At 38.8% G+C, this 66,225-nt stretch overlaps 1 protein-coding gene across 5 annotated transcripts; it reads right to left on the reverse strand.

Moving 5' to 3' along the window:
* Window positions 1-17,757: 17,757 nt before the first annotated feature.
* MUSK (muscle associated receptor tyrosine kinase) lies at window positions 17,758-60,221 on the reverse strand. Of its 5 annotated transcripts, none has more exons than XM_029285713.1 (17): window positions 60,143-60,221; window positions 57,242-57,368; window positions 56,685-56,836; window positions 54,648-54,775; window positions 54,133-54,274; window positions 51,161-51,285; window positions 43,343-43,502; window positions 42,336-42,342; window positions 33,390-33,656; window positions 32,072-32,247; window positions 30,770-30,790; window positions 30,305-30,396; window positions 29,237-29,396; window positions 25,272-25,461; window positions 24,286-24,477; window positions 20,605-20,753; window positions 17,758-18,552 (listed from the first exon to the last, which is right to left on the reverse strand). In XM_029285713.1, exons 1-17 carry the CDS (start codon window positions 60,219-60,221, stop codon window positions 17,870-17,872), a joined length of 2,850 nt encoding a protein of 949 aa, XP_029141546.1. In that variant the 3' UTR covers window positions 17,758-17,869. The 5 variants fall into 5 exon arrangements, with proteins under 5 accessions (XP_029141546.1, XP_029141545.1, XP_029141548.1 ...); XM_029285712.1 differs by having other exon boundaries at window positions 30,305-30,392; window positions 30,766-30,790; XM_029285715.1 differs by lacking the exons at window positions 29,237-29,396; window positions 30,305-30,396; window positions 30,770-30,790.
* Window positions 60,222-66,225: the final 6,004 nt, after the last annotated feature.

Here is a 66,225-nt window from a genome sequence, read left to right on the forward strand (position 1 = left end):
TTAAGCTTCATGAGTACTCCATTGCCTTTTCATTTAGAGCCTAAAGCAGCGGTTCTCACGACCCCATTTGGGGTCGATCGACCATTTCACGGGGGTCGCCAAGCAAGGCTGTCCGCCATTTTTTTTCCGGCGGGTGCCTTACCTCCCTTGAGCTGGGCCAGCTGGTGGTCGGCCTGCTCCGTCTCTTCCGCTTGCCAGCTACGCCTCGGCCGGCGCAGGGGGCGGAAGCACGCATGCGCGGCGCTCCCGGGCAGGGAAAGTCCTTGACTTACGACCAGTTGGGTAGTCCTTGACTTACGACTGGTTTAGTCCTCGACTTACGACTGGTTGGGGGTCGCAGCATTAAAAAGGTTGAGAACCACTGGCCTAAAGCTTTCTCTTTTCCCCCTCATCCCAAATGGATTTCAGTTAATAATCATTCCCCCATCACTTTGCTTTGGGACACACATTTTCTGGGCAAAGAATGAAACAGTTTTAGCTTACATTACAATGCCAATAACAATGAGAACCATATCAAAATAACAGTGAGAAATAACTGTCTATGCCTTGTGTTTTATTAATGTTTGGGAGCATGTTGTGGATGTGCAGACCGAAATCAGTGGGATATAATAGTAGTATTGTCCGGCTATTTCACCCCTGAAATTTTCATTGTCACTAGTAAAGAGCAGAAGGGAAGGCTGTAAGTTGCAACTTTCTTGTGGCCAAATACCTTCATGTGGAATAAAAAGAACCTAAAAGATCAGCTTCTACATGAAGCACATTTTTGAGGCTGAGTCTGACTAAAGGGATTCTGCTTTTGAGAAAAAAAAGCATTTCTTTGTTGTTTTGTATCAAGGGGAAGGTTTTTTTATTTTTGTTTTTAAATGAGAGCTGAGACTTGTTTGTCAGATTTTAAGATCTGTCCCAGATTTTAGGGACGGTTGATGCCACATTTCCAAAAATGGATGACTGAGAAGCAGGTCTGCTTTCTGGTGATCAAATGTATTGTTTGGGGAAGGGTTATCTTTTCCTTGCTAAAGGGTTCTACATGTGAGGATGGCTCTTTTTTCCCATTTTTCTTGATGTTTCAAACAGAAGCTATGGCATGGTATTCAGTCTGTCCAAAGGCTAGAGTGTGAGTGGAGAACGAAAGATTGATAGCTGCCCAGGGACATCCTAGGAAGACTTGCTACCTAATTAGGCAGCAGCAGGACTAAGACTCGCCTCTTGAGATGGAAGATGAACCAGGACTCTCTCCATCGTTCTCCTCTGCATGCTTCTGCCACTCATTCATTGCCCAGATGGTCTGTAAAAAAATCTCTGAGGATTTCTCAGAGCTATGTAAACTGAGGTGGTTACTGCAGCTGTCTGTACAAAATAGTTTTCGTAGACATGATCTCACAATGCATTTCTTCAAGGTTGCCTTTGGAGCAACACCTATATCAGAGGTCCCCAACCCCCGGGCCATGAACCAGTACCGGGCCAGGGCATGCCAGCAACCGGTCTGCACAAACAAGCAAAGCTCCATCCGTGGGATGCAAGCAGCACACAAAACCACATACTCTCCGGTCCGTGGAAAAACCTTTCTCCACAGAACTGGTCCCTGGTGCCCAAAAGGTTGGGGACCTCTGACCTATATCACTCTATGCCTTAGTTATAATGAAAAATATGATCTGGGTAGCAGGTCTGTGGGTATTGGGTGGACTACTGTCTACACCCGTGGTGGCGAACCTATGGCACGCGTGCCACAGGTGGCACGCAGAGCCCTTTCTGTGGGCACGCATGCCGTCACCCCAGTCCTAGGCCTTCAGCTGGGTTTTATGAAACCTTTTTGCTTTAGGCCTCCACTGCCGTGTGCAAAAAAAAAGAAGGTTCAATCAATTTCAACTTCTCGCGGGGAAAAAAAGATCTCACAAAGTTGGAATTGATTGATTGAACTTTTTAGTCCTACACAATCTGCCATTACCACCAAAGCCATGCCACCCAATGGACCACACCCACTCAATGGGCCACGCCCACCCAATGGGCCACGTCCACCCGGCACCCGATGATACATAAGTGGGTTTTGGGTTGCAGTTTGGGCACTCAGTCTCTAAAAGGTTCACCATCACTGGTCTACACTAATCTACTGTCCAAAGTGAAAATATTTTGTAACATGGGAGAACTGGTCTTGTAGCACCTCATACAGGCAACTGTAAGATGTTTGAAAAAGCAAAGGGATGCTGGACCTGAAATGAATTATTATTTTTATAGTATCCTCTAGTAATTGAAATAGCACCCCAATTTTACTATCTAAAAATGAGAATTTTGGAGCACTGTTGTGTAATTTTCTTACACCCAACTGTTTCCTTACTCAAAGTGCAAATTCCATTCACAGTTTTTACACAGAACTCCATGAAATAAGAATTTGACAGTAGTCAACTCCAACAAACAGACGTAAGAATGAGAAAAGCAACTTTTAAATATAACACTTCTCTTTATAATTGTAAATTCTTAAGATCAAATATAAAAATGTCTACACTGAAGGCTGAGGATTTTTTAAAAGAATTTGGGACCATTATAAATAATTGTAGAGTAATGTTATTTTCAGAAGTCCCCTTCTATGTTAAAAACCTGCCTACATTAAAAAAAATGCTTAGAATCCTTGTTGGAAACAAATCAATTGAATGCTTTCAAATGAAGGATAATAGATTTGAGCTAGTGTCATGTTTATTTGGATAGAGTAGGTAGATTTCTAAGAACAAAATATAGCAATGTCAAAAAGATAGACTATTTAGCGATGTACAAAGTGACTAGGTTAAAATTAAAGGGAAGTGATCCTATCAGAGGGAATATAGGGATCATGAAAGGTTCATCTAATGAAAAATACTATATTAATTTCATACTGAAATTAAGATTAGTGAGCCCATTCTTCTTGACTTGTGTAACTTGTATAATAAAACAGGTCTGGCTGTTAGAAAGTTTTAAAATACACTACACGCTAAGCCACTAATAAAGTTTTTTTCAATAAGTATATAATATATGCTGTGTGTATCCTTTCATCATTATTCATATTTGAAGAATTGTAATGAAAATAGTCTTGTAGTAGGTGGATTTCCTATTTGTTTAGCTTCTTGAAATTCTGTCTTGAGAACCTATACTGGGGTTTCCAGAACTTGCTACACAACAGGTTTTTTTCTGCTAGTAAATATAGCTTCATATTTATTGTATGTGTAGCAGATGTTAGATTTGATACATTTGTACACCAGGTATCACCAAACCATGGCAGAAGTCACATCGGCAAGTGGCTATGGATAAATAGAAGGTGAAATCTCTTAATACCCTCTAGAAAAAGTTGGCAACCCATACTCACGATGGGGCAATCTGCCAGTGCAGATGTATGCTAAGTAACACTTCGTGGAAACGCATATTGATACATTAGGAACTTCCTTACAACCTGGATGGTCATTGACTGCAAAAGTTCAATTACTTACCCTGCACCTGATTAAACACTGAAGAGGAAGATTTGGTGATGCGTGTACAGTAAGCATGGACTAGGAAGAACAAGTGAAAATCAGGAACTTCCAAAATCTGGAGTGCATTCTTACCGTGTCCAGAATTATATGCAGTTCAGAATTATATCTTAAATTTCAGAACAGACAATCTGTCCCGTGAAGCTAACCTCTGACAAATAAAGGCATTTAAATTCTGAAAAGGCTTTTAAATTATATGCAAATAATGTTGTTATACTTTTATTTGGTCATATTGCTTCACAATTTTTCAGTAATAGAAGAAGAAGCTGCAGCAGAACAGGATTGTTTGCAGTTTTAAAATAGGCCTAGTTTCCAGCCATGTATCTATGCAAAGGAGGCAGAGAAGAAATTGGAAAAGTTCAGCTTCAGCTGTGGAAATGTCATTTGCTTACAACTGAAGGAAGCTCCTAATGTATTGACTCCTACCAGTCAATACAGCTTATCACGGTTCCGATAGATGAGACCAATTAAAGCAGAACTCCGAGGCTTGAGTTTTCCTCTAAGAACATGTTTATTGGTTACAAAGTATCAGCACAGTCAAAAGTGAAACCAAGACTAAAGTTCCCTCCAAATAGTTACAGTATTACAAAGTTAAACTTCCCACCCCAGTATTATGCAATCAATTACGTTCTCCAGCAGAATAATTTTGCAGGCTTTTTAACATTAGGTTCAGCCCCTCCCCCCAGTCTAACGAACAGAAATGACCTTGGTTCCCACAGGACAGAGAATTGTTTAGGCTAGCACAAAAATGCCACCACTCTCCTCCCAGTCTGGTGGCAACCAAAAACGAGCCAGAATGGCTTCAATCAGGTTCATTGCAGAGTTGACACAGCTACTGTGACTTCCTTTTTTTTTGTGGCATATGAAAATCAATGGGGAAAATTGCAAATGAGAAATAATGACATCTGGACTAACTCCCCTCAGAAAAAAAATTGCAAATGAGGAACAGCAATGGACAACAAAGACCATGTCTGGCCCTATCCTTTTGCTTCAGGTGGTTTTTCTAAATATACTGCATTCATATAATATACCAAGATGAAAACCAAACAAACCTCATGGACATCTTGAACTACTAATTAAAAAGTAAAGTCTCCTTTGAGTCAAGCTTCACTCGGAAGATTCCCCTGGCCGCTTCTATGCAGTTTTCTTGTCAGGAACATAGTTGTTTGTCCTCTTCTGTGATATTTGTTTTGACTTCCTGTCCAATCAACAGTTCTGGAATTCCAAGGTAGTCTTTCCCCCAAGTGCCAATCCTGCTTGGATATTCCACTGAGACACAGAAAAAAGTAGTAGTTGAACCTAGCTCAGGTTTAATCTAGTCCATTGGGTGAACTCAGGAAATTCATTATGCACATATTGCCAAAGTACTCAATAACTTCAGCTCTTTTTGGTTCCTTGAAAGTACCAGTTTAATTCAGAATGCTACCTTTAAACCAAAAGAAAGCTATTTTGGAAGTGTTTTTTATTTATATAATCCTTTGCAATTCTCAGAAGCATTGCATGAGATTTATCTCTTGTCTAGTGCAAGGCAAAAGTTCTGATACATTAAGTGTGTCTGTACTGCCCTTCCACTTTCATAACAACTGCAGTATTTCTTTTATAGTTTAGACAGCTGTCTGAAGACACATTTGCTTATCCTCTCACTGATCACACACAAAATGTCATCATTCTCTCACACAGAAAATTACTAACAATTTGACATGCCGTTAAAAAAAACATTGTGTTGCTTTGGGTCTGTATTGGGGAATTTTTTATTTTTTAGTATTAAAGACCTGGAATTTCTTCATGATTGATTTACAGTATATCCCAACCTTTCATTCAGGTGCTCCAGTCAGTTCCTTTCCCAAATTCAGCTCAATCCTATTCTATTGTATTCCAACAAAAGAGCATGGAGGCCATGGCAGAGAAGACCCACTAAATTGCTGTTTCTTACTTAGATAGCATTGGTCCATTACTTGGTAGCAAAAGCCATTTTCAAAGCTGCTTTTTTTTTCTTTAACCACACATATCCTCTGAACAACCACACCAGGTAGAGGAAAACCAAAAGGCCAGTTGTGGCAGGACTTTCCGCATGGTCAAAGTTTCTTTCTTTAAAGTAATGGTTAAGCAGCAGACAGCCATTTGCATCCAAGAATTCATCCCTCTACATGGGATGGAGCCATGTTCCTTTTCATTTTAGGTTGCCACATAAAACGGAGGGAGGGGGGTTGCCCAGGTGCTTCACTAGTCAAAATAATCTTTTATCCCGTGGGAACCAAGGTCATCGGCTGCTCCTGATACTGCAGGCTTGGTGTTGCGTAAAAAGCCCGCCGAGAAGATGTATTGGGGAACGTAGTTGCTTGCATAGTTTTAGGGATGGGATTTTTTAACTTTGTATTGGGGAATTGTTACGTGTGTCTCCAGACTTGGTTTCACTTTTGACGTGCCAATACTTTGTAACTAATAAACATGTTCTTTGAGGAATTTGCAAGTCTCGGAGTTCTGCTTTATTCGTCTCTGTCTCTCGAAACCATGACACTTGCCCTTTTATATGATCTTGCACATTGTATTTTAGAAATGAAACCATTTTATTTATTTATTTTGTTTATTTTATTTATTATTTATTGCTAAGCAAGGCAGTTGTTAAGTGAGTCATGGGGAGTTTTTTGCCATATTTTTTAAAGTTGTTAAGGGAATCACATGATCGTTAAGCAAATCCATCTTCCTCCATTGACTTTGCTTGTCAGATGCCAGCTGGTAAGGTTGCAGATGGTGATCACGTGATCATGGGATGCTGAAACTGTTGTAAATACATGCCAGTTGCCAAGAACTCAAATTTTGATTACATGACCATGGAGATGCTGCAATAGTCATAACTGTGAGGAATGGCCATAAGTTACTTTTGTCAGTGCTGATGATTGCTAAACAAATGGTTGTAAGTCAAGGGCTACCTGTAAAGAACATTTTTTAAATTTTAAGTGACTTATTTCTGTCAGCTATAGTTAAAATGGATTTTCCCTGTAGTCAACTGTAAATATGCATATCTGCAAATCTGCACATATCTCTATCAGATATGAAACTTGTGCTAATTCTAAAACAGGGTTGAGAGATTCATATCTCCTCAAATACAATCCCAACCACCCGTGTCAAGGATTTTGGATGCTGAGAGCTATATTTCAGCCATAAGCAGAGGATAAAATCTCCCCATTTCTGGTTTAAGGTTTTTTTCAATCAGAATTACAGGAAAGTTCTTTTGACTATTCCAGTTAATACACTTTCTTTCTTCAGAGAATCCCATTTGTACTTAAGCTCAATTTTATAGTTATGGATAAAAATTATGGTTTTGTTTTACAAAATTCTTTAAACGTTCAGCTTAAATATACCTGCCACAAAAATATTCTAAGAATGCATGTCATTTTAATCCATGTAGCTTTCTTGAGATTTGAACTATTCCACTGTATATTATAAGACTCTTTAATTTGGTAGTTTCCCACATGCCTCTGTCAAAACTCAATTTCTTAGGAGCAAAAATAAAGGCTGAGGTTATCCATAGGTCAGCCTAGTATGTATCTACAGTATTGACTGTGTGGTTTAAACATGCAATGGTGACATTTATGCAACTTTCTAAAGCCGATGTTCCTACAAAATATTCCAACAAAAATGCCAATTCTTGCTGTTCATATTCCATATGCCTTCATATTCCCTCTACAGATGAGGAGAATTAAAGACAAGGGCCTTTTCAGGAGAGGCCAAAAGAATCAAGAAAGTGGTTTGACTGAATATTTGAAGCCGTGATTCTTTCTGATATATGTATAATGTACTTTAAAACAGAGGAGGGTTTGGTCTTGACTTTTTTGAAAGCTCCAATGAATTTCCCTTGACTAAAGGGGAACAAACAGCTGAATGAAACACAGTTGTTGGCTTGACTTACTGCAATATTTCATACAGCAATAAGAAATCCACTACTCATTGATGCAGGAATAGGACACACTAATCACTCTGGAAATTGCTTTTTGAGTATCGGTAGTTCTTAATTTATAACTGAAATTACGTTGGATCCTTCAAAAGGTACTTATAACCCAGTTTCAAAGATACAACCACTACAGTGCCTCTCCCCCGCTGTAACTGGCCTCCTTGTACTGGTTGCTTCTGCTGATCAGCTTTAGGTTCCCTTGCCAGTTGAACAGCAGGTCTGGGAGCTAGCCAAGGCCTGAGGAACTCCAAGGGACATGAAGCAGAGCACCAGATGCCTCAGTGGTGGGAGAGACCTTGGGAGGCCTGGTACAGGCAGCCTTGAGCCGGTGTTAGGCCTGCAAGAGCCTCCCACACCCCTGAAGCACCCTGTGGTCACTTAATGACCAGCACTTTCATTTGAATTGGGGAGAGCAAGGAGGGGGATCATTAAATGAGATGCTTCGCTTAATGGCCATTGCAATGTGACTATCAGGGAATTGTGCAACAGGTATCCAAATGAAGTCAGAGACGCTGACACAAACTTGTAGTTTTGTTTAAATAAATACATTTTATATCTATATGTACAGTAAACTAGATAGTCAGGCGAACTGGGGCATCGTGAGGTAAAATCGCGGAGCAGACAGGGAAGAAAAGAATAAAAAGGTAGGAAAAAAGGGAAACTCCCCCTCCAGAACCACAGCAACCAATCAGAGTGCAGGTTGCCTCACACAGGATCCAGCACTCTCCAATGAAAAAACCATAATTGTGTGTTCTGGCTTATTGCACAACCCCTCTGCTCCAGTTATTAAATATCTTAACAGACTATAATGGGCAGGCTCCATTACAGTCATAAGCTGAGGACTACCTGTAACTGCACAGGGTTGTCCTATTAACTACACTTGGCCTCATTTTCTATCTAAACCTCTGCTCTTAGGTTACAAAGAAAGGTGACCTGCATAGTATATTCCACATTAATTCTCTTTTAAACTGCTGCTTATTTCTGGGCTGGCTAAAAGAGAGCTAAATCTGAAAACAAACATAGGTTTTAGTTTTACAATCAAAGTTGTGATTGTTGTTTGGCTTCCTAGTATTACGGTGAGCCTGCCTATTGCACAAAGGGGGAAAAAAACACGTGGTCTTGGAAGAGGATTTTGCGCAGTATCTGTATGACAAAGTCGCTCGGATTCGAGAAGGCTTAGACTCCGACTGGTTGGCCCAGGGGGAGGAGACGGGAGCAGGTCTTGAGACGGTTGTATGGGAGGAGTTTGACTCTGTTGCTCCTGAAGATGTGGACAGGGTCTTGGGGAGGCTGAATGCAACCACATGTTTATTAGATCCGTGTCCCTCCTGGTTGGTACTGGCAGCTCGGGAGGGGACACGAGCCTGGTTCCAGGGAATTGTTAACGCTTCTTTGCGGGAGAGTGTCTTCCCGGCGGCCCTAAAGGAGGCCGTGGTGAGGCCCCTCCTCAAGAAGCCTTCCCTGGACCCAGACGAGTTGGCCAATTATCGCCCGGTCTCCAACCTTCGCTTTGCAGCGAAGGTTGTTGAGAGTGTGGTTGCACGGCAGTTCCCTCGGCAACTGGATGAAACAGACTATCTAGACCCATACCAGTCGGGCTTCAGGCCGGGATACAGCACGGAAACGGCATTGGTCACGTTGGTAAATGATCTCTGGAGGGCCCGGGACAGGGGTTATTCCTCTGTCCTTGTGCTTTTGGACCTCTCAGCGGCTTTTGATACTGTGGACCACGGTATCATGCTGTGGCGTCTCGGTGAGTTAGGAGTGGGAGGCACTGTTATGCAGTGGTTCTCCTCCTTCCTCACCGACCGTACGCAGTCTGTATTGGCAGGGGGACAGAGGTCGACTCCTAGGCCCCTAACTTGTGGGGTACCTCAGGGGTCGGTCCTCTCTCCCCTATTGTTCAATATTTATGTGAAGCCGCTGGGAGAGATCATTCGGGGCTTTGGGGTGGAGTTCCATCAGTACGCTGATGATACTCAGCTGTACATCTCCACCCCAGGTCTCCCCAACGATGCCCTTGACGTGATGACCCGGTGTCTGGAGGCCGTACGGGTCTGGATGGGGAGGAACAGACTCAGACTCAACCCTTCCAAGACCGAGTGGCTGTGGTTGCCGGCGCCCCGGCATAGTCAGCTGGTTCCATCGCTGTCTATAGGGGGCGAAACTTTGGCCCCCTCAGAGAGGGCACGCAACTTGGGTGTCCTCCTGGATCCACGGCTGACACTGGAAGATCATTNTTCCGGATCTCCTAACCTTCCGCCGCGCCCTCAAGACATGGCTTTTTCAGCAAGCGGGACTGACCTAGGGTGAATTTTAAATAGGGATAATTTTAATGATTTTAATAAGACACAGCTATAAATATTTGGTTTTTAATTGGCTTTTATAGGGGAAATGTTTTATATTGTTTTAACATGCTGTGAGCCGCCCTGAGTCCCACGGAGAGAAGGGCGGCATATAAGTTATAAAATAAATAAATAAATAAAATAAATACTTGTTTGGACAGTGGCCTTTTGAATTCAGGACCATATTAAAATGGAGACTTTCTTTAAAATCTTTTGGAAACACTACAAAATGAAATAATAAGAATAGATAAGCTGTGTGGAATGCTCCTTTTAAACAGAACAACAGGATAGATTATTATATTTCTCTTGGAAAGCAAGACACAGTACGAGGTCAACTCACCTTACGGTGCCAGAGAACAGGTTTTTTAAAAAATTTATTTACCCTAATACAATAAAAAGAACAGTGGTTTAGCCCATTGGAAAGGTTTGGCTTGTTCAATTGCACTAACTTACCAAAAGAAAAAAAAATTGGTTGTAGGGATACTCTAAGACAGTAGTTCTCAACCTTTTTAATGCCGTGACCCCAACGGGTCGTAAGTCGAGGACTAAACCGGTCGTAAGTCGAGGACTAAACCGGTCGTAAGTCGAGGACTTTCCCTGCCCGGGAGCACCGCACATGCATGGTTCCGCCCCCTGCGCCGGCCAAGGCATAGCTGGCAAGCGGCAGAGACGGAGCAGGCTGACCACCAGCTGGCCCAGCCCAAGGGAGGTAAGGCACCCGCCGGAAAAGGGGAAAAAAATGGCGGACAAAAAAAATGGCGGACAAAAAAAATGGCGGACAGCTTTGCTTGGCGACCCCCATGAAATGGTCGATCGACCCCAAATGGGGTCCCAACCCACAGGTTGAGAACCACTGCTCTAAGATGATAGCACTAGGACCTGGATCTTACTTGTATAACCAGCATTTATTTTTTCTGCATATGATGAAAATATAGATAGGTAGTTTTCAACTTAAGACAGCAATTGGTACCAGAATTTCCATTGTTAAGTGATATGATCATAAAGTGTGACCGTATCATTTAATGACAGCAATCCCTGTAGACCCAGTTGCCATCGTTAGGTAAATCCCACGATCATCATACTGGCTTCTCACAACCAAGTCAGTGCGGAATCTGGCAGGAAATTGCAAGTTCCAGGTTGCTCACATGCAGGTCAGTGGCTTCTGCTGGGTAGGGGAAGTGGCATGAGGGTGCAAAGGAGACATGGTGAGGTTTGGGAAAAGAAGACAGGGATGAAATGTGTATTTCATTAAAATAGAAACTGAATTTCAAAATGGGCTAAGATGTTTTCTTTTTAAGTTGTTAATGCAGATTGATTTCTATAATTCTTTCTGATTGTTTATGGGGCCCCCCCTTCGCTTTCTTTGTTCCTCAACTCTGCTGTGCATCGTACACATACCAAAGTTGAATTTGAACTCAAGAAATAGGATCTCCAGTTTAATCATTTGGATTTTGGAAACTATAATCCCGATGTATCTGGAGGATGTCAAATTGGGGAAGAGGCTGATTAAACAATCTTTTCTCAATGGAAAAAAAATTATTCTTTTGTTAGCTTTCGTGGAATCATCCATTTGATTCCATTATATACATCCTATGTTTTTGGAAAAAAAGAGCCGTGTCTTTCCAAATCCTTTAAAACATTTTAAACACTGCTGCCAAATTAGGAAACTCTTGGGACTTATTCAGTTTGTTCGTTGGAATGGGGGCCGGGGGGGGGTGTAGAAACATTGTTTCAAAATGGGTGCTTAATTATACAGTAAGTTAGCCAAGAAAAAAATATTTGTGCAACATCGTGCTGAGTCAACATATGGTTTGGAATAAACAACAGCCTCATTAGTTTGGCATGATGGGTTTCTGTCATGGAAGTCACTAATAAAACAAGACTGCAACTGAAACATTGCAGCTTGCAATAGAAGAGGCTGTGCCAATCCCTAAAAGGCTGTTTTTCTTTGTCAGATATTCAAGGAAATATGGCTTCCAACAAATACCATGAGCTGAGCTTCTGACCAAAGGAATGCTGTGCTGATTTGCTGGATTGGGTAATAGTAGCTTCTGTCCATCAGAAGATCAGAGACAGGTCAGTGTTCCATTGAGCAAGAATGATGTGCTTGCAGGGATGACCAATACATCTCTGTTGGACATTTATGGAGAAGGTTCAGTTCAATCCACTCAATCCAAGAAAATGTATGCTTATTTTAAAAGGCACTTCTTGAAAAGACAACACACTCCACTCAAAGATGTGCCCTTGATGTCTGTTGTTATTGTAACTGCCGGCATCTTTCCGGAATCATTGGGCTTTCCTACCATATGGAACAAGATCTTGGATTGGGTAATTCCCTGATCTGATCCTGTAAAACCTTTTTCTAAAATAATAAAATTCTATTGCAAAAGTGGTTTAAACGTTAGGGCTAAAACAGCAGCTCATTATTTTTTCTGCCTTCTGAAACTCTGTCCCCCATGTTGGCTCAAGATATATGGCACCTTTAGGCCACATTGACTGATGGCATCATCTGCCGTCAATTGAAGATGTACATTTTTAGAATGATTCTCAAGGAGGGGCACTGCAGGATCCTCTAAGCCAGGGGTCCCCAACCCCCAGGCTATGGACCAGTACCAGTCCATGGCCTGTTAGGAACTGGGCCACAGAGCTGGAGGTGTGCAGCGGCTGAGTGAGCAAAGCTTCATCTGTATTTCAAGCTGCTCCCCAGCGCTGGCATCACCACTTCAGTTCCACCTCAGATCATCTGGCATTTGATTCTCATAGGAGCACAAAGCCTACTGCAAACTGCACATGTGAGGGATCTAGGTTGCGTGCTCCTCCTTCCCCCCTGCCTGGTCCATGGAAAAATTGTCTTGCACGAAACCAGTCCCAGGTGCCAAAAAGGTTAGGGACCGCTGCTGTAAACTTTGGCACCCTAGGCTAGTGTCTACTCAGCCTTAGCCTAAGGCCAACCTTGCATGTCTCAAGGCACAAATATTCAATTATCTGAATGATAAGGAAGTGCAGTGAGATTTCATGTGAGCACTCCTTTTGCAGACGAAACTCATCCTTTCTGCGATTGCATCAGAAAAATGAAATCTTTCTGGTCGCATAATTAGGAATTGTCTAGGGCCTGACAAGTCCACAGCTGCAATTTACACCCTATTTCTTGGACCAGCTTCCATGAATGTGTAAGTGAATGTGAAAGGATTTTCAGCCATTCCATAGCTCTGCTGACTTTTCACCAGGGGTGAATTGCACTTGGCGTTTTCCTCAACAGACTGTCACATGTCTGGACCTTAAGAACTTCCTGTTCTTTTCTTGGAGACACACTGTATCATTCTGCTCTCCGGGCTGAAGATCCCCACCCTCCTCCTCTGTAATCCAACCCTGCCTGTCTCACTTCTTGGCATCCCATATCATAAACTAAACCCAGCTCCAAAATACAACTGGTAAATTTAGAAGTCAGTGATATCACTGCCAAGGAGAATGAATGATACTCTTTTCATTCACTAGCCCTACTGGATCAACTCTTCACCAAGCTATTTGTTTACACAGGATGTTGATCCTCCAGCTAAAGTCACAAAAATTCAAAGTCCCCTGTGACTAAAAAATACCATGTATTCCCCTTGCAATCAAAATCAATATATGAGGCCTGAAATGAGCTTATATTCACAGTATTTCCACAACAGCTGTTATGTTTTAACCACATGTAAAATTGTCATTCATAACAAGCTGTGATTCAGTGTGCAAGTACAGTTGCTACCCATTCATGCTTTATGCGATGGTAGATTATATGACACGAAGTGTGCATGTTTGTAGTCCCAGAAGTAATATGCCAGTCAAAATTCGGCAATACTAATATCAGTGACTGATATTTAATTGGTGACTGCTTCTGGAACACCATGTAAATATCTACATATAAATGAGTGGGACTGAATTTTTAAGCTGAAAAATCTGATGCATCTTCCCATGACCTTTTCTTTGGGGACAAATTCCCATAGTATTCAAACCAAATATAAAGTCAGCTGTAAGAAAAATCATTTAGAACAGAGGTGAGCAATTCATAGCTCCAAAGGGCTGCACTCTGGAAATCTGATACTAACCAACCAGACTGCAAAAACACAATTCTTCATATTAAAAAAAAGTAATATATTTGCTTCTTTGTTTAGCAAGTTCATATGCCAGTGGTGGCGAACCTATGGCACGGGTGCCAGAGGTGGCACTTGGAGTCCTCTCTGTGGGCACACGTGCCATTGCCCCAGCCTTGCCTCCCCCCGTGACCCCCTCCTCTCCAGCAGCCCCCCTGAAGAAGAGTCACCCCTGAGCGTGGCCCATGCAGAGCAGCGCAGCCAAGGACATGGCAGCCAGGCAGCATAGACAAGACTCTGCCCTCACACCCCATCATGCACAGTTGATGCTGCAGGGCGCGGGCAGAGGGCGTGACCGCCATAGTGCTGCTGGGCTGCCTGGGCGCTGCGGCGGGCCCTGGAGGCGGTGAATGGCCCTGCGGGCAGGCGGGGTGGGGGATGGGGGCGGAGCAGGGGCGGGGCAGGGGGTGGATGGGGCGGGGCCAGTTTTGGGTCTCTAAAAGGTTCGCCATCACTGTCATATGCTGTCCAGTTCCTTAATGGCTATGAATGTCCTAGAAAAATACTACAAAAACACTAATAAAACATTTAAATAAGAACTATAAAACCCTTCCCCCCCCAAAAGTGTAAACATAAAAATATTAGATTGTTAAAATAAGTATATTTTAAGTCCATTTCTGAACCTTGGGATAGAAGGGGCTTGTTTCGACTCTGGTAATAATTTATTAGTGCATGATAGGTTTGCCACGCAGAAAGATTACTTTTTTGCTTTTCATATAAGCCAACTTTGAGGAGTAACTACAACAGACATTATGCCATTCAAAACAAGGCTCCAACAATCAATGTAAAATAAAGTTTATTTCTATGTTTTATGAAACAAAAGTTATAAAACTAGAAACAGGTTTATACGTTGCATACATTGCTTACCAGAATCACTCCTTGATATGGTATCTTTGTAATGGTGGGCAAAGCTAGGGAAAAAGGAAAACTTGCACCTCCTCATCAAGTCCCAGTTAATGTCACACAAAAAAACCCTAACTGCTCTAGACTTTGGAGTTTGGCTTTTGAAAATTCTGATATGTCTTATTGTTTAAATAGGACCATCTCAACTGCCTGAAACGTTGTTCTCTTCATGCTTGGGAGAGCCTTTGCATTGGTATTTAAACAAAATGGCAGAAGATAATGAGATTTGGGCCACTATTTCTATGAGCGGATGTTTCTGATTTGTCACTCCCTGTTTGATTTGCATGATATTGCTTTTTGAGGCTTAGGTTCACCAATCACACAAAACCTGTCAATTCACCCTTTCTGGATTCTACTTGGATTCCCGATTCAGCATTTAAATCCAAGCATAAACTTTACATTTCTTGTTTTAGGGATGTGCTTTGGTTAACTGCACTGATACCTTAATTCAGAAATCTGATATATTGTCAGTAAAACAGCAATAATCTAGTAAACAAGGTGAAATGAACCTGCACCTACCTCTACAAGTCCAAATGACATGGTGGGAACGTAGCATGAGATATATTAAAATACTCAAACTCAAATGAGAGAAAACTGTAAAAGGACAACAGAGAGGCAATGTAATCTTCCCTTGAACAATAATTTAATCTGGTGGACATGTGACAAAGCAAATAAATATTAGAGTAATATTCACATCTTAATACAGAAGATTATTAGAGTGAATATAAAGATAAAACCAGAGACTTTGGGGTTTAATGGGAAAAGATTTTGAAAAAAAATTGGGACTTTGATGTTTTATATGTTGATGGCAGCAAGATTACCTTATGCACAAAAATGGAAGGATTACTTTATGCACAAAAATGAAAGTTGAGGTTTGATGCTATTATCTTATTCTACTGCACCAAAAGGAGTTGCAAATCAACACCTTTTCTTTCTTTCTTTGCTTTGCCCTACACTTTTCTTTTCCCTTCTCCTTTCCTTAGTTTCCCATTATTTTCTTTTGTATTTTTGTATTTTATATTGTATTTGGATAAGCTAATAAAAAGTTTTGTAACCAAGACTGTATTTATTAGCAATAGCAATAGCGCTGAGACTTATATACCACTGCATATAACCTCTTTAAGTGGTTTACAGAGTCAGCATATTGTCCCCCAAAATCTGGGTCCCCATTTTACCTACCTCGGAAGGATGGAAGGCTGAGTCAACCTTGAGCCCTGTCAGGATCAACCTGCTGGCAATCAGCAGAATTAGCCCGCAATACTGCATTCTAACCACTGCGCCGCCATGGCTCTATTATTTAATCAAAATAATAGCTCCTAATCTATGCATATAATAGCATTCACCACTGAAATATATATAAAACAAGATTTGTCTTTGTTTATTCCCTCTGCATTTAGAGGAACCTATGCTCTTTTGCTTTGCAACTAGAGGCTAATAAGCATCATAGACTTTCACTCTCTATTTCCCACTAATAATACCACAAAGGTTGGAATGCTAGGCTAGAAAGAGCCACATTTTCTCTCCAACTCCACCATTACATCATCACCCAAATTCACCAGGACGAGGCCAACCCACAGGATACCAGTGAAGGCTTTATTAAGGAAAAAGCTATGAAAACATTTATTTACCTTTCACCACTTGTATGACTCCGTTCTTAATAAAGCCTCCAATAGGGCATTGATGTTTGCTTTTAGCACCGGTTAAGAAGTCCATCAAGAGATTTGGGATTCTGGCCATATAATCTAGGTGTTTGTTTTCGGTCCTAAAAGAATGTGAGCCATATATGGGATTCAATGAGGGAAATAAGGAGCTGGTAATGGGCAGCTTCGTGAGAGATCTCAGAAAAGAGAAAATGCAAGCAGCTGGTTCTAAAACCTCTTAATGTGTAATAGCAAGGCCTCCTGCTGAATGTAGGTTTAAACAAAATGTTCCTTAAGAAGATGGTTTGGGGTGCAGAATATGGGTGAGAAGTTATGAAAACGCGATTAGTAACAGATATTAGAATGTACCCTGAATTTGACAAACTAGAAAATTCAACAGTCCATATCCTCCAGTCACTAAATTATGAATTGAAATAAAGAACTTTTGTGCAAATTTTCACTTCACAGTTGTTTTTCCCCCTCCAAACAGGTTTCTTTTTTGTTTCAGAAGCATAGGTTCTATCTGACATGCACAAATGTCTTCCATTTTCATTCCAGCCTCCCAGCTATAGCTGTGGTATTCATCTGACTCCATTAGAACAGCCTTCCCTGCATCTGGGAAGAAATTACTTAGTGATGGAGCCTACAGTTTCCATGGTACAGTAGTGGTCTCAAATACAGTCCCTCATGTCACCTATTAAACAATTTAACAGAAAACAGGAAAGACCACCGTCCAAAGGCCCATATAGTCAGAATATGATACAAAGCTAGATCAGACAATGTTCAGATTCAGGTAAAACAGCTATATACGGAGAGACAGATGTGTAAAATCAACAGTGATGTTCTTGTTCTGGAAATCACTTGGAGTTGGTTTTTCAGAAATAATCTGAAGCTTGAAACACCTGAGGCTTCTTGTCTGTTCTTTCAACATATTTTGTACTCGAGGTTCTGCTACTGAGTTAGCTGTTATTTTGTTTTTAGTATCCATTTTGATGTAGAATGTATTTTCTAACCACCTTGGATTCTGGGGCATGGCAAAAAGGTTTTTTTAAAAAAGTTTTAAAACTAAAAATAATATTTAGATAATGAGTTACTTTAAAAAAAAACCACTGTAGCAATGTCTCTTTCGGACCCTGCTTCCCTTCCCTATGGGGAACACTGCCTGAATCACAATGACAAAGACAGATGATGCGGCAGGTGCAAACTCTTTCTTTTTCCAAATTTAAACATTCAGGAAAGAAGTAAGGAACCGCTGCCTTCAAAAACTGTCTTTGCCAACTCAATTCCCACCACCACCATCACCACCATGTATTGGACTACAGTAGTCAGTCTGTCTGGGAATTCTCAGGTTTGTTATCCAATACACCTGAAGGGTTCAGCTTGGGAGTCCCTTGCTCGAGAGAACAGTTCACACCTGCTCGGCAGCCATCGCCCTCTCGTACATCCTCTCCAGAATACGGTGGATGCCTGCGAAGCTCGGCCTATCCGAAGGCAACTTGCTCCAACAAAGGCGCATCAGATTGTACAGCTCCAAAGGGCAGTTATCTGGGCACGACAGGATATTTCCATCTCTTACGTAATAAATGACTTCCTCGTGAGCCATCCCATAATAGGGTTGCATGCCAAAGGCAAAAATTTCCCACAGGACCACTCCATAGGCCCAGACATCAGACTCTGTCGTATAACGGTTGTAGAAGATAGATTCAGGGGGCATCCAACGTATGGGGATGGCATCGTTCTCATTGGCTTTGTAATAGTCCGCCGAGTACATATTTCTGGAGAGACCAAAGTCAGCAATTTTAACCACCATGTTTTCTCCTACCAAACAGTTTCTCGTGGCCAGGTCCCGGTGCACAAACTTGCGTTCTGAAAGATAGGCCATTCCGGCTGCGACTTGTTTGGCAATGCAGAGTTGTTCAGTGCAAGAAAGAGTGGGCACGTTAGGGCTGGAGGGTCTGATCTTTGGCTCAAGGTTGTTGCCGCTTGGGTTACAGAGGCTGCGTGGCGATCGGTTTCGCAGGTATTCGTTCAGGTCTCCAAACGCCATGTATTCGAAAAGCAGGCACATTGGCTTTCCGACAGCACACACCCCTGAAACCAAGAATCTCTGTTAGATAAAACACAATTTGTTTGCCGTCATTTTATAAGCAAGAGCAAAGAATCATTTCATATGCCAGGAAACAGAAGAGTTGAAAAAAATAGTACCTGTCAGTTCTCTTTATAGTTTATGTCTCATAATACAGGTAGACCTCGACTTACAATGGTTCATTTAGTGACTGTTCGGAGTTACAACAGCACTGAAAAAAGTGACTTATGAACATTTTTCAAACTTACGAGTCGCCATTGCAGCATCTCCATGGTCATGTGATGAAAATTCAGGTGCTTGGCAACTGACAAATATTGATGATGGTTGCAGTGTTCTGGGGTCATGTGATCATCTTTTGTCACCTTCTGTCAAGCAAAGTCAGTGGGGGAGCCAGATTCACTTGACAGCTGTTTTACTAACTTAAACAACTGGAGTCGTTCACTTAACAACTGTGGCTAGAAAGGTAATAAAGTGGGTCAAAACCCACTTAAAAACTGCCTCACTTGGCAAGAGAAATTTGGTGCTCAATTATGATTGTAAGTCAAGGACTGTCTGTATATTGTTTTCTCTAACAGTTGAATACATATTATGCTTCCCCAACATTGTTGGCTTACCAGATACAATGAGAACTGCAGCTTAACCCACTGGGAAATTGCCAGATTGGGCTACCAAAAGGGAAGATTGCTTTTTCTGTTATGAAATCACTGCCGTGAGATGGGCATCCATATAAATTCTTAGAATTAAATATAAATAAATAAATGACATAATATTAAATCTGCAAGAGAGAAGAGTTATCCTAAAGAAAAACAGATGTTTTAAAGACTCATTATTTATAGGACAGAAATAACCATTTCACGATGGTGGAAAAAAGGAAGAGAAAGAAGAGGGAGAAAGAAGAGGCTGTATATATATAAAAAAATGAAGTAAAACAAATGGCCAGCACCACTCTTCCACTTTGAAAAGTAGCAAAGATGCTTTTCTTGCTCTTGAAAAAAATTCCCCAAAACAATTTATTTTGTATTAACCAAAATGATTTTTTCTCAACAGCACTAGCGACAGATCCCACTTTTTAAAACATCTTAGCTTCCAGTAACAATGGATTCCCACAATGGATGATGTAATTAACTTAGCATGCCAGGAATATGTGGATGATAAAACAAGGAATCACTTAAGTGTATAATGTCATCATTCAAGCTCATTGTCATTTGTGAGTTAACTGAGGCACTGGGCATCAAACTGATGAATTTTGTTCATTGTATATAATCAGAACAAGCAATCTTCTATTAATACTATTAAAATGGGAAAAATAGAGACTGAGAAATGCATAAATATGTATCATACTTTTCTAATCAACATTCAGTAGCTGGGTTTGAATTTTTGCTACTGCCTTCAACTAACTTTTAAAGAAAAAGGAAGCATTTCTTAGTGTGAAAACATCTGGATCTGACTCAGAGTAAAGTGTCCACATGAAAGTTTTGGGTCAAAGGATGCTCAGCAGTCCCATAACCCTTTGGCCTTTCCTAATGTATCCAATATGGTGTTAATAAAAACACACACACACATTTCTCCAGCAGAGGGTCAATTTCCTGTTTTCTTTTTCCTTTTTTGCTGCTGAAATATAGACAATCCTTTCAGCCAGAGGAAGACACAACAAAATCTTCAGGTGTTATTTCTATTGAAAATCAGCTTTGATTCTGATTACAACACGCAGTAGCCTTTGATGGGACATGACAGAGAAGGAAAGGGCCAGAACAAAACTATCAAATGATGCTCTGTATTATGGAAAGAAAGGGAAGGGAAGTATTGGATCCTCTGAAATATTAGGTTGAGGGCAAGAAGACTCTCAAAACTTGCAAGTAATTTTGCACAGGATGCTAAAGAGCCAGATGTATCCAAAGCTTTGCCAGATCAAAACTCACGTTCTAATACTGCCAACTCCTTTATCCATTAGTCATCTTTGATCGTCATCTACATAGTTAAGCCAGCACTCTAAAGATACATTTTAAAATTTATGTCTACCATATGAAAGGGGAAACCGAGAGATTTGGCTTTGGTACCTAAAAGTTTGACAATGTTTGGATTGTCAAATTCAGCCATGAGAGCTGCCTCTCTCTGAAAATCGGCCTGCATGTCTGCTGAGGCTTCTTCTTTGAGCATCTTCACTGCAACCATTGTGAAGGGTTCATAGGGAAGCAGTCCAGGAGCCCTAAGGGAAGATGTAGAAAGAAAAGTTACAGGTTGGATGGAGTCCTTTATGGAATGCAACTCCCAAAATTTCCAGCAATCAGTTGTTAAACTGTCGTGATTTAGTGGGACAGGAGGATTAAAAGAGGATGAGTTACAGAACGATAAAAGAGATTACTATAGCCACACCCGTGTCTGTTTAACTTCAAACTACAATTTAGCATTGCATAGAAAGAATTTTTTTTCTCATTGGTTATGATGGGAAGACATTCCCATCCCACTATTATCACCCTGACAGAACGTAGGATATGACAGAGTGTAACAAGAAATCACAGCATATCACTACCAGTATATCATCCCTATATAGGAAGACTAACTAAGATAACAGGGCACATAGCAGGAAATGATATCTGTTCTGGCTTCATAAAGTATGCTTCTTTATTTTCATTTCTTCCTGAAGTTCAAATAGCTATTGATAAAAAAAAAAGTATGCAGAGCAATTGGTAATTAGGACCACGCTTCAAACAGAATATGATTAAAGGGAATTTTTGCTTCTAAGTATCTCACGTTAATAGATACATCTGGTCTGACCAGAAGAAAGAGATATCCTAGTCATGTAGTAACTCTCTGTACTTGTATGTAGTAGGGAACAGTAAGTGCATACAGTCCTCCTGCTCAGCTGTTGGCTTAAATGTCAAACTGTTTTACTATTCTGGAGCCATTCAGTGGTTCTAGTCTCCAAAACATATTTCTAGCTTTTATGATAGCTGCTCTGGCCATATGGCAGCCAGACAGGTGCAGCTGAATGCCGCAAATGTCACATCATTGTCAAATGCCAGCATAAGGCAAAATGCCAGTCTGAAATCAAATCACCCCAAGTGGCCATACAACTGCAAGCCAGGCCTATTTAACTCTGCAACCAAGAGCATCAAATTCTTTGCAAATATTTAAGCTCAATGAAATGTCTTCAGGAAACTGTTGGGCTCCGGTGATGAACCACAGGAAGCTCTTTTAATGTACTTGCAACATATTTTGATCTGTGAGAAAGAGACGAGGAAAATGGGATGACTTCCTTGAGCAGTTGGAGCAATGGAAATTCAACTGACTTCTAATTGGGATTGGGGAATCTTAATTGCTTTCCAGAGCCAAAACATAAGATCTGGAATTCTGCAGCCACAAAACTAAAATTCTGCAATTCGGAATATTAGGTTTTCTATTTCTATTTTCTGTCACCAAATACATTCCCACAACAGTAAATAAATAAACTAGTAGTATGGCAAGATTCTGTCTAAAGCACTGTTTCTCAATCTTAACAACTTTAAGATGTGTGGACTTCAACTTCCAGAATTCTCCAGCTAGCTTGGTTGGCTGGAGAATTCTGTGAGTTGAAGTCCACACATCTTACAGTTTCAAGGTTGAGAAACACTGGTCTAAAGGATCCTGTTCTCTGGACCTAGCACTGGGAAATAATATTGCATCATTCAGTATCAATTTCTGTTTTCATCCATCTTTCAATCTTCTGACCTCCTAAAACTCTGTTCCCCTGCAAGATACAGCTAACATTGGGAAGAAGTTTGGTTGTTTCAGGTTCCAAGTTATCACTTGATGTTGGGGAGAAGACAGTTATCAATTTATATCAATGATGGAACAAAATCCAATCACATTGCAGAAGTGGATGATTTTTTTCCTGCAAATCCTCTACTCTCTCTTTTAACAGATCTCTTTAGCATTTAAGATACTGAACAATTACTGACTTTATCCACCTGATCAGGATTTATCTATTAAAATAGCAAACAAATCTTCACATTATTTCATATTTGGACCACTGTACAAACAAGAAGGCCATATAATATTCTGATGTAGGTTTTCAATGTCTCTGTCAGCATGATATAATACATAATATATTCTGATATCAATTATTGCAGTTTCCTCAGAAGCCACAAGTTATATAAACTGAACAAATAATTCCACCTTTATCTTTAAAACATCCTTTCAATATACAAAGAATACTTGGGTAACTATTTTTTGCCTTGCAATGATAATATTTTCTAATTCTTCAGTGGGCCCCCTTCCTATCATGATGAAGCAGCATTCAACAAGTGTTAGATTAACTATTAAGAATGAACTGGATATATTACTGATGAAAGTTTCCAAGAACCACTGAGTGCCACTCTTCCAATGAGCTAAATGGTTACATAAGACATCTTGAGAGGTGAATGGATAGCTTTTTCTGCCCATTTACAAGACTTTGGGGGAGGGACTATGTGTGGCAATGGGAGAGGGAAACCTCTGCAAGATAAATCACATTCATTTCCACTCTTAAAAAGACTTGTACTACTCCCACCACCCCTTCATCAATGCCAGCTTATTTCAATGAACAATATTAGCCAGTCCAGCAAGTTTAAGGGATTTCATGGAAGAAATGACTTCCCATCCAAATAACAACAAATTCCAAATAACAATATTGGGCCACCAAATTTGAGCAGGACTGTCTTGAGGAATGGAGGACTATAAATTAGATCTTGAGTGGTTGAGTGCAGTCTGCATATTTGGGGTTGCCCACACCTGATGTAGATTAATTTTATTAATAAGAACAGAATAACAGAATAAAAAAGTTGGAAGGGACCTTGGAGGTCTTCTAGCTCGGGGGCCCCAATCCCTGGGTCACAGCCCACTACCAGATCGTGGTCTATTTGCAACCAAGCCACATGAGTGGTGGGCTGGCACACACACCTGCACATGCAACTCGACTTGCATGAGCTGAGCTGCGCATGCGTGCATGCACACCAGCCTGCCACTCCCACGGCCCATTTCCCCTCCCCCAGCTGGGTCGCCAAGCAGCAATGGTTGGGGACTGCTGTTCTAGCCCAAACCCCTGCTCAGATAATAAACCCTATACTATTTAAGACAAATGGTTGTCTCTTCTTGGAGCACCTACAACTTCTGGAGGCAAGTCATTCCACTGATTAATTGTTCTTCTCCTTAGTTCTAGGTTGGTTCTCTCCTTGATTAATTTCCATCCATTGCTTCTTGTTCAGCTGCTCTGGAGAATAAGTTGACCCCCCTCTTCCTTGTGGCAGCCCCTTAGATATTGGAACACTCCTATCATTCACCCCTAGTCCTTCTTTTCATTAAATTAGACATACCCAGTTCCTGCAACTGTTCTTCATATGGCTATATGAAGTCACCATATGAAGTGATAATATATTCCTTAGTGATAATATATTCCCCCAGTGGTCATTCTGCTCAGTATAAAAGGAACAGCAGACATTTGGTGTTTGAGGAGCCAATGCATCTAAGTCAGAATTCCCCCTTAATCACAATAGTACCACAGCAGCAAAGGCCTTGGCATGCCTGGAATAAGTGGGAAAGCTTTCTTACTGGAAGGGAATTTAGGAGGATATCACTAATATTGGCTTATGTAGTGCCATCTATCTGTGATATACAATTCTTTTAAATACATCCCTATTTTCTAACTATTTAACCCTGTAGGACTTAAACAGAAAGAACTCAATGATACCTGCCAAATCATGACTGGTTAACAGTTTGTTTACCTTGCTTGGAAGACCCGTCCAAAAGCACCTTCTCCGATATCTCTTACGTATTCAATATTATTTCGTGGATATTCCAAACTGAATAATTTGGGATTCAAAAGTAGAGGCATGCGTTGATACATGGGGTTGGGGTGCAGCCTGTCCAACAAGAGCTCCGAAGGAAGAGTGGTCAGAGCTGGTGGTACCAACTCCCTGAAATGAATGAGAGAGAAAGAATCTGTGGCTGAATTGGAATAAGCCTTGCAAACCAACCAACAACTTTTTGTGACTCAAAATTCTAGCGTCCATTCAGCCAGGATATATGGAATATACAAAAATAGAGGCATATTATAATATTGATAAAACACAAATTAAACAATGAAGTTATTTCCCTGTCATTTAAGGTATGTAATCCTGTCTCCAGTATTACTCTCAGAAGCATCTATATCCAAGACACTTCGCACTAAATGATGACACCTATAAAAGGCTAAATCTGCCTATATACAAAAAGCTCTCTTCCCTAAACTGATTCGTCCAGTTTCAAAGGACTTCAGGCCACATAATCCCCATCTTTGGCCATGTAAGGATAATGAAAAAACAACACTGAAGAAGCTACATTGAAGAAGCTAAATTACCGTGGGACTTTAGAAGTGAGACACACAAGCACCTGCCGCATTGCATCCCAGACTTAACAATTGTCCATAAGAAAGACAAAAAGAAAAAGTCTGGATAGTGAATGTGGCAGTGTCTGGAGACAACAGAAGAGAAGAGAAAAAACTGGGGGGGGATCCCAAAATACAAAGCCCTGTAAATAGAAATAGAATGACAAGAAAGAGAGAGTCTGCCTCAAAGTCATCCAGATGGCTTTCACACCTAAAGGAAGATTTCAGTTTCCTTCGGTTTCTAGTCCAGCACTTTAATCACAACACTAAACTGGCTCCTCAATTCAGCAAAGTTGATGTAACTCTTCATTTTGCTGAATCTGATTGTGGCTCACTAACACTTACCTTGTTTTGTTTTTCCACTGCTTGCGTCTCCGACAACAAACAAGGACTGTAATAATGAGAATGATGACCATTGCAAAGCTGGAGATGATGGAGATGATGACAGTCATGGAGTAGGTAGGAGAGAGAGAGGAGAAGAAAGGGAAATGTGGAGATACTGTACTCAACTTTGTTGTTCCCAATGCCAAGGAATCTAAAATAGAAACAAATCAGACTTCACTTTTAGAGGCATTGTTGCTATTATCATATTGCCATGGAAATTAGTATGAAAGCAGCCTCCATAAGCAAAAGCACTGTCTGGTGAATTGAAGGGAATAGGAATTGGGCTTTTGTATTTAGTGTGGAAAAATATTTGAGGATAAAATCATAACATTCTTAGTCCTCAAATGGCAAAAATAAAGACTATTGTCATGGTTCCGATGGACAGAGACGAATAAAGCAGAACTCCGAGGCTTGAAAATTCCTCAAAGAACATGTTTATTAGTTACAAAGTATTGGCACGCTCAAGAGTGAAACCAAGCCTGGATACATATATAACAATTCCCCAATATGAAGTTAAAAGTCCCACCCATAAAACTATGCAAGCAACTATGTTCCCCAATATAATTATTTGGTGGGCTTTTTTACATAACTGCAGTCTGCACTGTTTTGTAAGTGATAATGGACAGAAATATTTTTAATGGGGTGCAACAATGCATTTGACAGAGCCGCTGTTCAAAATTCATTGGTCCAAACAAAACACCTCCCCCTGTAACATTAAAGCAATCACCTTCTCTGGAAAGCCAGACTGCAGCTGTTTTAAAGGCCCAGACACACACATACCAGCTTTGGAGATTGCCAGCAAAACAGCTGTACATGTGCATGCATGAACTGACAGCTGGGGACAGTCTTCACAGTAGCTCCATGAACCTTCTAAAGATCACAGCTACTCTGATGCTCCAAGGAGGGATTTTTGGTTGCAAGCAAACTTTCTGAAACAGTCCTAGTGTTTTACCCAGTCGTGAAAGAAGCCACCAAACCTTTCTAAAACTGTTTTAATTGTCCCAACACATGTGACTTCAAAATGATTTTAGTTACCAATATGCCCAACTGAGATTAAAATACCATAGTACTGTTTGTAGGAAGAATCTGCAGATAAGGAGTTTTAAGTAATCCCCTTTTCTTACAAGTGCCAAATCTCCAAATCAAATCAATCTCCACTCCTAATTTCATAATATAATTCCACTGTTTTGCTTTTAATGAAATATGAGGAAAATAAACATGCCAGAGACATATACTGTACATCACCCTGAGTTTTTCAAAAGAAAGAAAGAAATCAATATGAATAGCTAAGATTCAGTGATGCACTTATTTTTATTACTGTATAGCAAGTCAGGTTAAACCCTTGCAACTTAGTGAATTCAAAAACAGATGGTTTTTTATTGGTTAACTTTTCTTCCATCCTGAAAAAAGCATCATCGATTATCAGATTTAATTACTGATACTGAAACATTTCAGAACCATTTTATTATTGTTTACAGCCAAATTCAAAACAGAAACAGAAGTTTATAGAGTAATGTTGAATTGAGTTTTGAAATAGTAGGCTTCCAGTTTTGCGCAGTAGCACAAGTAGCCAAGGGATTGCGGGGCTCCATACCCTACGGCCGATTTTTTTCCTGTTTGGGGACCCTAAATGGGTGTATCCAGACTTGGTTTCACTCTTGACTGTGCCAATACTTTGTAACTAATAAGCATGTTCTTTGAGGAATTTGCAAGCCTTGGAGTTCTGCTTTATTCATCTCTGTCTGTCGGAATCCATGACAACAGTCTTTATTTTTGTCGTTTGAGGACTAAGAAGTGAGAAGGAGGGGGACTTTTGTCCCACCCATCCACAGAAGGAAGCGGCAAATTAAACTCTTATGGAGGACAGAAATATATTGAAATGAAATGAATATAAGACTTAAATCTGGATAAGTTTGAAATTGGTGGAATTTGTTAAGATTTTCTTTTCAAAAGATTATTGATGAAAACAGAAGAAAGTAATTGTTTGTTCTGAAAACTGAAAAACAAACTGTTGCTGACCTCTAGTGCTGGATGAAAATATACAACTGTAGTTGCTCTAATACAGGAATTGGCAGAAAGCCTAGAAAAAGATAAGTAGTTTTTGTGACCTTCAATGTCTTAACTAAACAGAGAACAGCTGAAACAAAGAAAAGAAAACATTTTGGGCTACCTACAAGGCAAGAACTATAAATCTTAGGAAAAAAATTGACCTTCCTGGGTTATAAATACTTATTGAATTGTGACTCTGTTTGCAGAGAAAGGAAAACTTTGATTTTTGGCTATCATGGAACATCAGAGATCTGCAGAAAGTACATATCAAGAGAAAACAAATACCTTCCAGGAGGAAATGTATGCTATGTTGCAACTAATTCAAACGACAATGATTTCAAACCACGAGGAAATTAAAAATAACTTTGAAAATATAAATGAACACATCTTCAATTTAACCTTACAACAACAAAAAAACCCGCTCAGAAAAGTGATCAGATAAAGCAGACAACTGAACATAAACCAGAGAAAAGAGATTTAAAGATGGAACCCAACAATGCAAGGAATTATGACTTAACCGAGGCAGAAAAAAACTTGTAGGAAATATTGGACATGGAAAAGATAACCTACACTTCAAGATTGCAAAATAAGTCTGAGGACAAGAAAAAAGATTCGACAAAATGGATTATAGAGATGTCAGGAGAATTATGAGAACTTGAGAGACAAAAAAATGATAAGAGAAATTAAGACAGAGAGAAAGAAAAAGATTTTCAATGAATGCGAAGGGGCGAAATTCTCCCACAAAAACATCTTATTGGATTTGTCTCTTGCACTTACAACAACATCTACAAGACTATGGGAAGACTTTTTGGTCCAAACATCTTTCCTGATTAGGAAAGATGTTTGGCAAAAAAAGAAAAGGCTAAAATTAGAATTAAGAAATTAGAAGATGGGATTTATCAGAGGGAATATCTAAAGATTAAACGCTTGTTTGAATATGGTTAAAAAAATAGAAAAATTCTGGATATAAGTGTATTTTAGTTTTAGAGGGATGGGCCCCTCAAGTAACATAGTATTTTTTATGATATGAGAAATATATAAATGTTGGGATGGTTTATATGAGGGAAATGTTTTAGATACTTAAGCGTAATTGATCTTGAGAAAATCTCAATTGATAAGAATGTTCTGAATAGATTCAAAAGATTAGACAATTGGATTTATTAGATGGAATGTTTAAAGATTAACCATTTGTTTGAATATAGATAAAAGGGATAGAAAAATTCTGGATATAAATGTATCTTAGCTTAAGAGGGACATGTTTCTCAAGTAGTATATTATTACCTTCTTTTTTCTCTTTTTCTTTTTCTTTTTTTTTAAGATATGAGAAACGTAAAATTGTTGGGATGGCTTGTATGAGGAAAAAGACTTAAATAAGTGTAATTAACTCTGAGAAAATCTTAACTGGTTAGAACGTTTTGAACATTGCAGGGAAAACAAATCTAAATAAGAACTTTGAAAACAGGATCTATGATGAGGTAATTAAGATGATCAATCAGAAAAGAAGCTTTATATTGATGTAGTTGTTAAATACTAGAAAAATGTTTATATTCAATTGTTATCTATCAAAATACTAAAAAATGTACTAATTTAAGGTTGGTAAAAGAGAATATTTTCAGAAAAAGAGAAAATCAAAGAAAGCTACTATGTGGATTATGGAACTATAGAAATTAACTGTTATTGATTGCTTTTAACTATAAACCCAGACAACATGCTGTTTACCAAATATTAAGGTGACTATATTAAAAAAAATCAATAAAACATATTTTAAAAAAATAAGTTTTGAAATAGTGAGTTTGCAGCTTTTGGATTAGATCCCCTGGGTAAAATTCACACCAAACACTCCTTTTGACTGAATAATATTTGTAATGTGATCTCACCATCTTCACACTGAGGTATGTGGCAATATTCCCACTGTATAGAAGGATCTTTTGTATAACACCAGGGCCGTGCATTTTCACCTCCTGGATTACGACAATAATTGATTGCATCGAAGAGCTCTGGGAAAATCTCAGGTGTTTTTCTGTGTGCATGAGGAACCTAGTGACAAGGGAGAAGAGAGTAAATATTTTTCAAGTATTTTCTCAACTTTTTGGCACTTTTGAAGCAATAATAGCAGAATTTTGGAGCGAATGAAAACTCCAGGGGGGAAGAGCTGATGAATCAGTACTAAGCTATATCTTCCCCATTTAAAAATATGAATGGAATGATCAACTTGTTTTCCGGCCATATGTTTTGCATATCCCACCATTTGTCTACTCTGCTGTCACATTAATTTGTTTAAAAGAAAGTTCTGCAGGAAAGTATGAATATGAGTTGATTTTCTCCACTTTTCAAAATACATTACCACCTTTTTGATTTGTTTCCATACTTATTTTTAGTACTTTTTTTTTCAGTAGAAAGAACCCCAGAACAAATCAGTGAGAGCTGCAGAAGAGAACTGTATTTTATTAGTCAGGAAGATCGGCCCATTTCATTTTGCAACACAAAAAGAACAAAATCCCCAAGCATGCCAGCAATGTGTTTCTCATTTTAGAATAGAATAGAATAGAATAGATAGAGTTGGAAGGGACCTTGGAGGTCTTCTAGTCCAGCCCCCTGCTCAAGCAGGAGGTCCTATACCATCTCAGTCAAATGATTGTCCAGTCTCTTTTTAAAAACTTCCAGCGATGGGGGTAAGCTGTTCCATTGGTTGATTGTCCTCACTGTCAGGAAGTTTCTCCTACAATTCAAACTGTGCTGTTCATCTCCCAACATAAAGCGCTTTTTAATCTCAAATAAACTTGACATAAACAAGCCCACATCTTTCTTTTCCTGTACACAAAGGCTAATCTACTTCCTTGCCCAGAAATGATTTGATATCAATGATTCCCAGAGGAAGATATATATATATTCAAATCTACTTTACAAGAAAGGTTTCCTCCACCTTGAAAAATAGTTTTTCTTACCTGTGCACTCCACTTCTGACATGGAATGCCAGAAGCTGTGACATTCACCGAACCTTCATATGTTGCCCCATTCCCTTTGTAACAAGTTTCTGAAGAGAAACAAAATTAAACAGGATGGTCTAATAACAGTATAGAATACATTCCATTTAGTGGACAGACCATATTTGCTCTGGCAATATTGAAAAAAATAAAGTTTTTTTTCAAGGGTTAAATGGGGAGACTGAATATGGTTCACTGGCGTCTTTTTGACAGATCAGGAACTCAGCAAGATAATTTATGGGGCGGCTGTAACAGCTCTCTTAAACCTCAGACTCTTTCTCTTTTTTTATAAGACCAGTTAATTTAATTTAAATTTTTACTATTAAAGTCAAGAACCTTCTGCCCATCCTACTAAATTGCCCAACACTTTTTACAAAACCATATATTCTTTTAAAACTTCATATACTAAAGAGAACTGCTTTCTTGTTGTGCCTTCTTTTTTCAGCTCTGAGGAAAGAAAAAGATAGAAAAAATGTAATCAAGATCCTATATAGTAATCCCCGAGATAAAAGGTTTGGTGCTGTGGTATTTAGTATGACATAATTAAAGGAACATTAAGTTACTAACCAATCATCATAGCTATGCCTTTATCCCCAGCTAGATGATCCACCATTTGCAGATAAGTATAAATCATCATGGAAAGAACATTTTAACCTGACCTTTTTCTGTGGGTTACATTGTTCTTCCAATTGATGAAAGAGATCCTCAACATTTTGATTAAAATGCATTCAGTGATATGTGGAGGTTGAACATTTCATAGGTGCCCAAGCTGCCAGATATGTGCCTCTACCTAAGAGCAAAACTCTTTTACTTCTTGCCTTGTTGTGTCCTTGACTGTTCAGAGGCTAAATCAGAATCCCATTACCCATGACTATTTATTACATTTTTTAATATATACCCTACCCTTGTAATCAATTGGGAAACAGACGGGAAGGGAAATTGGGCAGGACTCTGGATCTGACAGCACTCATGTCAAATACATAATTTTCACAAGAACTTTTGTGAGGCAAGGGGGGAGATGTTTCTTTAATTTATTTTTAAAAAATAGTATGGCCATCCATCTTCGAACACAACTCTGAGAGGCTTCCAATCACAATTAAACTACTCAAACCAGAAAACCTGAAACTAAAAATACAGAACAGGTAGTTTTTGATTTACAACCTCATTCAGCCCAAAATTTATGTTGCTAGGTGAGACAGGGGTTATGTGAGTTTTACCTCATTTTATGACCTTTCCTCACACAGTTGTTAAGTGAATCACCCAGTTGTTAAATTAGTAACACGGTTGTTAAGTGAATCTTGCTTGTCTATTGACTTTGGTTTGTCAGAAGGTCGCGAAAGGTGATCGATCACATGACCCTGGGACACTGCAACCGTCATAAATATGAGTCAGATGCCAAGCATCTAAATTTTGATCATGTGACCATGGAGATGCTACAATTGTTGTAAGTGTAAAAAAATGGTCATAAGTCACTTTTTTCAGTGCTGTTGTAATTTTGAACACTCACTAAACAAACTGTTGTAAGTTGAGGACTACCTCATCCTCCCAGGATGTCCCAACCACCATCCCTCGGCTCTCCTCACTCTAGTCCAGTGTCCGTGTGAAGAGTCAGCTCTTGATGGCTTTTCAGAAGGCTAAAAAGGGTGAGGGTCAGCCAGATTGCTGGGAGGAGGGTGTTCCATAAGGTAAGTTTTATTACACTATCCTGCAATTTACTGAGGCACTTACCAAAATGTGGGATCCTGGTGCAGACGGTGGGATCTTGGTGCATGCTGGGAAGTCTGTTACACTCTGGCAAAGTAAGCAACATCAGTGCCGGCTTATAAATACCTCTGCGGGCATTTTCTTCCATCGCAAGCCATTCCTTAAAGCAGTAGAGATCCTTTACAGCAAGGCAATGCTCTCTACATCGTTTATAAACAGTGGAATGCATAGTCAGCCATACAATCACAATATTGCAGTCACAATGGACTGTTACATAAACACACAGCCACAGAATGGTGTAAATAAGATCAGCAAAGGAATATTGATCATGAATCTCTTTTAAACTAGTGGAGGATCTGTTTTGTCCACTGAAATTAATTATCTTTTAAATCTTGTCTGGGACTCTGTTTTTGGTACTGCTATGCCACCTTTTGGCTTTGTTTTCTTTGTTCATTTTGCATACATGTATTAGCATATTTTGTCAACAGCAATGGCCGAACACCCATTCACAAAAAGCCAACTGCAGTTGTAAGATAAATAGAAAGCTATACTTCTTACTCCGCTAACAGGTGGTTGACAGTCTCTGTGTACAGAGTTGCTAGGTGAAGGAAGAAACTTACTCCAGAAAAGATCTGAGGAGGCTTAATGTTTTCAGAATGATCTGGGAATCTATACTCTTGCTTGATTCAAAAGTGGAAAACATTGCTAGTCAGATTCCAATAATTCCATGCAACCTCTTACCCCACGCTAAACAACTTTAAACTCAGAACATGTCCAAAGCATGTTTTTCAATGGCATGGGATAGAGGCCCTGAATGGAGGCAAACATTTAACATAGCCTTTTTGATCATTGCCACGAAGGACCTAATGAGGAAAATGTGTATTTACTGTGAAATGATGGAATAAAATAACGAGAAAGGGAAGTTACATTGTGCATATTTCTTGTTTGTCTGGGGTTTTTTTTCTGGGGGGGGGGGTTATCTAAGTGCCCCACTCTAAAAACAGAATGCCAAATTAAAAAGAATCTTTGCTTTGATCCAGTAGAGCAGAAGTTGCGTTTTGTGCAAGAATTAGAAATACAATATGCCTGTCCTCTTTTTGCCGACCCCCTCAATTTCAAATATTATATCAATTAATCCTAAAATGCACTCGGATCATTGCTTATATGAACATATTTATACTACAGTGTATAGAATAGTGGTGAAGTCAACCATCATCACGTTCTCAAGAAAAGAAGCCTACTTGAGTCACACATCTCAAATTCAGGCTGTGTAACGGAACGTCATATAATTTGTGGGATAAGCCAAGAATCCAAAGCAAAGTGTTTTGCTGATTTCTGTTACCTGCAAACAGGTTTTGGAGCAGGTCCAATCCTGGAGGGGTTGCACTCCTGGAAGATGTAGTGACAGAGCAGTGACTCAGCGGCTGGACGGCAGAACGGACTCATGGTTTTCAGCTCAGCCCAGGCTGTGCGAACAAGCAATTCCTGGGTCTCCTCTGGGTCTCCATAGGAAGTATTAAAAAAAACAAATGCATCCTTTGCCAACAAAGCACTGCACACCTCTCCCCGATATGAACTGCAGTAGCCTGCATCACCTTTGTAGAATTTGCTGATGGGAGAAACACATGTAGATAAGATTTCCATGCAGGCTGGAACTGAGCAAAGGTGTACAGCCATTGAAGAAATAACAATGGCAATTCTGAGGACTATGAGGTAGTCCTTGCTTAATTTGCCCAGTTTAGCAACTGTTCAAAGTTAGAACAATAACTTTATGGAAAGTAAAGTTTATAACCAGCCTTCACACTGTCAGTTTCCTTGTAGTCAGGTGATCAAGAGTCAGATGCTTCACAGCCAATGGGTATTTAATAACTGTTGCAACATCCCACAGGCACGTGATCACCATTTGCACATTCCATTGCCAACTTCTGACAAGCAAAATCAATGGAGAAACCAGCAGTAAAATTGCAAGTTGCAGTCACATGATGTCTCACTTAACAATCGTTATCAATTAATGACAGAGTTGCTAATTCCAGTTGTGGCCAGTAAGTGAGAACTACCTGTACAATATATGTATGAGTGTTATGTCTAGTACATCAGCGGTCCCCAACCATTCCGGCTCCATGGACTGGCAGCAGCAGCAGCGGGGGGGGGGGGGGAGGGATGGTTTCACACATGCAACCTAGCTCCCGTACATGTGCAAATGAAGCTTCACACACTTGGCCACTGCTTGCGCGGCCCGGTTTCCAATGGGCTGCTGATCAATACTTGTCCACAGCTTGGGGTTTGGGGACCCCTGTAGTAGATCAGGCAAGATTTTCAAAATAATTGCAATCTTTCATAATCCTAAAACTTCTGGATCAAGTGAGAAGACTAACGGTTTTTTTAAAAAAAAAAACAGATGAAAAGAAAGAAACAGCATATTTGATCTTTAATCCATATCTTTGCAGTTGACATTCTTAATTAGAATAAGTTGAAGTCACCAGATTCTGATCAAGTATGGAATTTAGTTAAGAGATTCCTAGAAGTTCTCCCAGGTTTGTTGGAAAGAAAAAGCAAGCAAATATTTTGGAAGTTCACATTTTTGGAATGATTAATCCCAGCTGTTAAAATCAACACTCTTTTATCAAAAAGATTTAGGATAACTCCCAAGGTAATCTAACAATTTCCCAATTTTCTCTAATAATCCATTCTCTTTCCCAATAATAATGCTAAAACTAACAGGCACACATCCCAGGATCAGTCATATTTCCCTATTCCCTCCACACACATACCAGCTTTTAACCAAGACACCTGATAGAGAGTTGCTTGGACCCTCAAAAGCATATCCACTACTTTGTATAGCAAACTAGCTATTTACTCATTTGTTCAAAATCTGCAATTTAGGAATTCAAAATAAAAAGTCACAGATCTCTGCAAGTGGCATCCTTAAACTTTTGTATATTAGGAAGTAGATCTTATGGAAAATCTCTGTTCAATAAGTGGAAAGTATGTGGCCTTTTCAATGCAATCAGGACTCTGGTGTGTCTGGCAGATGCTAAATATTTTCAACTGTACATGCACAGCTTCTTCCTTTGGGCCATTTGCCCAACAAATAAAAAGTATCTGAATATAGTAATTGAACACACATGTTGTTTAAATATGTCAACCTAACCTAGCCTCCAGAACAGTGAAGTGCAGTTTTCCTTGCAGAGAGAGAGAGAGAGAGAGAGAGAGAGAGAGAGAGAGACAGACAGACAGACAGACAGACAGACAGACAGACAGACAGACAGACAGACAGACAGACAGAGACAGAGACTGACAATTTGTGTAGTGTTTAAGGCAGTGGGGGCGAACCTATGGCACACGTGCCAGAGGCGGCACTCAGAGACCTCTCTGTGGGCACGTGCATCGTTGCCCCAGTCCCGCCTCCCCCTGTGGCCCCCTCCTCACCAGCAGCCCCCCCAGAGGAGAGTCGCCCCTGGGTGCGGCCCACACAGAGCAGCACAGCCAAAGACATGTCATCCAGGCAGCAGGGACAAGACTCCACCCTTGCGTCCCGTCACACGCAGATGATGTGTAGGGTATGGGTGGAGGGTGTGGCTGCCATGGTGCTGCAGGGTTGCCTGGGCGATCTGCTGCGGTAGGCCGTGAAGGCGGTGGGTGGCCCTGCGGGCAGGCAGGGTGGGGGTGGAGTGGGCAAGGCAGGGCAGGGCAGGGCGGGGGACAGGGCGGTTTTTGGGCACTCGGTGTCTAAAAGGTTCGCCATCACTGGTTTAAGGCATCAGGCTAAAAACTGGGAGACTGTATTCTAATCCTGCCTCAAGCAAAAAGCAGTGAGTCTCAGGTCTATACTTGTAGTCCTCAACTTACAACAGTTCCTTTAATGACAATTTAAAGTTACAATGGCACTGAAAAAAGTGACCCTATTTTTATGCTTGTTGCAAAAAGGACAGGTCTTTGATTGCAAGGCCACAACTACCATCTTGACTGCTTTTTATACCCCTATCCCCATGTGTCTTGCTCAAGGATTGCAAATTTACTCAGTTCAAAATGGGGGACTGCCCATAGTGGCTAATTACTAAAGGAAATTACTGTTCCAAGGAATCCATTTGACTCTGGCAAATCATGATTACCAATGTGATGTTAGACACAGATGGCAAACCAAGGCATTTCTGCCAATATTTCACTTTTATTTTATTTTTTTAAAGCATCTATGTAGCCACCCATCTTCCAGACAACTCTGGGCGGCTTCCAATAAAATCATTTTTAAAAAACTGTAAAACGCACTCAATTAAAAGATAAAACATTTAAAAAACAATAAAAATGAAAACCTGGCGCCCATGCCTGCAAATATATCATTTAATCCCTCAACGTTTGGGAGAAAAGCCAGGTCCTTAAGGCATTTATAATGTTGAGGACTGTTTTTTGTTCCACAGTTGCTTTACAGGCAAGTGCACAAAAATCATTAGCCTACAATGTCTTGTTAAATGCACTTGCACATCCATCCTAACGGTAACCCTTTCACGGCAGAGACTTATTTATAGATTTATCAAAAATTATATGGCTGCCCATTCTTGCACAAGTTGACTCTGACAGTACACAATAAAACAAAGGCTATTCTTCTTCCTCCAGACCACTCAGCTCCCTTCATACGAAACACATACAGGACTGCTCAGCCACAATTATTTTATGAAGCTTTACTCAAAGGTCACAGAGTCCAATTTATATCCATTCTAAATATTTGGAAATGCCAGCTAACTGCACCTTTGCAGAACCTTTCACATTCACCAATCCGTCCGCCTGGAGGAAAATGAGTTGCCTGCTTTTGACAAGATGACGAGCATTTCCAAACACTCCATATTTATAGATGAATTCCAGCTGCAAGAATGCCGGTCAGCTTTCTCCGTTTTAGAATTCTTTCTCAGCGTTGCAACTTAACTTGCATCTTTAGTTCTACCGCTTTTTTTGCCCACCATCCGGAACTGGATGGCTTTTTCCCTCAGCTCAAGTTTGAAGGAAAGGAAGTGATTAATGATGACTGTAACTTGATCGCTGTGCAGCAACCCTGCGGATATAGCAGGGCCAGCCAGGAGTCCTATTTCTTCAAGTCTTTTCCACTCTGATTTTATGAATGATATACAGAGATGCTGCCAGTAGTCTTATAAGCTCCGCTCCTAGCCTTCATTGTGTCAAAGACAGGCTTCTGAATGAAGGGAACTAGCAGGGCTTGCAGCAACACGTAGGAGGACATCTTCAACGCTTAAAAACAAGGCTCCTGTTCAGAATTCAGAATTCAAATTTGCCGGCCAAATCTCTGGGGATGCTATAAGCAGCCTGTTCATTGTCTGCATCCGCAGTTTGTTACTGTTTTCCTCTAAGTGGGTCCTTAAGGTTATTGAATAAGCTCAGGCCTCATTAGTCTAGTGCTTCCTTTGAGTAGGAGCAGGCCCTGGGTTTATGTCCTTGAATTTTGCCTATCTGAGTATTTATCTAGTCAGCTAATAGTTTAGTCTTGTTTTTAGGGCCAGTCTAATTCATTTCAAGGCACGTTGCTATCAGAGAAGTATCTTTTGGTCAAAATAACAGACTAATGGTATATAGGTATTACACATTTAAGAATTGTTAGCAGATGCCTATTAGACGGCTGTCCTCTGTAAGTATATATTGTTATATGTTAATGGTATCCCTTTAGGGGGTGGACTTTATTATTTTATGTGGACTGGTTGTGGACTGTCTTCTTAAGATTTTTTCTTTCTTTTTATGACCTTGTAATCCCTTTTATTGGGGTGGAGCTGAGCATTTATAGTGTTGGGGAGGGGTATCAAAATTGGAGGAATGGTGGACCGAATGGGGCAATGCAAGCCCTTTTTGAAAGTGTGTGCAATGTCACTGCAAGCAAAAGGGGCATCACTATTCTTTCTACCACCTTGCTGATTTTGGCCCCCTCCTGCAGACATCCCTGGCCTCTTTCTCGGCACAGAGAGTGGGGTAGATTCTGGGCCACTGCTCATTTTCCCTTCTGTCCCAGTCCCGTAGAGAAGGGGAGTTTTGCCTTCCCGACTGTCTCTCAGGGAACCAGCTTCATGTCTTCCACACCTGAAAGTTATGGGATCCTTGTTGAGAACAGTGAAAATACAGCTTCACCTCAGGTCTCATAGGCCAGAAGGCAAGCGGATAGACCGGTCTATATTTTTTTATCCCTTTCTCTTGAATAGAGGGGATGTGAGAACGATGTGCTATCTTTCTCAATCTCCTTATTTATTTATGAAATGTGAAAAGTAGATTGATTTAGGCTTTGCTTTAAATAATGAGGAAAAAACATTATGAAATCAAGTCTGAATTTATACCGTCCCACTGCAGATTTGACTGCGACCAGTTGATTTTCTGCTTGCTCTTATCAGCCTTTATATTACATGGGGAAATTGCTCTTTTGAGGCCCCATTGGGAGATTTGAATAGCATTTTTTAATTACCAATAGATATCCAAATTGAAACCAATTTAATTTAAACCAAATGTAAATCAAAAGACTCCCTTCAATAACAAGAAAAAGAAAAATATTGATCTGAAAGCTTGCCTTTGTCACCTAGCCAGATGGGGCTCATAACATATTACTTTCGGTAAACAAAAGTAATTGAATGTTAACCCCACCACCACCAACACCAGCCCCCCCAAAATTGCTTATCTGTAAAGTTAATCACTTTGAACTGAATCAGATTATTCATCCATCTAGCAGGCAAAGTTTGTTCATTATTAGGTCCATGCAGATTAGCAATGTTTTTTTGGTCTGCCGTTGTTTCTGAATTTGCTGCTTCCTTTTCCAGATTGTGTACCCTAATTTGGCTCCATGTTTCTACAGCCTTAATAAAACTACAATGCTAAAAATGCTGTTGACAGAAAGTAACCAATTCTTTGGATGTAGTTGACACTCTTAAGCTCTAGAAACAACGCAAATTCTATAAGAAGGCATATCTGGGTTTCTTGCCAAAGGAATCTAGACTGGCAGAAAAAAAACCCGATGGGTGCCTTCAAGAGGTTGCTTCCAATCCCTCTAAAAGCAATAACAAAATAAAAGGATGGCCTTGACCAGCACACTATGTGTCAATCACAGGTCATATGAACATTGCTCAAAGGCCTTCTCACCTGCATTTCCAACTGTGGGAATTTGGTTGACCGATTTGGCTGCTATCTTGCCACGACCTATTATCCTTCATGGAATATTTTTGTTATACGAAGAATGGATCCTGGAAAATGCTGTCAAGACTACACATTTTTGGCATGCTCTGTTTATGCCAGGAAGAAAAAGCTTAGAGACTGGATCTCAATTTTTGCTTTTGTTTGTATTTATTCTCTTTTTTTTTCTTTAGTTGCAGCTATTATTCAACGTTGGCCTATAAACTTGGCAAACATCTGGTATTTCTGATACTCTGTTTCCAGTGTTTACCAACTTGTGGATGAGGACCACCAGGAGGTTATGCATATATCAGTAAGTTTCAGTAAAATTATCCAGTTTCTAGCCAGATGTGCATTTTCTGCTTAGCCCATTGCCAGTACAATCCAGCCATAATTTGTTTGTTTGTCCTATTTTGATAACACTGAATATAGGCTGATTGTTTACAAAGCAATCAATAAAAACATCTGTAACAGTTAACATGGTTATGGTAAATATAAAAACATTAAAATGCCTAATAATTAACAAAAGAGAGTTATAAGAGAACTACCTCAATGAAATAAGACAATATCGAATAATTAAACTAATCTGGGTAATTGAGTGTGAAATAAATTAAAAATGGCAATAATAAGCTGTTCCAATACTTTTTGGAAAACTCATTTTAGTCTATAGGGCCATTATTTTCAGTTCCTCTGATAATGAGTTTACTTTCTTGTGCACAAAACTAAAACCCACTTTTGGTCTTTCAAAGCAAAAAGCTAAAAAAAATCAGAAAATACAAAGATGATTAAACTACTTTCTTATCGAAGCTATATTCCAAAATTTCAAGACTTTTTGTAATTCGAATTATATTTCACTAAACTTTGCAATTTTGTTAGATACTTTTGGAAACACGGCTTGGGGTTTTTGGGAGAGGAAAGAAATATCTTACCAGCAGAACACATAACATATTGGTATCTATTCTATTCAATTGCTGAATATGCCTGCAAACAGATTCCCCCAAATGTGTTTAATGGAATAGATCCAATCAACTTTAATTCATCAAATTACATGGTTTCTGAAAATTAGGCATATGATTCATTCTAATAGCTTTGACAGGGAGTACTTTGTAATTTTGTTGTTATAAAATTAGAATGTAATAAGGTCTAGGAAATGTATATATCCAGCAAGATTTGTCTGTTTTAGTGAACACAAAGTCTCCATTCAAGAGACTTTGTTTCTGAGGCAATTTGTGGGGCAATTAGCATCCTCTCTCTCTCTCTCTCTCTCTCTCTCTCTCTCTCTCTCTCTCTCTCTCTCTCTCTCTCTCTCTCTTCACTTTTGAATGACTTAAAATCTCTGTCCTAATCTTGCTTCTATTGGAATATCACTCACAATTAATTTTTTCTAGTGGCATAATAAAAAAGTTGAGGATGATACAATATATTTATTTTGTGTATGTTTTATATTTGTATCCTGTCTCTCTCAAGATCAGCCTTATTTCCAGTAAACTTGCATTTATTATTATGCCTCTTCAGGCTCTGGTTTTAACTTTTATTAAATTGCAAATGCTCCAAAATGTTTGGCGTTCCATAGCACCAGCTCGGCTTTCTGCCCCAACTTGAATAAATTTTTAAACAATATTTTTAAAATGCATAAAATATATTAATGTATGTATGCATATACATACATTATACACACACACACACACACACACACACATACACACACACACACACACACACACACACACAGGAAACGTACAAACGGTCAAGCAAAATACTAATTTCTAGCATCAACTTTATTGCCTTCAATGCAGTGAACATTCTGGGGACCAAAAGTGAGACCAGGTAGTTCTCAACTCAATTTTACCCCATTCTACGACCTTTCTTGCCAAAGTTGTTAAGGGAATCACTGCAGTTGTTAAGTCAGAAACACAATTTTTAAGTGAATCTGGCTTCCCTGTTGACTTTGCTTGTCAGAAGTTCTCAAAAGGGGATCACATAAATACAGATGAGTTGCTAAGTGTCCGGATTTTGATCACGTGACCATGGGGATGCTGCAATGGTCGTAAGTGTAAAAAACATATAAGTCACTTTTTTCTGTGCCCTTGTAACTTCAAACAATCACCCAATGAATGGTTGTAAGTCGAGGACTACATCCCATCAGTTGTCTTTTTTAACGGAGCTCATTCAATATACTATACAGTTAATAAACAGGAAAAGCCATTCCCAAATGGCAGCCATTTTATGAATGAACTAGCCCCCCCAAAAAGGGAGCCTCTGAGTGTATATTTCTATATACACGAGCCTAAGATGAATGATAAATTTTATTTTTAATAACTATTCTTTCATAGCCTTATTGAAACTGACCTCAATATTTACTATGACTAGATTACACCCAAATTAGTCGTACTGTATATACTTGAGGATAAGCTAAGAATTTTAGCTACTTAAATACATCCTAAAAATTGGGTTTGGCTTATCTGCAGATGGACTTATCCTCAATTAAATAGGTTTTTAATTGAGGTTTTTTCTTCAACTTTTTTAAAGTAACTGGATATCCCATATATATTCACAGATAAGCCCATCCACTGATAAGCCGACCCTTGAATTTTCAACCAATATCATTTATTTGTATTTCTGAAGCACACATGCAAGGTAATTAATTGCTATAACAATTAAGGTAAAACAGAAATTAATTTGTATTATAATGTTAAATTGTGACGTTTAAACAACTTAAAGTTACTTGACAGGTTGATATACTATAAGATATATATTTATCCTGTAGCTTTATCAATATTTCTTTTTTTTTCATGATATAACTTCCCTGTTTAAACGATACTATTAATATTACTTTACATTAAGCTATTACATTGTTAGCTTTATCAATATTCCATTACTCCACAGGTTTGTTTCTTGATTAAATTCTGCCATACACCAAAATCCTCCATCACAAGCTGCTTTTTGCAAAAAAAGAAAGAAGTGAACCAAGAAAATATTGTGATCTGTATTTTAAATAGACTTAATTGAAAGTAAAAGAGCACAACTGTTCTTGGCAAGCACCCATTTTCATCTTGGGCAAACAAAAAAAAAGTTTTCCAAGTGATTACATACATTTCTCACACAGTATTAGTAATAATTATGCCAAGATTTTTCTTACCTCCATTCTACAGGAACAGGCAGAAAGTTCATTGAAACAAAGAGTTGAGTTGGGGAGAGACAAGGAAATTGTCAGTGCAATTTGCATTGTTCTAAAAAAATATATTAATATATTTATGAATAGAAATAAGTTTGAAAGTACTTGATCACATTTTCCTTTTTTTTTAGTAGCTGTCAGAAACCATACACTGCAAACACAGCCCAAAACAAATGTAAGGATAATTTGATAAAGCAGCCACAAAAAAACAAATGAGGCTCCACTGGAGCAGAAATGCAGAAAATTAATTATCCTAGTGGTTAAAGCTGGAAGAGAGCAAAATATGATAATGGGGAAGAAATATTGAAAAGCTTTTTGAAGTATGACATACATGAAAAGCTACCACATGGTTTAGATTTGCATGGAGGAATGGATTTCATTAAAGTCTCCCCAGTGTGGTAGGGCTGCAAATCACCATTCCATTCCATCATCTTTTATGAGAGCATCACATTAAAAAGAAATCAGACTAAGTTCGCCATGATTTTCCATCCTCAAAGAGTTATGTACATGGTCCTAGTGAATGAAGAATATTTTGGAGTTCTGTTTTCCTTGGAGACCAACATACTACCAACATACTGTAAATATTATACTCAAGATGATAAAAGCTCACTGAACTATTTCCGCATGGCCATTAGGGGATATTAATATAACACTTCATCACCCTTCCTTGCTTCCTTCCTCTGGATGAATTTACAAAGTGGTCTTTAGGAGAGTGTAATGAAGATGGCAGCAAGCATGTAGGTAGCTAAAGTTGTGCCAATATCTGAAATATATTACAGGGGGAAACAGCCAGGAACAAAACCAATTCTCAAAATTATGTTTATCCTGGAGGAAATTACAAGGAAGCTAACGCCTCTCACATTTGTGTGCCTTTCACATTCTACGAGGTTTCTGAACACGAATAAAATCCTAGGCTGGAGTTAAATGTCATCTAATCCTTCAAGAGAAGCTTCCCCCCCCCCAACGCATACCTGAAACATTAATAGTTGCTGCAGCTTTTGCAGTGCCATAAGTCTCACTGTGCTTGTTGGTGGCTATACAGGTGAATAAACCTGGACGAGTGACATAAACCTGCAGCCGTGAATCAATCATTTTGTCTTCTACTGTTTCTACTATGGATCCTGCTGACACCTAAAGTAAAGAGAGAAACGAGAAACTGGGAATGTGATCTCCTGCATAGTCCTGGAGATAGAACATTAATCATTTTGTGTATCCCCATCCCTTGGAATACAGGTAATCCTCGACTTATGACCACAATTGAGCCCCAATTTTTTGTTGCTAAGTGAGACACTTGTTAAGTGAAATTTAACCCCTTTTATAATCTTTCTTGCCACAGTTGTTTAAGTGAATCACTGCAGTTGTTAAATTAGTAACACGGATGTTAAGTGAACCTGGCTTCCCCATTGACTTTGCATGTCAGAAGGTCGCAAAAGGTGATCACATGACCCCGGGACACGGCAACCGTCATAAATGTGAGTCAGTTCCCAAGCGTTTGAATTTTGATCATGTGACCATGGGGATGCTGCAACGGTCACAAATGTGAAAAAATGGTCATAAGTCACTTTTTCGGTGCTGTTGTAACTGCTAACAGTCACTAAATGAACCATTGTAAGTCAAGGACTACCTGTAGTTCCATTAAGAAACTATTTCAACAGCTGAGGGGATTCATAAGGCAGTTCTACGTATGTTCAATCAGAATTACATTTGAGTAAATTCAGGGAGACTGATAAGTGTGCATCGTTTCAGCATGAATGCAATTAAAGCAAAATGGCCCACTCACAATATAATTAAAGCATATGTATTCATTGACGATAGGATAGGAATCACAGTTATGTATCTATTTATTTTATGAAACCTGTGTCTCATCTCTCCAACACATTGGTCTTTCAAGTTTAAAAAGGTTTAAATGTCATGGTTCTGTAAAACTATTATTTGATGACGCACTTGTCTTGCCATGTTTAGGGAAATATATAGGACAGTGGTGGCGAACCTATGGCACGGTGCCAGAGGCGGCACTCAGAGCTCTCTCTGTGGGCACACGTGCCGTCACCCCAGTCCTAGGCCTTCAGCTGGGTTTTATAAAACCTTTTCGCTTTAGGCCTCTGCCGCCGTGTGCAAAAAAAAAAAAGGTTCAATCAATCAGTCAATTTCAACTTCTCGTGGGGAAAAAAAAGATCTTGCAAAGTTGGAATTGATTGATTGAACTTTTTAGTCCCACCCAGTCTGCCGTTACCACCGCAGCCACGCCCACCCAATGGGCCACACCCACCCAATTGGCCACACCCACCCAATGGGCCACACCCAGCCAACACCCGACGATGCATAAGTGGTTTTTGGGTTGCAGTTTGGGCACTCGGTCTCTAAAAGGTTCGCCATTGCTGGTATAGGAGATCCAGAGCAATCACAATAGAAACTAACCTGTGGGAGAAGCAACCTAGAACTAAGGAGAAAATTCCTAACAGTGAGAACAGCTTGCCTTCTGAAGCAGTAAGTACTTCATCACTGGAGGTTTTTGAGAAAAGACTGGACAGAAATAGTATAGTCTCCTGCGAGAGCAATGGTTTGGACTAGATGACCTCCGAGGTCCTTTCCAGCTCTGCTACTCTTAACTGTTACCTTGGTAATTTTCAATGTTTCCCAATGCTCTTATACTTTTTTCAAGATCAATAGAGAAAAAAGAATGGTTGTACATTGTTTTTTTTAATATAGCAACCTCACTCCAAAACTATTACTACTACTACTATAGACCAGGAGAATTTGATCTAGTAATTAAGCAGTGATAGAAGTAAAGTCTTCATCCTGGTTCATCCAAGCCGGGGATAAATAAGCAACATGGCGACTGCTTTGGGAAGAAGTTTACAGTTTATTGAAGCAGAAAGATGGTCCTTGCAAGAAGGAGCAGAGGAGAAGAAAAAGAGTGAGCACATGGGTAGTAGGTTTTTATACCCTCTCTAGCCCTGTTTGGAATAGTTTCCTGTTCCTGTGGCATGAACTTTGAGGCTATTTCTGAGTGTTTTTCTAGACCTTGATATCTGTGGTTTAATCCTAGTATCATATCCTGCTTCCCAGGTGATGGGGCTAATGACTCCTAGAGTTTGGGTGGGGCATGCAGATTTTCTCTTTGTCTTCTTGATTGCTCTAGCTTCAACTTTCTGATGGTTTTACATCTGCATTTGTATGGGGCTAGATCTTGCTTGGGGCAGAGAGATTTGGAGCCAAAGTTGGTTTCTGCTTTTTAAAATACTTTTGAGGAAATATATTTTTCTCCCCTTTTTAATATTTCCTTCTCTGGGGCTCTGACTTCCCACAGCAGTGAGACAGAAGTCCTAATCTGGCCTTCAACGTGGAAGGCACCTGGGTGACCCTTAGCCAGTCAGGGTCTCTCAGCTCTAGGAAGAAAGAAATAAGAAACCATTGCCAAGAAAACTGCATAGGCTTTTCCATATAGTCCCAGGAATTAAGGCTGATTTGAAAGCACATATACATGCACCCCCACACACAATTAAAAAAAAAAACCACCCTATCACAACTCACAGATTTGCCAAATCTCATGCAAGTTTGGTGATCTTGCACGTAATGACCAAAATCTAATAGGATTTGAAACGAGAACACCATCTCACAAGAGATCTGGAGGGATTGAATTTTGAAGCCTGGAGACAATTAGGTCAGGAATCTGAACCTTAATGTGAAAGCTTAAAACCAAAGAATCTTGGGAAATGGGATTAATCAAGGAACATAAAAGTTGTCTGTTTGGCATTTTTATCTCATATAATAGAACTAAAATTATTGAAGAAAGAATAACAAGTTGCTTAGCTTCGTCCTAACCCTTACAGAATCACAAAAGATTTAATTTGTCTGAAATTTGTACCTTTTTCTAGATGCAGTGGAGCCAAGAGATAATGTTGCTTTTAAGATTAAACATAAAGCTTTAAACTTAAAATGTTTGATGGTGTTGAATGTGTAATAAATGAACTAATATGAAAATATTTTCCCTAAAAATGTCATTTCCCCCAATACTTGATTGAATAAGAATAGAGATGTAAAAGGGCTAATAATTTAGCACTTCTGTTCAATGATTTACTCTGACTGGCATGAATATCTGCACACACACACACTCCTTTAATTACATATTAGAGTATTGTAATTCCTACATTAATATGCCCCCCATGCTAAAATTTAAAAAAAAAATATCAAAAGTAAAGTCATGAAAAAAATGCCTATTATGTCAGTTAAATAAATCCCAAGGTGATTGAGTTGCTTTTTCCATTTTTGCTGAAACATTTCACTTCATTCTGAATAAAATATGTAATCATTGAATATCTTCCTGCAGAAATCATTTTTGGATTTAACAGTGCCAAAACCATTCCTGCTGGAGTGTAGAAGTAATTTCCTCAAGGCATGAACTCAGTTTTCCTTCAGTTCATCCAGGTGCTGTAATGACTGAGGTAACACATCAGATTAAATAATATTCCCAAGCGAAACTGCTTTCCCACATGGAATTAATAGATATCTCTGCAAAGAGACTATTCATACACTTGCAGCTGAGCAAATGTGTATTTTTATACTAGGGAGACAAGGGAGGAAGGAGGATTTTATTTCAGTAGGCTTTTAGATTTTTAGAGTATGTGGGAGTGCATCTATCTATCTTTATTGGGGAGTTTTGCAATTTTTAAAATTATATATGCCTTTTTTATTGGTTGGCTCACATACATAGCCCAGTCCTGTAAAACTGATATAGCTGTGCAGGTACTGTAAGCTAAATAAACCAAAATAAATAGACTTGGTTAGCCACAATTAGCTTACGCATGAGTTACTCAATTAACTCCATTTTCTGAATTGGCACAACACAATAAACATATACTTGCCACACAGTCTGATGGTTCACACAAAGTCTATTCAGGATTATGCTTCAGGTTCTGGGTCTTAGCCTGAACTTTTTCCCAAATATTTAAATGTTTACGTTAAACGTTACATAGAGGGGTTTTTTGGGATCCTACATGAAGATAGAAGCTTTATCAATTAAAATAGCATGTGGCCTCATTAAGCTTCATTGCTCAATAAGTTTACTGCAACTCTTTCTATTTTCTCCTCTTTAAATTTCGTTTTGGTTTTTTGAATCCAGTAACAAGGCTGCTTCTAGGACTTGAAGAAAGTTGATATGTTTATGATACTCTGCTCTGGGTAAAGGCTTTTTATTAGAAGAAATATGAGAATCTGAAGGGTGAGTCAGAACAGTTCATTCTGCCTGGACCACACAGCTCAGAAAGCTCTCCTTGCCACGTTCACTGAATGAACTCACAGAGCGTTGGAAAATAAGTTAGGGAAGATTGCAAACAGTTTCAGTTTATGGGCAATCTCTCATCAAGTCTGCCTTAGGTAAAGGAATCCCTGGCACAGCTGATTTTAAAACAGCTTGAAAGGGAGTTAGATATTGCAGCTTGCCATTTGCTTTATGGAAACCAATGAAAAAATGGTTGCACACTGTTAAAAAACTGTATTTTTAGCTTTTCTAAGATGACAGTTTTTCTGTTTGAATTTGGAGACTGTCAGGCTGCACTTTGCAACTGTTTGCAGAAATCCCATGACTCATAGTCCAAGAACCATTAGAAATCCATGAAAAAGATAATGATTATTTAATTATTAGAATTATTATCTAATAATAATTCTATAAGTAATTCAAGGTGTTTGACAGTGTTAGGGCAAACACTTTGTAAGAGACTGCCATTTTTTCAGAGTTAGCACTCACTTATTATGCAAAACTGCAACATGATTTGGTTGCTTGTGGCTTAGCATATGGTGCCAAACCATCCCAGTATTGTGGTTTACACAATAATCCAAGTTCAAGTAAACCATAATTTCACAGGAAGAGTGAACCAAGTTACTTAGTTGCAGTACTGAACTGCAACTGACTGACCTGGTTCATCCATTATGTGAAATTCATACGTTTTCCTGTGGACATAGATTAATGTTTTAAATTCACTAATAAAAATAAACTGAACTAGAAGATCATGGGCATTTCAAAATTAAAAGCCATCCAGAAACTGAAGTCTGTGGATACTGAACACAATCAGGTCTTATCAGAATTCTGGGTGGGAAGTCCTTCGTTCTTCACCTTTGGCATTTTGGATGTGCAGGTGAGATTGTGTTTCTGTTCGCAAACATCAGGGTTTTCCCAAGTTTGTGTCCAGTTGTACAGAGGTGATGCCTTTTGGCCTATACAATAAATGGCACTCATGTATGAGCACCTGAAGTAAAAATAATATATATTTACACATAAGATTCATGGCATCTATCTTACCCAGGGGCAAATTTCATCCTTTTTGTTAGCTTAATTGTTCTTCAAAAGTTATTGTGTTTAATTTAAGTAGGAGAGCCCATGTAGGCTAAAATGAACAATTTGTAATATACATATTGATAAAAAATGTGCAATATTTGGGTTTTGTTCACATACACACACATTGCTTTATAATCCTGTAGCTTCCCAGTTTTTCAGTGCCCAAATAAATGAAATCAAATCAAATCCATTTATTACAGCCATATGGCCAGAAACAATAAAATATCCAATTGAAGGCTACATACATAGATACATACATACATACATACATACATGCACTGAGCATGATCTAATGATGAATAAGAACACATATAACATTAATTTTAAAATAAAAAAATTATTAAAAAGATCTAAAAATAATATTTATCTTATTTATGTTTCCGACGAATCCCCAATGCTGCTGCATAGAATCTAGCCACCTGTGCCGTAATCATAGCCTCTTTGTCCTTAAGCAGCTAATGGAGATATGTAGTGTCAGAACAGCCAGGATACCTATCGATTATTGGAAGGATATGGTTTTTTCGAATATCTCTATAGAAAGAGCATCAAAGGAGTATGTGTCCACGGTCTCCACCTCTCCTGAGCCATAGGAGCAGAGTCTTTCAGTCAATGGTATCTTTTTAAACTTGCCGTACAAGACGGCCGATGTAAGCGCATGGCACCGTGCGAGCAAAAATACTTTCTGGTGGTTTGCTGACTCCAACTGGCTAAGATAAGTGGTGGGAGTAACAACATATCTAATAGAGTCTGGAGCCAGAAACAACGGAGCTATCCCTAAGTCCGCTTGTCTCTCAATGTCCTCTACCCTTTGTCGCAAGGTTTGTTTTGCTTGGTCGCAGTCTGCTTTAAGTATTGAGGCTGGAGAGAAGCCTAATTTGGCAAGGTTGAACTTGACTACCTTGATCCATGATGAGGAAAATTCAGTGGTGGGATTCAAATATGTGAACAAGCGGTTCTCTGTGTGGATGCCGCTTCTGGAAGTCCATTCTGGGCCTGGACAACAAAAATTAGCTACCGGTTCTGCCGAACTGGTGCGAACTGGCTGAATCCCACCACTGGGAAAATTTGTCCTGGAGGATTAATGGAGCAAGGCTTTGCGGGAAAAAATTAAGCTTTAGCCAGATATTTTAAAAAGCTATACAGATTCTTGCTTCGACTTTTATCAATCAAGTGCATCTGAGACATAATGTGGCATCATGCAACATATAGTATCTGGCAGGAGTCCCTAAACCCCAGGCAGCAGACCAGCACCAGTCCGTGGCCCTCCAGGAACTGGGCCATGTAAGTGAGCGGAGCCACATCCACACACGCCTGAGATCCAGGCAACACCCAAAACCACACACCCCCATCTGCAGAAAAACTTCTCTCCATGGAACTGGTCCCTGGCGCCCAAAAGATTGGGGTCCGCTGGTAAATATGCACCTTGATAACAGCAAGAATCATGGTGGGACCAAGAAACTACACACCTTACAAAATAAACCTCTATCCATAGGCAAGGCTTAAAAGGATGATACAAAGATTGGAAATTGGAGCCCTGAATCTCCAATCATATATTACATTTATAGAAGACAACAAACTCATTACTTCATATATAATTGCACTGGTAGTGTTTACAGGACCTACCAAAAATAAACAAAGTCATAATAAGAGCCAAGTCAGAGCCCAGCGACATCAAGAAAGGTATCCGTTAGCCAAAAGTCCACAGCAATCACGGGCAACCATGGTCAGAGAGGAAGGTGGCATGCATCAGGGCATTGCCATGCAAATTGTGTAATTTATGTCAGTTACTTCATGCAACTGGATCAAATAATTCATATCAACTGTGTCATCTCATGACACATGTGATACCATTGCGGCTTGTACCAAGCATCTATGATAGCAGGGTTTTCTAAACCAGTATAAGTTGCAAAACTCTAGAATTCTGGAGATTGTAGAGGATCTTTAGAGTATCAAACACCCTTTCTCATTCTTACCTAGAGATGCCAAAATGTCATAATCTTGGCCTTTTCCCATGTAAACAATATACCATCCAATATGCTATACAGCACTGAATTTAGCCAAGGACAGCCAAAATTTGCTCAATCTTCCTCAGTGAGCTGTGCAACTAGAATAACTGATGTTAAGGGCTATTGTCAAAGACTGCTATTGTAGTTATCTTAAACACATTTTCCAACATGCCAAATACTGTATACCGTATACAGGAAAGCTGTACTGAATAAGCAAAGTGGGGAGACAAAATGGAGGTGTTTGCACATGAGAAGTTTGTTACTCAAATCAAATTCCAAATTATTAAGTCCAGCCACATCAGAAAGAATAGTGAATTGCATTTCCATATTGCATCTCTGCTTTGCAAGAGCCTCCAACTTTTCTCTGCTGGTTTCACCCTGTTTCAAAGCCCAACTGAATTTGGTTAAAGGATTAATCATCAGAATTTAGGAATTGCAGAGATACTTACAGCTTTTCCATTTTCAAGCCATGTTATGGTGGGAGTTGGGATGCCTGTTGCTACACACTGCAGAGTTACCACAGAGCCAAAGCTGACATTATAGGATTCAGGAGCCTTCAGAATTCGAGCAAAAACTAAATGGAAAAAAAAAGCAAAAACATTAGTAAACTGAGATCTGCTATTGGTGAAATATTCACAATTTGCAGTTTCCCACACTCACAAAATAGTTGAAAATGGATCCAATCCAAAGCACCCAGAAGTTTCTGAACTCCAAAAAACACCCCAAGCATTGAGCTAAGAGTTCAATGTTGGATTTAGGTTCTTTAAAAAATAAAACAAAAGTATTTCCCATCATTGTTGGTCCTCTATAGAGAGAATTGTATCTACCCCACACTAGAAAGAAAACAATGTTTGGTATCACGGAAACTCAAATGCTCTTCTCAAAATCTCACTTCTGCATTCATTCATTCATTCATTCATTCATTCATTCATTCATTCATTCATTCATTCATTCATTCATTCATTCATTTTTCCTATTTTTAAATTGCTCATCTCCCTTAGTTTATTATTTCTTTGAATACTTAATTTTTTATACAAGGATACTTAATCACTATTTGTGTCAATCACCCCAGAAAGCCGAATTCTAAACTGAATTATGAGCCCTAATAACAGAAACATTTGCTATATCTGTGGAAATATTTCTGGAAAAGAAGAATTGCTTCTAGTCTTGAAAGAAAAACAACAAAAGATATATTGGGGTTTTATTCTCAGAGTTTATTTAACCCTTCCTGACTTGCAAAGACTAATAAGGTGCACACTTTTCTGAGTAGATAACCTCTAAGGTCCAGCCTGCCCCTCCTTCCTTATGGACTGCTTGAATTCCTTTTAAAATGAAAATTCCTCTGTTAACTATCTAGGCTTTCAAAATTCCTTTGTCAATGTTAAAAAGAGTTTATATGAGATATGTTTTCCATGGGTGAATCCAAAAGAAATCTGCAGAAACAGTACGATCTACATGTTCTAACTTGGGGCTGTGGTGAGAATGGGGAATATAAATAACACTAAAACAGTTAATGTCCGGTGTCTATATAAATCTGCTGTACTAAATGACTCATTTTCCACATATGAAAAATATATCGCAGCAAATTCCAAAAGGCAAGTTCATGCAAGGATAAGATCTGTTCAAATTACCTTCCCTAGGAAGTGTATAAGGAAGCTCTTTTGATGCTAAAGCTAGATCTTATATGATGCATTTAAGGAGCTCAAATGTAGATTCAAGTTATGTCTTACCTGTTGGCTTAGTTCTTAAGTGCATCCAATGAATCTGTGCATCAGATAAAATAGACTAAAGTTCAGGAAAAATCATGTCCTACTAAATCTAAGATGCCTTAAAAGTTTTTTTTTTAATGGCTTTTCCCCAGTGACTTCAAATAAATAAGAACCAAAGATAATCCACAAAAGTTTATAATAAAACTCTCCTGAAAGTTATTGGCTAAGAAAAACAAACTCAGCCCAGTTGCTATTATTCATCATGTAGCAGTGGCCTTTAGATAAATTTCCTTCTCTTTAATTCTCCAGGCTGTATTGCTGGAAAGATCTGAAATAGGAACTATTACAGGAGAAGACCTGAAGTCTCATTTGGATTCGGAACAGGAGACTGCATTACTGCATAGTAACTGCTGAGTGCACAAAATTCATTTGTTTAAAAAAAAAAAGCACGGATCAGAAGGAGATTGTACAAATAGAAGAGTCCAAGGACGGTGCTCCAGCTGTACCCATTTTGCCTAAAAGTACTAGTAAGTTCTTTTCAGTAAAATGAGATCTTAGTTTTACTCTGCTGGATAAATGGATGCATCGGGAATAACCAAAACAATAATCCTGTCTATGGAAGTAAATAATAGAAAAGGAAGGAGCACTGGGAAACTTTATACATTTTAAGTCACAAGAGTTACACCCAAAATAAACTCTATCAGGGTGCTAGAAACAAGCCGAGCATTTCATCATTTTATACCTGGCTTTGGTGTACAAAGGTCCATACAGACTCAACAGAGAAGAATCCAGATCCTGTTGTTTGAAAGCTGCTGGTGTGGACCTAGTTTTTTATTTATTTATTAGACTTCTATGCCACCCATCTTGCAGAGGCAACTCCAGGCAACTTACAGTTTATGCCTAAATAGCACAGTTGTTGTCGTACTATGCTTCTTCTTGTGCTTTTCTCAGTTATATCTAAATCTTCAGACTCTGAGGTTCTGTACTATGTTTTAGATTGCATGGTTCCATACAATGTATACAATGCTGCTAGTGATACCCATTTCTATTGTGGATAAGTCATTCGTGAGGTACATTATTAATATAGCTGGTTGGAAGATTTAAGCCATCCTTTGCTGAGCTAAAGCCTTTCTGATATGATGGACTAAAACTTCCTTGCAGCATGACTGATGGCCATGCTGGCTGAGACTTCCGGAGTTAAAATCCAACATCTCTGGAAGTCATCCAGTTAAGAAAGACAAATCTAAGTATTCCTGGAAGCAGAACTAGAACAAACCAAGAGCTGACATCAGCCCTGTCATTCAGAATAATGTATAATATTTATCCAAATATATTACCTCACACACATATGTGTAGGCAAATATTCTTGGAAAAGCCATAAATATTATCCCATGGGAAGCAATGTTATAAGATAAATTCCCAAATGTATTTCTTTCAGAAGTATATTTTTTCAGAACTGGCCATCAACATGAATTCCTTGCAGACAGATGAACAAACCTTTGGTAAGAAGGCCATTAGATTGATTAGATTAATCTCATTGATTAGATTTGCTTGTTAGTTTCTATTCACTCATACATTCAAAGCTGATCTCTGGGTTTCAAAGACTTCCATTTTTGTCCTGAACGCTTCGCAAAAATATATTTGCAGTACGGATATCAGATGAATGCAGATTCTGTATTTTGAGTGATCACATGACCAAATGAATCACTCACCTTCCACTTCCAGAATTACAGGTTTAGAGTAGGCTGTCCCGAGACTATTCTTTGCCACACAGCGGTAATGTCCACCATCTTCCTTCTGCACATTATGAATCCTTAAACTGCCAGATTCAAGAATAGCAATCCGAGAATTTTCCTGCCACAAAATATAAAGCTTCAGATGAAATGAGGTAGAATATATCTTATGACCCAGATGGATATATTTATTCATTTGATTTATATTCCTATTTCATTTGTATAATTTGAGGCAGCTTACATAATGGTCCTTCCCAGTTTCCCCACAACAGCCACCTTAGTAAAATGATTTGGACTGACAGGCAGTAACTGGATCAAAGTCACCCACTCAGTTTTCACATCTAAGGTTGGACTAGAATTCACAGACTCTAGGTTTGTGGTCTAGTACCTTAATTACTCATCCTCTCTATGAAATAACAACTAATGCAATAATTTTTCCTCTGACCAGTTCTGCAAAAAGATGCAGGTTGCAATTAAATACATACAGTACTCACCTTTATCACGTTTTCTCCTTTGATCCAGGAAACTGAAGGCTTGGGATTTCCCATTGTAGTGCATGGGAAAACAGCCTTTAATCCTTCAATGATTTTCAGATTTGAAGGTGGACGGGTTATTTTCGGTTCTACAATTTTAAAGATCAAAATGAAATGGAGTCTAGAATCTAGAGTCAAATATGCTAAAAAGCATATTTTTAGCACAGGGGTATCCAACCTTAGCAACTTTAAGACTTGTAGACTTCAACTCCCAGAATTCCCCAGCCAGCATGTTGAAGTCCACAAGTTTTAAAGTTGCCAAGTTTGGACACCCTTGTGCTAAACTCATATTATATTATTACAAGATGATGGGTCCATTTTTGTCATCAACTTTCATACTCTCTTCTAAGAAAGCAATGGAAAAGCAACAGAGCTTGCTATCTTCCAAGCGCCTATAAAGAGATGGAGGGAAGATTTTTCAAAGGAGTGTAGAAGCAGGGAACTCACACTATCTCCATGTTTAGGGAAAATATATGTAGTTGTAGGGGGATCATGGAAATTCAGGAAAAGTTAGCTAAGATTGCAACTTATGGGCCGGTGAGAGGAAAACATTAATATTGCCACTGCTCAAAAAACTTAAGCTAGCATTGATTTCACAAATAAAAGCATGTTGGTAGAACAGCAAAATAAAACTTGATATTTTTCTTTCTAAAATTTTAACGAGAGTGTTTAAATCTTGCTCTGAAGCCAATTTTTACGTTGCCTAAACTTCAGAAGCGGTCCCAGTTTAAACTGCTAATATTGATCTTCTGGGCCATATATTGAAAAACATGATTACAATTCATATTTTTCTGTTTTCAGAGAAAACGTGCAATCAGGTTCTGCTAGGTTTTTTTTGTTTCAGAATGGCCACCTTACATTTCAGAACTTTCTCCCATCTAGCTCCTCCTACTCTACGGTATCAATGCCTTCATTGAGCTATGCTTGGAATCTGATCTCCTGAGATTTATATGTAATTCTTTTTTTTAGGATCTTTATGAAGCTGGGAAAACTTCATGAGTAGCCGGTACTTGATACCAACTGAAATTCAGTAGAGTTAGGATTAGATAAATTAGATAAATTGCTTTATAACAAGTACTGTAGTGTTCTATTTACAAATGTTTGTTTAACAATAGTTCAAAGTTACAATGGCCTAGGTAGAAAAAGTGACTTACAACCTGTACTGGCACTTACAACTGTCATACCACCTCTGTGGTCACGTGATTGCAATCTGGGGGTTGGCAACTAGCTCACATTTAAGATCGGATGCAGTGTCCTGCATTCAGGTGATCAGGTTTTGTGATCACTATTTTCAGCAAAAAAAGCCCATTAGGAAAACTGGGTTTACTTAATGATGGTGTGATTTGCTTAACAACTGTGTGATTTGGTTAATGACTAACATAAAAATTGTCGCAAAATCAGGTCCAACTTGATTTATGACTGCAGTGATGGATATTCAGATGTGGTCGTAAATGGAAGGCATTCCTCAGCTTACAACTACAATGAAGCCCAAAATTTCTGTTGCTAAGTAAGACAGTTCTTAAGTAAATTTTGTTCCATTTTACAACCTTTCTTACCATAATTATTAAATGATTCTCTGCAGTTGTTAAGTTAATAATATGGCTGTTAAGTGAATCTGGCTTCCCCATTGACTTTGCTTGTCAGGTTACAAAACGTGATCACATGACCCTGGGACACTGCAACCGTCATAAATATGAGTCAGTTGCCAAGTGTCTGAATTTTGATCACATGACCATGGGGATGTTGCCAACTTAAACTTATCCTCCTCCTCTGAATTCACATTGGGAGAGAGGTCCGGGGGTGGATCCATGACAGTATCATTTTACTGTTGATATTGGGTTATATGTATTGATAATTTATTCCTTTGCTTGTACATTGCTTAAATTTAAACTCATTCAAAATAAAAATATTAATGCTCAAATAAAATATTGCCTTGTTTTCTAGCTCACTTGAACTTCAAAGTGACTTTTACTTCCGTAAAAGGATAGGTATACTTACTCATTTTCACTTGTAATGCCCCACAGCTTTCTGCTTCTATTCCTACACCGTTGTTTGCGGTGCAACAATATATCCCATCATCACTGTCTTCCACACTCAAAATAGTTAGGAGTTGCCCATTTTCTCGTATGGCATATCTAGTATCAAAAAACCTGAGAACATATTAAGATACATCATTATTTAAAATTGCAAGTCTGAATGTACATTTCTCCCTCCCCCCCAACCCAGTCCGGCCTTTACAGTCCAAATAACTGGTCTTAGAAGGTGGGGCCCTTCTGAGATGTTTGCCATGCCCACATTATTTCTGCAAGCTAAGCTTCTTATCTGACTATTGTCTAGTCTGCAGCTGTTCCTCCTGTCTTCCCATGTCATTCCCAAATACCATTATATGTTTTATATTTATCATACACCTATAAAAATAATGCATGAATTCACTTTATAAAATGCTGCACTGGTGAATAGAAATAAGATGGGATGTAATAATATGGTAGAGACCAATACTGATGTTTTTTTGAGAATACTCACAGCCTGTGGTCTCTTGTACATTGAATTCATACCTGATAGGAATGTTATTGCGTGTCCAGGTAATCTCTGCCTGGGGGAAAGACTTTACGACACACACAAAGGTGGCTGCCTCTTCAACCAATGCATCCACTGTTTCAAGAGAAGTAGTGATGATTGGTGCTGTGACCAAAAAAGACAGCATAAGAAAGTGAATAAATTTCACATTAGATCCTGCAGCTTGACCAAGCAAATGTTTACAAATCCAAAACCAATTCCACTTGACTGGAAAATAGTCAAGATATAGAGCAAAGCTATTCAAATAAATGCATTTATTCGTGCATGATCTTATTCTTTCATTCTGAAGCATGGCAAAGATTCTCCACTTTGTATAGTATTTCTGAATATTCCAAGCATCTTAATAAACACAATCTATTTCAGATCATTGTAATCTCTGGATATTAAAAGGGGTTTTCAAAGATGCCATCATTTTCTGAGACCAGGTCCTGCAGATATGAAAGGCAGGCCTTCTACGTGGTTCCCCAGATATGAAAAGTGGGGATCACACTCTTTCACAGTTCTTTCTCTTCTGGGAAAGGAATCCAGATCCTCCTTTTGTAGCTACGCCTTTTCCATTTGAATTCATTTCTCCAATGGTTTCAAAGTCTATTTTAAAGGTTGTAACTATTTCTGTTATTTTTTATTTTAAAAAATTAAAGCTATTTTGAACCCTTTATGGCTTGGAAGGCAGGATACAAATTATGTAAGTAAATAAAATTCTGAACAAATGATTGCTTCTCAGGAACACCATTTTTCTAATAGCAAAGATTGAGATCAGGATGAATCACTGAATCACATTTCAGTGTAATTTGGCTTCATGACAGATGATAAAAATCATAGTTTGCTATGTTACAATGACCAACTATAGATCCGAGTGGAGGCTATCTATGTAGTCTGACACAGCCAAAAAACTTGATAGTGCCAAGCAAAGTAATGATCACCTCCCTTAACATAAACTGTTTGAAAAGATACAAGAAATGCCTTTCAACTTTCTTCAATATTTATATAAGCATGGAACTTTAATTCTACTGCACGTACCTAATTTCTTTATCCCTGGAAGTTTTGTATATATTACGTATTACATTAGCAGAGATAAATGTAACTCTGGTTATGGCCTTAAAAATGCATGGGAATGTTTTCGTATCACATAATTCTGTTTGATAGATATCCAAAGAATTTATAAATTATTTTGTTCTTGGTGGAAAATGACATACTACACACAATTGCCAAAAGGAAAAAAAAACCAATTTTTAAAAAGATATTGACTGTTGTCCCTGGCATTTGGTATTCATTTTGACACATACCAATGGGCATGTTATGAGAATCCCCCAAAATTCACAATATTGCAAAATGCTACTATTCTCGTATCCCTCTTCCTTTGTAAGTACTCTCATGAGACTGCAGCTCCTAGTAGTGAAAACCACTCTGGTCTGATTTGAAGATTTTCCTTTCTGGTCCACAGTAAGTCAAAATTTCAAGTTTCAAACTATAGAGCAAATATATATACAAGATTCCTAAATTTCTATTTGATGAGAGGAAAAGCGGTTTGATAGAAGGCAGAGCAAACAAAGAATTTAGCACTGTGTACTTAATCATCACTCATATTTCAGCCTCCTTAAATCTCTTACAAACAAACATTGAAATCAGATGGAATTCATCGTTTAATCGCTGCTATTGCTGTAATCAATCTTTGTACCTGTGACTGTTAAATCTATATAAAGACAATGAGAATGTTTTTTTCATCTAAGTCCCTACATACAACAGAGAAGAAGTATATATTTCTGAGTTATTATCATTTTGTCCTGCAAATGTTATAGGGTTTCCTGCTTGAGCAGGGGGTTAGACTAGAACAGCGGCCCCCAACCCTTTGGGCACTAGGACTGGTTCCATGGAGAGAGGTTTTTCCACGGACTGGAGGGGACGTGGTTTCGCGTGCTGCCTACATCCCACGGATGGGGCTTCACTTGTTTGCACAATCCAATTTCTGCTATTCTGTGGACCGGTGCCGGTCCACCGACTGGAGATTGGGGACCCCGAACTAGAAGAAGTCCAAGGTCCTTTCTGACTCTGTTATTCTGTTATTAAATATGCTCCATCGTATTCTGTATTTAAGTTCTTTAAAAAAAATCCATAAAAGTAATTTCAGTTTGCTTCTTTTTTCTTACAGCAAACATTTCTGGACATACTTATTGGCCAGATACAATTTATGATGTAGGTTGAGTGTTGAAAAAAGCAGCAAAGTTTTTAAGAAATGGAGACGCCAACTGATCATTTCAACTGCAATCTGGATACCAATTTATTTGGGAGTAAATTCCAGCAAGACTTCCGGTTTAGTTGATCTGTAGAGGAGCTTGCTGTAATCACCTGGTTGCCAGCAACATGACCTTAATGGGCCTTCCTTGCAAGCAACAATGCAGAGAGCTATCCTCAAAATTCTAATCTGAACATTAATCAAGGAGATATATACTATGTCACTTCGTACAAGCATCTGCCTCACTCAAATTCCTCAAGCATCTCTGTATCTATACATATTTACTTAGAAGTCCCAACTGTGTTAAGTGGATTTATTCCCAAATAAACATTCAACATTGCTGGCTATTTATATTTGAAAAACTGTTTTTGATACATACTATAAACAAAAAACCTACATAGGGAAATTCCTTGCTCATTAGCAAGGATACGGTATGTACAAACAAGACGAGTTCAGTCCCTCAGTTCCTCTTTTTCCATGGTGATTCCCCAAAGACAATTCCAGATGCACTCACAGACAAAATGAGCTTATCAATAGGAATCCCAGGAGCTTATATATTTATCCCAGAGCCTGGGCTGCTACAGGATCAAAAATAATGTATATAACCAGTGGCAAAGCAAAGAGATGACCCGTTATTGACACCTACCTTTAGGGAGCTTCTCTGTCAAGCTGAAGGCTGCCAGGGTGAAGATCTGTATAAGAGGAATGTTGAGCCAATCTTTCATGATTTATCCAGAGACGGTTGAGGGAGAGTATTTGTCCCCTTTAGCCAAAGATAGGCATTTTTCTTCTTGGTTGCTTAGTTTTAAAGCATGGTTTGTTGCAAAGTTCTGCTCGGACACTGACTCATGGGTTCTAAGTATAAGCAGGAATCCTCCGACTTGGCTGCAGTGATGGACATGACCAGCTGGTGTGCTTCAACGTCAGTCAGCATCAACAATGTGGAGGCTCATGAAACAAGAGAGCCCAAATCCCCTTGGAATGCCTTTTGAACAAACAGTGGGGAGTACACAATGCCTCAATGCCTTTCTAAAATAATAGCTTGGTCTCAGGCCAATAAAAAATGTTGAGCTTTGGCATCGTGTAAGAGTGCGTTCATCTGGAGATCTTCTTACCTTTTTAAAGCCTCCCTCTCTTGCTGGACCAAAGCAAGAGTCCATTTTCTCCTGGATGTTTGTAAAGCTATACAATTTGATGTATCTCTTGTCCGAAACTATCACAATACCGGAAACTCAAAGTTCATAGGTTTATTTCATTATTTTGCTGGGCTTCTATAATACTCCCATATAACCAAACCTTAAGAAGGTTACATATCCTGTTCTATAAAATTAAATTTACCATACACATAACAATCAATAATCCATAATTCTGTGCCAGGAACAAATATCTATAGCGTAAACAAACATCTATATCCTACGTTCCTAGTGGGATTACTTCACAACACACCTATCACCAGGTTCTGATGGAAAAGGCAGGTTTTAATAACTTTCTTGAAATCTAGTAAAGGTGGAGCCCTACAGATTTCACAGTTTTAAAGAAGGAGGGAGCAGATGAAAAGGTTTCTAAAGAAAGCAACAGCATTTAGCATTAGCATTTAGGCTTATGTACCACCCCATAACACTTTACAGCATTCTCTGGATAGTTTACAATGTAAGCATTATCTGCATATTGCCCCCAACAGTCTGGGTCCTCATTTTACAGACCTTAGAAGGATGGAAGACTGAATTAATCTTGAGCCCTGCCAGGATTGAGCTGCAGGCTATGAGCAGAGTTTGCCTCCAATACTGCACTTCAACCACGGCACCACCAGGGCTCCTGTGCGCCATCACTGTCTCATCAGAAGGTGACATTCTCTCGTACCCATACAAAAGGAATAGATATCAGCCAGTTTATGAGAATACTATTACGTAGACATTAATGATATTCACTTAAACTTAATTTAATTTCATTAAAACCCAAAACAACTCAATAAAACTGAACAAGCTCAGGAAGTGCAAAATATTGGACTGTTGTGGAGAAAGATAAAACCATGGCAAACACGGGGATCGAAAAGAAAGGGAGTAACTGACTAGGTGTAGTTTAGAACCAGACAGCAGCTTTCCACATAGCCACATTTTGTCAGAAAAAGAAATCTACCTTGGTCTAACGATGAGCAAAACAAATATTGTATTAGACAAGGTATCTGACATAATAGCTGTGATCACACTGATCTGATTAAGGCTCATCTTCACATCCTACTAACCACAGCAGGAGGATAACCTCTCCGCATTTTAAGAATACAAATGACATCATGTCATCTCACCCCCTGGCAATTCTTTTCATTTTATTATTTTCATTTTGCTATTTTATTGCTATTTTTATTACTATGTTTTACATAATTATTTTCCTGCTTCAGACATAAAGTTTGCTGTGATCTCATTCATTCATTCATTCATTCATTGCAAGCATTTAGAAAGCTGCCCAACTCAATGTGTTCTGGGCAGCATACCACAAGAATAAGCATTCAGAAAAAAATAACTATACTTTATTAAAATTTATATATGATGAGTTGAACAAGTCTATTAGAACAACAATCACTTTCGCTGTCCCAAAGGTGCTTTTCCAAAAGGCAACTGGATTTATTTGGTGTTTTTTTCTTGAAAAGGTTTCACTTCTCATCCAAGATTAGAAGCGCTACATTTTCAAGGAAAAGAAATAAGTAAGTCCAGTTGCCTTTTGGAAAAGCACCTTTGGAACAACCATGACCTGGATGATTGAGAATCTCTATGGAGATAATTTCCACTGGCAGTGTTGGTGATGATACAATGGGCATTCCCTCTTCTTCTCCAGGACTTTGTCTTCCATGGCCATTTCAAATTGAGCAATACAAAAGGCCAGACATGTCGTGTCTATAGAGACATCTACTCAAATAATGCCCGATCAGCACTTCAAAAAATACTCGTAAGGCATTATGTGGCTTCTTATATGCAGGGATGTAGCATTCTTCTAACTCAGGGCTAGGCAACCTTGGCTCTTTTATGACTCGTGGACTTCAACTCCCAGAATTCCTGAGCCAGCATGGCTGGCTCAGGAATTCTGGGAGTTGAAGTCCACGAGTCATAAAAGAGCCAAGGTTGCCTACCCCTGTTCTAACTCATATTAGATCTGTTTTTAAATAAAGGTTTAGCACACTTTTGAAATTATGCTGGGCCTGTAATTTAATTGGCAGCTTTTTTTCTTCAGACAGCTGGTTTTGTGCTGCATAAGAAATTGATTTAAATTGGAAAAGAGAACCAACTTCTCTGACTTATCCCATCGAAGTACATTCTAGGTTTTAGTTGTTTCTGTCCACAAGGATTTTTGCCTGAAAATACTCCTTACGGTTTTTATTACCTATCAGAGAGTATTTTGTCTAATTCTACACCATTTTGGGGTTTTTTAAATAATTTTTATTAAAAAAAGTTTTCAACAGAATAAAACAAAATAAATTTTGGACTGAAGATGAGAAAAAAAAGGGAAAAATAATGAGAAAGTGAAAAAGAAATAAAGAAAAAGAAATAGAAGAGAAAGAAAAAGAAAAAAAGGAAAAAGTAAAGTATAGTAATAAATAGTAACAAAGCAGCTTTCAATCTTCTTAAGAGCAGTTATAAGTACATTTATACTCACACACACACACTTAAGGTTACATTATAATTTGCTTCTTTCCATAATCTACCCTAATTATCAAATCCATCGATCGTCAGTTCATTTTTTTATTTTTTTCAGCAAAAATTCCACAACCTAATTCTACATCATTTTGCATATCCCGAAGGCTGCTTCCCATAGAATAGAGGAGGGTCTAGCAGTCTTTCAGAAGAGCCCTTAACCTATGTATCTATTTATCTATATTCAGAAATAGCCCAAGGGACAAATATCCAGCACAGAACCAAAAACATTCAGATTATTTCAAAAGTAACCACCCCACCCCATCCCAAATGTCTGCACAAATTCAAGCAACCCCACCCCGTGACATTTGGGAGAGCAATTGGTGATTGTTTTTCCTGCTGATGGGAGGGATAAACAGTCAGGGAATCCACCAATCTCTTTCCTTGCTCGTCCTGAGCCAATACCAGCCCCATTAGTGTACCAGATTACAGATCAGCCATCGGGACAATGCAATTTATGTTAACATAGTTTTGTCCTGACTGGAGGATGGGAGAGTTCAAGCAGCTGTGAGGGGAGAATCTTAGACGTATCAATGTTATCCACCATGCTAGAAACAGCAATGGTGAAGTGTCTGATCAGAGGAACATAAATTAAGGGGGTTCTTTAAAATCAAGATGATTAATAGCTAATACAGTTCATTGCATGCAAATTGATTTTTAAAGTTAACCATATATTATGCTGATAAAAACAGGATCGGCCAACATGATCGCCAACGTCCGATAATGGATATGGCACAAGAAGAAGAAGAAACATATGTTATAGGAAAAAAAATAAAGTATATCCTGGAATATAATTGCTTATGTACCTGATCACCTGCTGTACTCAATAAGTTTTTTTCGCTTCATCGGAATTTGCTTTATTGGATGAAATTAAAAAATATATATATTCTTATACTTGAAGACAAACAAAACTTGTCAGTTTAAGTCCAGAAGCAAATTGCAAAAACAGAGTTCTGTCTTGGAAATAGATTCTGAAGTATGCAAGGCTGCAGGAAGTAGAAGCAAGTTTTAGAAATTGCTGCCGATGGGGACAGAATGTTTTTCTTTTAATTGATCTTGCCAGCAGCTGTTGCTATGAACTGAGAAATGATATATTCTTCAGGCAGGATACAAATGTAAACTTGTTAGTCTGTTCACAAGTAAATTAAAATATTTGCTTTCTATAAAACAAAAGTAATGAGTCTTTCTAAATGTTCTTTATTTGCTTATTGATTTTTTTATTTTTATAAAACTTTAAATCATCCCAAAAAATTATTGCCCCGCAGTGTTATTTTTGATTCCATCCCATACTAATGAAAAAAGCCTATTTGCTATCTCAATCGATAAAGCCCAAATGTAAATACTTACAAAGAAATCTTTAAACTTTTCTAATTATAATTCATCGCACAGCCAGCCAGATGTTTAGACTGGTTTTTATCCATCTATCGAGTCCTTTCCAAGGATCTGGGATGGGAAGATTTTGTTTGATGATGTTAAAAGTATTGTTGCAAAATGTATGCTGTTCAAATAATGCTGCTTTTTGCACTTGACTGGGTTTTTTTTTTTTTGTGAGTGTCAATGCTCCAGCTGCACCCAAGGTACCTATTACTGTTGGTACTACTTTGCCTTCTTTTGTCACAGTTGTTCCACTTCTATTTGCAGGTCTTTCTATTTTGTGATATTTCTTCAGTTCTTTCTCTTTTATCCTACTGTCTACAACATGTACTGCCATGTCCACTATACGGTGGTGTATTTTGTCTACAATTGTTAAGTTTGGGGTGTTTTATGGCAGGTGTTTACTTGAATTCTAAACTCTTTGAGCACTTTAGCTTCTTTATTTTCTATTACTTTGTCTGTATTGCGGTCTCGTCAGTTCTTCTTGCAGACAAATAATATTTCTTGCAGATATTCCAAACCACCACTGTTGCTACTTTGTCCTGCTGTTTCTCGTAGTCATTCTGTGCAATCTTCTTGAAGCAGATAACTAGGTGGTCCACTGTTTCTTCAGTTTATTATTATTATTACCAGAAACAGCTGAACAAAGGAATAATGTTTTCCTAAACTTTAAATTCATAAGCAAACACGATGCCCACATCTTTAGCAGCAAAGCAGATATAGCCACAGTTCTATAGGAATAGGAAATAGTGTTAAATGCTGTGCATGCTATATTTTTGTATAAAAACATTGTAGCATAGTGGCTTAGTGGTTAAGATGCTGGGCTTGTTGGCTGGAAAGCTGGCAGTCTGAGATCGAGACCCAAGTGTCATGGAATGGGGTGAACTCCTGTTCTCGCTCCAGCTCCTGCCAATTTAGCATGTAAATACAAGTAGATAAATAGGTACCACTTCGGTGGGAAGGTAACAGTGCTCCATGACATCATGCTGGCCACATGACCACGGAAATGTCTTCAGACATGCTGGCTTAATGGCCTTGAAACGGAGATGATAATCACCCCCATATAGTCAGCAATGACTAGTGGAGCAAAATCCGCTACATTACTCATTTTGTAATGTAGGCAAAACAAAACATTTTTGGCTCTAAACATTTTCTTTCCTCCCTGCTTCACAGAATCATATGAAGCATTCTCTAACTTTCTATTACTGCTTCCTCAGCTGGTCAGTTTCCTTGTCATCAGATGGTAAACATACAGTACATAGTGATTCCATTTTTAACAATACCCATGTATAAATGTTGGTATTTTTAATATTTTCCAATTCCTTTTCTTCAACATTATTGTCTCTTGGAATAGCTACATCAGTCTACCAAACATGGTTCTTTTCAATAGCAGCAACATCTGGCATGTTATATTCCATAAAGTTTTTCTTCTATCATTTTCAGTGTCTTTACCTATAATTTTATGTTCCTAGTCATTTTTATTGACTGTGAATCTGTGCTTCTTACGTAAATGCCAGTGTAATATCTTCCTAACTCAGTCATGTCTTCTTTCTTCTAGTCAACTGTATAATAAATTTGCTATACCCAATTCTTATATGGTAAACTATTTCTTATCTTGAATAAGTTTTTACTATCTAGACTGGTCTTTTCTGTTTTTGCTTTGATGACATGG

The sequence above is a fragment of the Protobothrops mucrosquamatus genome, unplaced genomic scaffold (genome assembly GCF_001527695.2).
Source record: "Protobothrops mucrosquamatus isolate PMUCROS unplaced genomic scaffold, P.Mucros_1.0 scaffold2101, whole genome shotgun sequence".
NCBI classification, from domain to species: Eukaryota; Metazoa; Chordata; class Lepidosauria; order Squamata; family Viperidae; genus Protobothrops; species Protobothrops mucrosquamatus.

Bases quoted from the DNA above. Each gene is read 5' to 3' on its own strand.
- MUSK (XM_029285713.1), bottom strand. From the start codon at position 60,221: ATGAAAGATTGGCTCAACATTCCTCTTATACAGATCTTCACCCTGGCA. The intron at 43,503-51,160 runs GTAAGTATCTCT...TCTTTACTTTAG, and splicing joins GGCTTGAAAATGGAAAAGCT to GTGTCAGCAGGATCCATAGT. The intron at 24,478-25,271 runs GTAAGTGTTAGT...CATTCATTTCAG, and splicing joins CAGTGGAAAAACAAAACAAG to GGAGTTGGTACCACCAGCTC.